We start from the raw sequence: 72,089 nt of genomic DNA, 5'->3' as shown, positions 1-72,089 counted from the left end.
TAGCATGATCTTGGAGTCTCTTTCGAAGAGCTTCTTGACCTTCTGAATTAACGAAGTAATGAATAAGATTGATTACAACCTAACTACTCTACTGAATGAATTTCAGACTTACCAATCGATAATGATATTGAAAGAAAGTGAAACAAAGATTTTGCAGAAATTTTTTTTTGAAGGTATCTTCTTTGGGAACTAACCTTCACACAAAAAGTAGTCTACCCATTCCTTTTCTAAGGATAAGAGTATCCAAATGAAGAAAAGGGGTAAAAGGAAGAAGAAACCTGCTGCAAAGAAAAACAAAGCTCCCAAAGGAAAATGTTTTCATTGCAGAGAAGACGGGCATTGGAAATGCAACTGCCTGAAAGAGCAGAAAAAGTAAATCAAGGTAAATCAGATTTACTTGTAATTAAAACATGGTTAGTGAAAAATTCTCACTTAACCTAAATATTAGATTCAGGATCTGCTAACCATGTTTGCACTTTTCTATAGGAAACTAGTTCTTCGACTCGACTTTCAGAAATTGAAATGACTTTCAAGGTGGGAACAGGAGAAGTCATTTCAGCTAAAGCAGTGGGAGACATCAAGTTATATTTCAGAGACTCTTTCATTTTGTTAAAGAATGTATATTATGTACCCAAAATGAAAAGAAACTTGATCTTCATATCTTGTCTACTAGAAAATATGTATAAAGTATCTTTTGAAATCAATGAAATGTTCATTTTTTCAAGAGGCGTTCATATTTGTTCTGCTAGACTTGAAAATAACTTGTATGTATTAAAACCAACTGAAGCAAATGTCATTTTAAATATAGAGATGTTTAAAACGGCAGAAACTCAAAATAAAAGACGAAAAATTTCTCCTAACGCCTATCTTTGGCACCGACTTGGTCACATAAATCTCAACAAGATTGAGAGATTGGTAAAGAACGATGATCTAAATTAGTTAGAAGACAGTTCTTTACCGTTGTGTGAATCATGTCTTGAAGAAAAATTGACTAAAATATATTTTATTGGAAAAGGTCTTCGTACCAAAGAACCCCTAGAACTTATAGATTCAAAGCTTTGTGGTCCGATGAATGTTAAAGCTCGAGGTGGATATAAGTAGTTCGTCAATGTTGTTGATGATTATTCGAGATACGACTATATTTACTTAATGAGTCACAAGTCTGAAACTCTTGAAAAGTTCAAAGAATTTAAGACGATAGTTGAAAACTTATTAGGTAAAAGAATAAAAACACTTCGATGAAATCGAGGTGGTGAGTATATAGATTTAAAATTCTAGATCTATTTAGTAGATCATGGAATTCAATCCCAACTCATAGCACCTAGAACTCCACAACAAAATGGTGTTACAGAAAGGAGAAATCGAACCTTGTTAGACATGGTTCGTTTGATGATGAATTATGCTCAGTTACCTCAATCCTTTTGGGGATATGCAATACAGACTGCTATATATTTTCTAAACATGGTTCTCTCAAAAAGTGTTTTAGAAGCACCATATGAGTTATGGATAGGACGTAAAAGTAGTTTATGTCACATCAGAATCTGGAGATGCCCAGCACATGTGTTTATACAAAACCCGGAACGACATTCAATATGATGCCCATTTGTAGGATACCCTAAGGAAACAAAAGGTGGATTGTTTTATGATCCCCAAGAAGATAAAGTATTTGTATCGACAAATGCTACGTTTTTGGAAGATAGCCATATTAGAAATCATCAACCTCATAGTAAACTAATATTGAATGAAATGACCAGAAATACTACAGACAAATTAACAAAAGTTGTTGATCAAACTGGTCTATCAACAATAGTTGTTGCCCCATCACATTCTTCTCAAGAGTTGAGAATGAGTCGACGTAGTGGGAGGGTTGTTCATCAACCTGACTGCTACATGGGTTTAACAGAAACTCGTGACATCATACCTAATGATGGCCTAGAGAATCCATTGACCTTTAAACAGGAAATGGAAGATGTTGATAGGGAACAATAGATAAAAGCCATGGACGTAGAAATGAAGTCAATGTACTACAATTCTGTTTGGGAACTTGTAGATCAAGCACATAGGGTTAAACCTATAGGTTGTAAATGGATCTACAAGAGAAAGAAAAACCAAACTGGCAAGATGCAAACCTATAAAGCCAGACTTATGGCTAAAGGTTTTACTCAAAGGGAGGGTGTTGACTATAAAGAAACCTTCTCTCCTGTTGCCATGATAAAATCAATAAGAATACTTTTATCCATTATGGCATATTATGACTATGAAATCTGGCAAATGGATGTCAAGACAGCTTTCTTGAATGGCCATCTTGATGAAAGTATTTTCATGTCTCAACCAGAAGGGTTCATTGAACAGGGTCAAGAACAAAAATTTTGTAATTTTAAAAGATCCATTTATGGGTTAAAACAAGCTTCTAGATCCTGGAATATAAGATTTGACACTACAATCAAGTCTTATGGCTTTGAATATAATATTGACGAACCTTGTGTATAGAAGAAAATAGCCAACAAAATTGTAGCTTTCCTAGTCCTTTATGTTGATGATATCTTGCTCATTGGAAATGAGACAAGTTTCCTTGTTGACGTAAAAAGATGACTAGCATCACAATTCCAAATGAAATGTTTGGGAGATGCTTAATATGTTCTTAGGATCCAAATTTTTCGGAATCGCAAGAAGTAAACCCTAGCACATCTCAAGCATCTTATATTGACAAGATGTTGTCAAGGTATAATATGCAAAATTCCAAAAAGAGTATGTTACCTTTTAGACATGGAATTCATTTGTCAAAGAAGCAGTTGATGAAATTAAAAGAATTCTAGATGCATCAGCAATTGGGAGTCCGATGTACGCTATGTGTACACGTCCTAACATATGCTTTGCAGTTGGAATCGTCAGTAGGTTCCAATCTAATCCTAGACACAGTCATTAGACTGCTGTTAAGAACATCCTAAAGTATCTCTGGAGAACGAGAGACTATATATTTGTAAATGGGCCTAAGGATTTCATCCTTACGAAATACACTGATTCTAATTATCAAACTGATATAGATTTTAGAAAATCTACTTCAGGATTAGTTTTCACTCTTAACAAAGGAGCTATAGTATGGAGAAGCATCAAACAAAGTTGTATAGCTGACTCCACGATGGAAATAGAATATGTAGATGCATGTGAAACTAAAAAAGCAGTGTGGCTGTATAAGTTCCTGACAGATTTGGAAGTGGTTCCAAATATGCATCTGTCCATTACTTTGTATAGCGACAATAGCAGAGCAGTTGCGAATTCAAAGGAACTAAAAAGTCACAAACATGGAAAACACATCGAAAGAAAGTACCATCTCATCAAGGAGATAGTACACCGAGGAGACTTGATAATCACGAAGATAGCCTCAAAAGATAACCTTGTCGATCCATATACGAAGGTCCACTCAACTAAAGTATGAGGGCCACCTGGTCAGACTAGGACTACAAGTTTCATAATCTAGGGTAAATGGGAGAATGTCAAGGGTATATGGATGCCCTAGTTTATTATATTTTCTCTCTAATTTTCTCAATATTATAAACATTATATATTTGTATATTTATCTCATTGGAGCATTAGTCCAAGTGGGAGATTTTTGGAAATGTTCTAAATCTCGCAGTTCGTAAATATTGTTAACATATTCTATTTATCAATAAAAGTATTATTTATTGAGTATTTTATTCAATAAATTGATATTGATAGTGCATTATGTTATAAAAATCCAATAAACGAATCTATGGCTATAATATAAATACTTTAACTTTATGTGGCAACATAAAAGAGGATAAAGTTTTAGTATATCTCCAAAATGGTCTATAAGTATCTGGATGAGATTAGGTACCTCATTCTGGTGACACTATTCGATGCGGCCCATTTTGTATACTAATATAAATGATGTGATCCAAAACCATTTATATGAAGACATGTGAATGGGGGCATCCTATACAATGAGTTTGCATAAGATTGAACCTCAAAATAGTCACTTTTCTTTATAACGACCATTTACTATTAAAACTGACTATTTCAAATTCAAATGACCTAGGGTAACTAGATCTTAATCTTGAGCTAACTATGAACGCTTGTTTATTTAGGATTATCCTTTGATCTGCATAAGTGAGAGTAGTCCAATAGTACTACTCAATAGGCATCCCATTTTGAGATAAGACCGGATAAATAACTTGGGACATAGTTCTACAAGATGGAATTCACTCCTACCCGATTTAAGGTTAGCAGATAGGTTGTTCCCTTAAGTGCTAATTCTTGGTCTTGAACAATGGGGCCCTGCCCTCTCACGGCATAGAGGGTCATGATTTATAAGTTAGACTATAAACCAATTCTTCAATAGAGGATCAGTTGGAGCTTAAAGAGCAAGACGTATTTACAGAGGTAAAACGGTAATTTTGATGTAGCTATAAATACGAACAATCTACGAAGGATCGCTTTACTATTATGGTTAAAACGGACTGAAATATATGTATAATGAGGATAGTGCAACATCGAGCTATAGTGGTGTGTCTCGGTAGTTAACGAATATTGATTGATTTGGTCAAAGAGTTTTAGCCAATTAATCTCAAATTGTTGGAGCTCATAATCTGTAGGTCCATAACGCCCCTCTACTAGCTCATAAAAAATATCTTGGACTAGTGTATTGAGCTAATTTTAAATGTTCATTTTTTTTTTTTTTTTTGAAATTAGGGTTTTGAATTTGAAGTATTCAAATTCAAAATAGAATTTGATTAATTTTATTCGATATAATTAAAAAAATTTAGTTTTGTTTAAATTAAACGAAATCAAAGATATTAAAATATTAAAATATTGATTTACATAAATAGGATTCATGTATAAATTAGGTATTTGATTAATTTAGTATTTGATATTAAATTATTAATTAGTTAATTAATTAAAAAATTTTAATTAATTATTTAAATAAAACATTTTTTCAATTTTTTTTTAAAATTAAAATTCAGATTTTATTTTAATTTTTAATTTTTAATTTTAGTGAAAATTAAAATTAAAATCAAAATTGAATTTTAAAATTGATAATTTCACTTTGAGTGGAATTATCCAACATTTCCTTTCTAATTGGGGTGGTTTTACTAATGACATGCAGATATGCATGTCATCTTAGTCCTTTTTCTTAGAATTATGAAGGTTGTTAGGCAGAAATTGCGTCAATCATGCTAAGAATTCAGGAGAAAAAGAGTTTGTATCGATCAGCATGTCGAATCTCAGCTAACCCATTACTTTGCGTTAATTATGTGTTCAATGTTCTATTTTTGTAGCCAATGCAGGAAATGAATGCAAACACGGAAACCAAACCATTGCATAGACGACCGCATGCGGAGAAACACTCCATCACAAGGCAAACGCATCGATCAATGCATGGATGTTGCGGTAATTAGCCGTATGCGTCCATCACATGGGAGTTGCGCTCGTCAAGCGATTGCGGTCATCATGTAAAGTTGCGGTGTTAAGTGAATGCGACCATTGAATGACTGCGGCTACACGACAATGCATTCTAATGGAATCAATGCAAGGTAGGTGGAATGAACGCATCAACGCATCTACCTCGAGAATATCCAAAGTTGATGCTGACATTTCACCTACCGCGCCGTTGGTGGAAGAGGTTCAGAAAGGACTAACGCGCCGAACGTCAGACTCAGAGTAGTCCAATTAATGCTGTCGACATCCAAACTCTATAAATAGAAGCCGATGAGTAGAAATTTAGATCATCCGGAGATTATCCCTCAACCGGGGGTTTTCCCCGCGATCCAGACAAACTGCATGAGAAGATGGCTGAGAGATCTTCACCTCCTTCATCCATTCTGAGTGACGATCGGAGCTAGATCTCGAGAGAGTTAGCTCCTCCACCCATCCATGGCACCACCGGCAGCCTTGACGCACATTTGCTGGAAGCAAAGTTTTGCTTCAATCGCTCATTTCTTTTTCCTTTCTTTTTCTATATTGTATTGTATGACATTTTGAATTAAGAAATTAATACAATGTGTTTTTCAATGCATTTCTCTATTCCTTCTACTCCATCTCCATCTTCTTGCTTAGCATCTTTACTTTCATTGCAACACTTAGTGAGATTGCTTGGGTATTGCATACTTAGTCATATGAATTAGGGATATGAAGCATGTAGCAACCCACCGAGAGGTGTGCGTTATGCGAGTATATGAGTAATCTTATTTGCTTAGTGTGAAGTTGTTGCAACGCCTATCTATGGGCTAACGCATTACTTGTCTATGAGTGAAGTCAGCAACAATCAACTGCCCGAGAGGGTAAGTGGTTGGACACATTAAGCAAGGTATGCGTTGTTCACTAGGGATAGTAACAATCGTAGGTCAGCGAAGTTTATCCGATTATCTTGTGTTATGTATGCTTCATTCGTCCATTAGGGATACTCGGGAGCATAGTCTAAGGACAGGATCTAGGCTTGGGAAGGTTAGGTCAGAATCTAGGCTTAGGAGAGCCAGATTAGAACACATAATACAAGAGATAGGCGCTTAGAAATGAGCACTATTTGTTATTAACGCATCGCATGCATCCTAGAGATAGGATACGATTGAATGCGGTCACCTTGCTTTCATGCATTTTGCATCATCGCATAGGACAAGAGTAGAGACTTAGGAATAAGCTCTATGGTCACTTTGCGTTCAACACATGCGTCCTAGAAATAGGAGCACCGCATTTCCTTTGGAAAATGACTTGCCATGTATGGTTGTAGCATGATTGCATGGATTGCGTTGACTAGGGTTGCCCTTGCGATCACTCTTAAGTTTTTCAATGAAAACATCTCCGTATTTTATCTATTTTTCCCACACATTGATTTCATGTCAAGGTTTATCACATTTCTACCTTTCATGCATATTCTCATTGCGTTGTCTATTAGATAGGAGTAGGAGTAGGATTAACTAACAACATCCCCTTCATTCTTTTATTTAACCACCGCATGCACAATCACCGCAAATATATAGTTACAAGTCCCTATGTTCGACCTCGGATTACCCGAGAAACTTGCGTTCATATTATACTTGGTGTGAATGCAAAAAAACTTGTGGCAGGACGCATGGTCATCACATACATTCGTTAACGCAATTTTCATTCCAACGCATGACCATCGACACATGACTTTCAATGCATAACTTAGGAACATACATAGCATAATGCGTTCAAGGGAAGTTGGTCGTCGAGTAAAATTGACTTCCAATTTTCGCGCACCATTTACCCCATTGAAACACCTAGCCCACTCATAATCTCTTTGTGGTGTCATTAGGCTAAGATTAAAATTATTGCATGATTAACTTGATTAAATAGATCTAATTTGATCAGATTTGAAGATCATGCAAACTGAAGTGCAGAAAACTATTTCTCCTCTCAAACCCTCCTCTCCCCTTCATCAAATTGAGCTAAATTTGTGCTTCCACCACACAATCCAAGTTAGAGGATAGTGGAGAAGACTTTTTTTTTGGTCCTTTGGCGTTTTAGAGAACCAATTTGAACAGAGAAGCTATGAGTGAAGAGAATCTTCAAAAGTATTGTGTTATTGAAACCCTTTTCTAAAATTTTGTTTCAATGCATGTTTTAAACTCAAATTAAGTGTAATTAGGGTGCTTATTGATTTTGATTTCTTTTGTTGCATGTTAGTTTACTCTATCAGTATCAGAGTTGCACTGGAGTATTGAACGAGGGTTGTGATGCTCCAATTAGGGGCATTTTGGTCATTTCTCCTCATTTGAAGCCTCTATGCTCAAATCACCTCCAAATTACTTGAAATTAACCCCATTTGACTCTAATTGCTTGGTTCCACCTCCTCGGTGCTCAATACGTACAAAATAGGATAATTAATATTAAAAATCCATTAACGATCCTAAATTAAGCCAGGAATTATAACTATTTTTTAGAGTTATCACATGCTTAATAAATCTTGCAACCTTATTATATAACATTTATATTAAAATGATGCATGAATAAATATATATCCTATGGTGAGATTTTTCTATATGAAATACATTATGGCCTATATAATAATAGAAATACCCATACATCACATGCATAATTAAAAGCAACAATTTTGATCGGGATTGGTTTCCTAAAACATTAATTAAATCAATATAATAATTATACTAATTTAATTAATCATAAAATAATAAAATACATAATTATTACAAATAATAATTAAAAAAAACTAAAGAAAACCGTAGTTAAACCGCTTGGAAACCTCGAACCGCTGGTTTGGACCAACCCTTTGCTCGCGTGCCTCCCGTCTGAAGCGTCGTAACACTCTCCACTAGAGTTGCAACGTTGGCAATGTGAAGTTTGTGGTGTTGCACTACGCTATTCATAGCATCGCGATGCTCTACGAAGTGTTGCAACGCTGCAACTGGAGCGTTGCAATGCTGAGGCTTTTGCCTTATAGTGTAAGGCCAACATTGCAACACTAAGCCTTATGCTATAAGGAAGATTACTTGCAGTTCTTCACCCATTCATCTGAATTTTACCAATCTTGCTCTATTTTCCACCAAATTGAAGCTAGAAAACAATCACAAATGACCCAGACTTTGAATTAGAGAGTCGATAGCAATTAATTATGTCGAAAACAACGAGCCTTTTACATACTGAATCATAAAATGCAGCAGAATTCTAAAAGTCCAATCCCGAAAACATTCAAACGTGCAAAACCCATTCAATATTCAACAATGTAGAATCCTAAACCCACCATTACTTTGAATAATGTTCAAAAATCAAAATTAGGACTAAACCACACTTTGATACCAATTGAAAGAGTAGATGACACTTTGTGCAAAAAGGATCGATATCCCAATTTATTTCTATAGAACATATAATTGACTTGAGAATGGAAATATAAACATTTGCTTTAATTTAGCATGAAATTACACAAAAAAAACAAAGAGAAATAGGAGATAAGAAGATCACTCATCTTTGAAGATCGGAACTCTTCATGTTCCTCTTGAAATCACGAACTCTTTGAATTCCTTTCGAATTCACAAACAATCAGAAAAAAACACAGCAACAGATCTCCAAATCCTGAATACAACAAATCAAAAACCTTGATATTCTGGAAGGGTAGAGAATCAATGAGCGTTTTGTGGGCTTCAGGATTAATTTGGAATGGATGAAATTCTAGAATTTGAGAGAGCAATACACCCCCAACAAAGAAAAGAATTCTATTCTATATTTATATTAGTATGCAAGAGGAAGATGAAAGATTCAGCCTTTCCCACTTCCATATGTTAGTCAATAAGAGAATAATGGGGGGAGGGGAAAAGTTATCAAATAACTTCATTCCCTATAGTATTTAATATGAATTAAATTCATATTAATTTTAATATTTGAATCATATTCAAACATTCCTTTTCTCTCAAAACTTTATTTTATTATATCTCATACAAATAATTTTATATTAATTATATCATATTTAATTAATTTTCTTTATTAATTTGAACCATTCAAATTAATCCAAATTAATCCAATTCTCATTAGTCCCAACTGAGCTAACGAGGGGACCTTATGGAGTTATAGATTGAAGCTTCAATGGTACTTGATTAATTAATTACTCTTTAATTAAATTAATCAACTTCCATTAATTGTTGGTTACTCCACTAAAGACGGACAATTGCACTCTTCGCACTATAGATAATTTTTTATGTCCAATGGATATAACCAATCAACAGTGCATTGACCCTTTGCAAATTGCTCGTAAGTATAGTTGGACCAAAATTATTATTTTGCCCATGTAGTTATATCTAACTCCTTAGGTACTACTAATTCCTTTAATGAACAATAAATTATAGTCCAATGATAACCAAACCCCTCTCGAGCTAGGAGAAGGTGTGGCGCTACATTGTTCAAGCCTAGAAATTTGCCTTTAAGGGAGCAACTTATCTACTTACCCTAACTATAAGGCATGAGTGAGTTTCTTCTTGTGTAGTTACGTTCCCAACTCCCAATCAAATGAATCTCCAAAATCATAGGCATATCGAGTCGGCGAAACTGGTCACTCTCATCCATACAAATCAAAGGACCGTCTTTATAGGCAGGAATTCATAATTAACTCAGGATTCAGGTTAAGTCACCTATGGTCATCCTGACGAAATGTAAGTCTCTTCTAGCAACAATGTTATAGAGAGAGACTATTCATTTCATGGTCCAGTCTTATACAAACTCTTTGTATAGAACACCCCTGCTCACATGTCTCCACATGAATGATCAGAATTAGATCATTTGTAGCACTTTATAAAAATTATAACAATTACAAAGCATGTTTCGTAGTGACACCAGGATAAGGTACCCGGTCTTATCCATCCACTACAGGTCGTTTAGGTTATCACTTAAACATAATCCACCTGTATATCTCCACACACATGTTTATGTTACAAAAGATAGCCTTAGATCTTAGTTTATTGATTTTTGTGGGTTAATACAACTAAATGTAAAATAAAACACCTCTTATTTTTATTAGATAAATACAATATTTGTATAATACAATTACAAACTACAAGACTATGAGATTTAGGGTAGCAACCCAAACTAAAGTGTTTAATGAACAAAATCATATATTGTTAAACTATCCAATATAAGAGTTATATTGGGCCAATTTAATAATACACTTAGATAAATTGTTAGTCGGATTTACCTGAGTAATAAACCCTAGGTTTAAAACACTTAGTGGGAGGAAAATGATGTATATGTTATGTCAACTTCTTTTTACATTCTCCTTAATAGTTCACACCGTGAGATCTATGCTCGACCTCATGGCACCGTTTGTGTCACACTCCGTCCCAGATTACCCTCTTAATTTGGAAGGGAGTATGACAGCAGCAGTTACCAACCCTTTTACTGGCACTTACTGCCTAACTAACCTGTTTAACCTGTTCCAAACCCTGGTATACATACATTTTATCAACACACTGAAGAGATCAACTCACAACTTAACACATTTACATTACAAGATTTCATAACATTGTTCATACATACACTTATGTACATTACAACTTAGTGAGCCCAATATACAACCCTAGTCCCCATATGACAGACATATGTGTACTAACAATTCAAAGTCATCAATCAAGTTTCCTTCAACCTATGTCTTTGAGTGGCAGAGCAGCAGTAGAGATGTTTTCTAAGGAGTGACTGCTACCTGGAGGGAAAACATTTTGAAAATATAAGCTAGAAACCCAGTGAGTGACTAACTTTTGAAACATAAGCATCATACATAAAACTAATAATAAAAAAGCTTTAACTGGAACATAAACTTAGGTAAACAACATTCACATTAACATTATAACATAACAAATCATATTTGTATATAACTGGACTATTCCTTAGTTAAGAGTAACCCTCTTACTCAACTCTCAATACTTATACTTAGCCTCTTATCTGAGAATGAACCATCTTGTCAGCTCTCTACCTTACTTAACTGCATTACTACTTAATTGAGAGAAGGAGCCCTCTTGTTCAACTCTTCTACTACTCTAGGTTGAGGTGTGTCACCTTTGTTCACTACCCTCCATCTAGTCTTCCTCATACTATACCAGTTTAAGGTGTGTCACCTTTGTTCACTACCCTCCATCTAGTCTTCCTCATACTATACCAGTTTAAGGTGTGTCTCCTCTGTTCATCACCTTACCTTATAGTTCCCTAGGATATGGTGTGTCACATTTGTCCATCACCTTTCTCCTAGTCTTAACTATTCTACGTGCACGTAGTTTGGATCCTATCAACAGAACTTATATCCAGGACTTAGCTCTAGTACCTTCACATTAAGTCCTTCAGTATTGTGATATTCATATATTCTAAGGTACATTCTTATCTCTATATGACTTAGTTGCCCTAAGGCATTCAACACTAATGCATACTCATGAACATACTTAGTAGCTTTCTAAGTTAATGCATAAGCATAATATTAAAAAGATATGCATTACTTTGGAAACTATTTGAAATTAGTTGTCAAAAATAGATTTCAGTAAATATGAATTGCTAAATAATTCATAAAGCATTTGCACAATCCTCCTAAAGTACCTCTCCTTTGATGTCAAACCTTCCAACGCCAAGCTCACTATGCGTTGAACACTTAGAATTCTCCTCTAGGTGCTAAGCTTGCTCCCACACATAGCTTCTAACCTCTGTTTCTTATGGCCAACGCACACCTTGCAACCCACACCTAACACCTTATCTTGGTGTCCCTTTAGTGCTTGCCTTGGGCACTCAACTACATGCATGCTACCTCTCATTTTCCCATTTGAGGCTAACACATGCCTCTTGCTAGCCACAACCATCACCACAATTGATAGCCAGTTAACCTTTATCATAAGGCCTCCCACACACGCCTCTTGCTACACTTAGTCAATTCTTCCCACTTGAGCCTTGGATGCATGGTATGGCTCTAAATCATAAGCCTTATAAATTTCCTTCTAAGTATTGAGATTTCTCATTACACCCAAGAGTTCAATTTCTAAACTTAGGAAATTATTTCATTCCTCGCCTTGATCTATTTCATGCCTAGGTTCCCTTACATACACTTCTCAAGATTTTCACTAAGTGTTGGATGTTTTCCCTTAAGCTATCTGAGATCTCCTTTGTCTACATTTAGAATATTTTCTTCCTCTGAATACTTCTACAGGTTAACAATCATAAACATCAAATAGATTCAAGCATGACTACCAAGAAAAATAGGTTCTGGGGTTTACAGGTACCCTAGTCGAAGTATTACCCATGTGACAAGTTTAGGTAGTTTGAAGGCCGATAACCAAGTCAGAGTAGAAGGAAAACAAATTAAGAGCTTTTAAAACCTTTCCAATTAGGCTTAGAGACAAAACAATAAAGCTTTGCACTCGCTCATGCATGAATGAATTTGGATGACCATTTTGAAATTTAACTCAAATTGATTGATTGTCTTTGGATTTCCTAATTAGTTGCAAGCATATCTAGTGAATTGTTAAAACCTGAGTCACGAGCCTTGTAACTAAGCTAATCATACATTGCATGATTGGTTGTGTTTTTTGGAAAGGGTCATAGGGCCAAAGAACGCTTAGAACTTGTACGTCAAACTCTATGGTCTTATAAATGTTAAGGCAAAAGAACGGTTTTAATACTTCATCTCTTTCAACATAACTTTGAAGCTCTTGAAAAGCTTAGAGAGTATAAGACTTATGTTGAGAATTTATTAGGTAAAACCATTAAAACACTTCGATTAGATCGAGATGGAGAGTATATGGATTTAAGATTCTAGGACAATATGATAGAACATTAAATCACATCCCAACTCTCGACACTTGGTACACATCAGTAGATTGGTATATCAAAAAGGAGAAATAAAACCTTGTTGGACATAGTTCGATCTATGATGAGTTATGCTCATTTACTCGATTTGTTCTAAGGTTATGCAGTGATGATTGCAACTTATATTTTGAACTATGTTCCGTCCAAAAGTATTTCTGGAACACCTTTCGAATTATGGAATGGTTGTAAGGTATTTTATGCCACTTCAAAATTTGAGGTTGCCCAACACATGCGCTTGAGGTAAATCTTATGACATTGGAACCTCGTTCAAAATTGTGCGTATTTATAGACTACCCCAAGGAAACGAGGGATGGTTACTTCTATCATCCAAAAGAGAATAAAGTATTTGTGTCGAAAAATGCTACTTTTTTGGAAGAGGACTACATCAGGGAGTATAAATCCCGCAGTAAGATTGTGTTGAATAAAATTTTCAATGAACCTACTGACACTTCAATAAGAGTTGTTGAAGAGGCTAGTACATCAACAAGAGTTGTTAATGTCTGTTCATTTAGTCAGACACATCCACCTCAATAGTTGAGGAAGTCTCGATGTAGTGAAAGGGTTTCAAACCCACCTACTCGTTATATAGGTTTAACAGAAATTCTAGCCGTCATATCAGATGGCGAGGTTGAGGATCCACTGTCCTATAAATAGGAAATGGATGATGTGGACAAAGATGAATGAGTTAAGGCTATAAATCTCGAAATGGAGTCTATGTACTTCAATTCAGTTTGGAATCTTATAGATCAACTTGATGGGGTAAAACCTATGGGTTACAAATGAATCTACAAGAGGAAAAGAGGTGTAGATAGATGTTACAGACCTTTAAGGCTAGATTGATGGAAAAAGGGTTATACCGAGGTCAAGGGAGTGGACTATGAGGAAATTTTCTCACCTGTTGCCATACTTAAGTCTATCTAGATTCTCCTATCCATTGACACATATTATGATTATGAGATATGGCAAATAAATGTCAAGACTATCTTTCTAAATGGTAATCTTGAGGAGACCACCTATATTCAACAACTAAAGGGGTTCATTAAACAAGGTCAAGAGCAAATGGTTAGAAAGTTTAATCCGTCCATTTATGGATAGAAACAAATGTCTCGATCTTGGAATATAAGATTTGATACTGCGATCAAATCTTATGACTTTGACTAAATAGTTGATGAGTCTTATGTCTACAAGAAAATCATGAACAGTTCAATAGCTTTCTTAGTGTTGTATGTGGATATCCTACTCCTTGGAATGATATAGGCCTACTGAAAAATATTAAACAATGGTTAACTGCCCAATTCCAAATGAAAGATTTGAGAGAGGCATAGTTTATTCTAGGGATCCAAATCATTAGGGATTGTGAGAACAAAATTCTAGCCTTGTTTCAGGCATCATATATTGACAAGATGCTTGTCAAATATTTAATGCACAATTCCAAGAGGGGTTTATTATCTTTCAGGCATGAAATTGTATTGTCTAAGGAACAGTGTCCTAGGATACCTCAAGAAGTTGAGGAAATGAGATTGATCCCCTATGCATTGTCTGTTGGCAGCCTTATGTATGCAATGTTATGTACTATACTTGACATTTGCTATGCAGTGGGGATTATCAGTAGATATCAGTCTAATCTAAGATTAGATCACAAGACAATAGTTAAATTCATCCTCAAGTATCTTTAGAGAATGAGGGAAACATGCTTGTGTATGGAGCTCAGGATTTGATCCTTATAGGATACACTTGTAATTTTATTGTACAAAAATTTTATTTACCTAATAAAATAAGATGTATTTTATTTGACATTTAGTTGCATTAACCCATAAAAACCAATAAACTAAGATCCAAAATTATCTTTTATAACTTAAACATGTATGTGGAGACATACAGATGAATCATGTTTAAGTGATAACCTAAACGGTCTATAGTTGATGGATAAGGATGGGTACCTTATCCTGGTGACACTACGAATACGACCTGCTTTGTAGTTGTTACAACTCTTATAAAGTGCTATAAATGATCTGGTCTTGATTATTCGTGTGGAGACATGTGAGCGGGGGTATTCTATACAAAGAGTTTGTATAAGCCCGGACCACGAAATGAATAATCTCTCAATATAACACCGTTACTAGAAGAGACTTACATTTCACCAGGATAACCATAGGTGACTTGCTATGAAGGCAGTCCTTTGATCTCCATGGGTGAGAATGGCCAGTTTCGCCTAGTCAATATGCCTACCATTTTGGGGATTCAACTGATTGGGAAGTTTGGAACGCTGCTATACAAGAAAGAATTCACTCATTCTCTACTGTTAGGGCAAGTAGATAAATTGCTCCCTTAAGGGTTGATTCTAGGGCTTAAACAATGTGGCATCACACCCTCTTCTGGCTCGAGAGGGGTTCAATTATAGTTGGACTATAACTAATTGTTCATTAGAGGGATCGGTAGTACTTAAGGAGTTAGATGTAACTACAAGGGCAAAATAGTAATTTTGGCCTAGCTGTACTTATAAGCAATTTGTGAAGAGTCAACATATCATTGATTGGTTATATTCAATGGATACAGGAATATATCTGTAGTACGAAGAGTGCAGCTGCTGGTCTTTAGCAGAGTGGCCGGCAGTTAATGAAAGTTTATTAATTTAATTAAAGAGTTTAATTAATTAATCAAATACCATTGGAGCTTCAATTTATAGGTCTATAAAGGCTCCTAGTTAGCTCAATTGGGATTAATGAGAATCGAATTGATTTTGGATTAATTTAAATTATTCAAATTAATAAAGGAAATTAATTATATAAGATATAATTAAGTTAATGTATGTGATACATTATAATATAAAATTAATTATATGAGATATAATTAACATAATGTATGTGATGCATTATAATATAATTTTTATTTGATAGAAATAAATATTTGAATATGATTGAAATATTATTGAGATTCATATTATAAACTATAGATTAAAATTAATGTGAGTATGATATTAAATTCTATATGTTAAATGAGAGAATAATAAACTATATGTTATATTATAGGTTATATAATATAAACTATAAGTTATGTGTGATATTCAATATAACATATGGTTTATATATATATATATATATTAAAATTATTTTTAATTTAAAATTAAGTTTTGGGAGGGGAATTGTTGGATAACCACCCCTACCCCTTTTCTCTCATTGAACATGGGTTAAGGTAGATGGGGGATATAGATCCTCTTCTTCTTCCTGTACTGAGTGAAGAAATACTCTTAGAAGTCTCTTTGTTTTTTTTTTCCCTCTGTAAATCAAACCTCTCTCTCATCCAAAACTAATCTAGTGAAGCCCACAAACTCTTAGCGATTCTCTACATTGACAATGACGGGGAAGAGCTCTTGGTGGTGTGCGCTTTTATTGCTGTCTTTTAGGCATTCATGAGACTAAGAGAAGGGCTTGAATTGTTCGTGGATTGAAGAGGATTCGTGAAGAATTTTGGTATTCAAGGGTAAGTTGCCTTCATCCCTTCTTTCCTCTCAATATTCTGTAAAATGCATGCTTAATTAGAATGTTATACCTATGTTTCTGTCCTCTATATGTTTAGATATTTTACAAAATTAAAATTGGGACTTCGATCTTTCCGTTACAAGTATTCACGTACTCTTTCAACACTGACTTTATTGTTTAAACTGATAGGGATTCTAGAAAATTCATATTAGGATCAGTATCCAATCTTAACGGAGGAGTTGTGGTCTAGAGAAGCACAAAGCAAAGTTGCATTGTTGACTCTACCATGGAGGCAGAGTATGTAGCGGCTTGTGAAGCTGCTAAGGAGGCTATATGGCTCAGAAAAATTTTGACAGATCTGAAAGTTGTTATTGAAATTTCAAAGCCCAACACCCTTTATTATGATAATAGTGGTGTTGTGGCTATTTTCAGGAAGCTTAGAAGCCACAAAAGAGGGAAGCACATTGAGTGCAAATATCATCTCATTCGGGAGATTTTGTATTGAGGGGATGTGATCATCACGAAGATCGCTCGGAGCACAATATTGCTAATTCATTTACAAAGATTCTCACGACTAAAGTGTTCGAGGGTCACCTGGAGATTATGGGTTTACGAGACATGAATCATCTAGTCTATGGTAAGTGGGAGACTCTACTGGGCACGTATTATATGCTCTAGTTTATTGTTTTATGTATTATATTTTTTTATACTTTATATTCGTACACCCCACTAGCATTAGGATAGGTGGAAAATTGTTGGGGTTGATGCCTTAAATCTCGTGGTCTCGTGGTTTGTAAATTATTTGTACAACGAATTATTTATTTAATAAATTAAAATGTTATTGTATTTTACATTTAGCCTACATTAACCTAAAACCAATAAACTAATATCCAAGGTTATTTAATGTAACTTAAACATATATGTGGTGACATACAAGTGGATCATATTTAAGTAATAACCCAAATGGTATGTAGTAGATGGATAAGGCTGGGTACCTTATTCTGGTGATAATACAGATGCGATCCACTTTGTAATTGTTAAAATTGTTGTAAAGTGTTACAAATGATATAATCCTGATCATTCATGTAGAGATATATGAGTGGGAGTATCCTGTACAAAGAGTTTGTTTAAGATCAGACCATGAAAATGATTAGTCTCTCTTTATAACACCATTACTTGAAAAGACCTACATTTCAATAGGATGACCATAGATGACTTGACCTTAATCCTGAATGAGTTGTAAACTCCTACCTGTGAGGGCGGTTCTTTGATCTGTATGGGTGAGAGTGGTTAGATTTGCCGACTTAATATGCCTACATTTTGGGAATTCATCCGAGTGGGAGCTGGGAATACAGCTACACAAGATGGAATTCACTCCTCCCCCTGATTAGAATAAGTGGATAAATTTCTCCTTTAATGGCTGATTTCAGGTCTTGAACAATAAAACACCTCACCCTCTCACTAGCAAGAGAGAGGTCTAGTTTATAGTTGGACTATAACTAATTGTTCATTAGAGGGATTGGTACTTATAGAGTTAGATATAACTACCAAGGTAAAACGGTAATTTTGGTCTAGCTGTAGTTACGAGCAATTTGTGAAGGATCAACTTACTGTTGATTGGTTATATCCAAGAGTACAATTGTCGGTCTTTAGTGAAGTGACCAACAATTAATGAATGTTGATTAATTTAATTAAAGAGTTTAATTTATTAATCTCGCATCATTGGAGCTTCTAATCTATAGGTCCATAAGGTCCCCTTGCTAGCTCAATAAGGGATAAATGAGAATCAATTAATTTTGGATTAATTTGAATTGTTCAAATTAATTAAAGAAGATTAATTGTATGAGATGCAGTTAATATAATGTATATGGATACATTATAATATAAAATTTAATAAGAGAGATAAATAATTGAATATGATTCAAATACTAATTATATGAATGATATTCATATAAAACTATAGGTTAAAACTAATGTGAATATGATTCATATTAAAACTCTAGGTTATATGAGAGAATATAAAGTTGGTATATATTATATATGATATAACATAAACTATAGGTTATATTATATGGGATATAATATAAGGTTTGTTTAATTATATTATTATAATATAATTAAAGATGGAGTTATTTTACGTGTTGAAGGAAGTTATGAAAATAACTCCCCTTATCTCTCTCATATACAAGATTACAGAGGCAGTTAAGGAGAGATAGATGTGATACTCAGTTGAACTATCTCTGTAAGAATTCTTGTTCTTGTTCTCTGTGAAGTTCTCTCAAAAGTTTTACTCTTCTCCCTTACCAAAATTATTAAGATAAACTCATAACTTTGTCTTGATTCTTACCTTGAGAATAGTGAGGAAGTCTTTTGTGGTGGTGTCCAAGAGGTTCAATATTCTTGTTGCTTTCGTGGGAGAAGTGTTTGTGACGAAGAGGAAGTTCTTTGTTCGTGATTCAAATAGAAGAGCACGTGAAGAAAAAGTTCTTCAAAGGTAAGTTTTCTGATGTTCCCTTCCCCTCAGTAACTTAATTAGAAAGCATGCTTAGGCTATATGTTACTGTTTCTCTTCTCTGTTATGTGTTTTCTCTATTTTAAGATATGTTCCAAAAAACGAATTCATTGACACAAAGGCGATTAGTCGCTTTTACATCAGGAATTCAATTCCTTCACTTTTCACACCAAGGACAGTGTAAAGATGCGGATGTTTGTAGTAAATAGAAGGATTGTTGTTGAAAGAGATCTTTTTAAACAAGCTCAATATTGTCTTGAAATTATGGAACTATTTGTGAAGGCTGATATTGTGCATTCTGTGTTGAATCTTGGGCCCTACTATCCTCAGTTAGTTTGTGAATTCTATATGAATCTTCTTGCTAGTTTGATGTTAAAGGTAGCCCTGATTTTAGAAGGGTTCATGTGAGAGGGCACTACTTTGTTTTTTCTGCCTCTCACTTTAACAAGTTTCTGGATTGTTAAGTTCCTAAAAATGTTACAGAACAGAGGCCTTCTATGTTTGATCTTGTTTTTGAACTCACTAGGGGAGTCAAATTCCTTGGCCTAAGAATAGAGAACTGTCCTATTCTGATCTCAGTGTGAAATATGTGTTGCTTCACAAGATAGGAATTGAGAATTGGTGTCCATCATCTCACAAATCTGGCCTATCTACTACATTAGCAACCCTTCTATTTCAGATTTGGCACAGGGGCAAAATTCAACTATAGTGTCTTTATTCTAAATCAAAATCAAGCATCACATTGATCTCAAGCCACTAAAGTTCCCTTATGCTTTTTTAGGCTTATTTGTTGTATTCTGTAGGCTCGGAAACCTAACCTGCTTTTTTACTCAAATGTGCCTAGACCTTTTCCTCTTGCCTTGTCCTTCAATTATCGTTTATATCAAGGGAAACATGTTTCTGATTTGGTTTTCTTTGAAGTGCCAGCATCTGAAAGTGGTTCAACTAGGGAGCTTTTCCAGACTCCTTGTGTGAAAATTGTAATGTATGTGCTGAAAAGTGAATCAAAAGATCTTGGTGTTGATTTAGAGAATTTCTACTCGCAAATCTGAGGTGGATGACTTGTTGAATTTTCTTCATCGCTCTTTGGAAGGTTCTAATTAGGGTGAGAACTTTGGTGTACATGATGATGATGTGGAAGATTGTTGAAGGTTGTTTGTTTCTTTGTCTCCTTCGCTTTTTTGCATTTTTTTTAAGCATGTCAAAAGAGGGAGAAGAAACTTATATGTGTTGGTGGTGGTTATGGTTGCTTATTGTTGATTGTTTTTATTCTCATCTTATTTAACTATTTTACTGTGGTGGTTTCTATTGTTTCTTTTTATTTGGAGCTATTGTGAATTGTCTTTCAGTTTATTATGAATTGTTTCAATGACATAGTGCTTCTATCTATGTTATGTTCATTTCTATGTTTGTCATTGCTTAAAAGAATATTGCCAAAGGGGGACATTTTTAGTTATTGTGTGGTTGAAAATATTTGTTTAAGTGGTGCAGATAAGATGTCTTTACATTAGTGGTGTTGGATGCTTTTCAAAAATGTTGATTCGGCCAAATTCTTTCCTTTTCGAATTTTCCTTCCGCAGTATTATTTGTCGATCCCTTTCCTTATTTAGTGTGCGACTGTTTGGAAGGTATGGTTGCTTCTTCATGTATCTGTTATGAATATTTAAAGGACATTCAGTCCTTCGGCTAGGTTGACCGTTGTGTTTTTTAAATGAGAGAAGAATATTGTGTTCTACTATAGTGAGTGTTCGATTACAATTCAGATTACTGTTGTAAAAAGAATAAATAGTTGAATTTCTTAGAGACGTACTTAAAGTTACTCATGATTTGTATGACGTTATTCATTTGAGAAAGGATTCTCAAGTTTGGGGGTAGTCTAAGCTAATCGAGCAAAGAGGTCTTTGTTCTTAGAAGGAAAGATCTGATTTAAGTGAGAGGGAGTCTCACGACTTGATGGGAACTTGAGTCTTGCAGAGAGGGAGTCTCTATCTGAGGGGGAGCTTAAGACATTCTTCACTGATACTACAACTTAGGGGAGCCTAAGTTACTGAGGGAGGGAATCTCATATCTAGGGGGAACCTAGGGAAACGATTGAGTGATAGAATTGTTCGGGAGTCACTATAATTGTGTTATCATTATAGATAAGTACTATGTTGTAATTATTTATTATTGATATTAGTGAAGTTATATTTCCTAGTATACTGTCCCCAGACGTAGGTGGTTAACACCAAACTGGGTTACCAATCTTTGGCGTTCTTCTATCTGTTTATTATTTCTTGCAATTGTTGTGTGGAATGTTGTATCATTGTAGGTAACATATTTAACAAGCAGTAGATACCTTTTTATTTTTTTTTCACATCTTACCAGCATATTTTTATCTTGAAAATTCATTTTAGTTAATTGGAATGATCCTTATTTTAGTACAACTCAAATGCTTTTATATTAACAAATTTTTCTTTTTGCATGATGTTAAATTTTGTCAACATGTCAGCATTTTCACATTTTTATGGATTTTACATCAACAAGAAGTGAATGGATATTAAATTTCATTATCTTAGAGCTTTGTTTATTGGCTCTATATTTTTTCTAAGGTTGCTTATGGTGGTTTTGTAGTTATCACAAATATTGTCTCAACAGTTATCTCAAAAGATGTTATCTCTTTAGTATATTTTTTTCCTTGTAATGGACAAAATCTGCAGATTTATTTTTTTTTAGATATTTTCCTTGTTCAAGGCGTAGTTTATTTCTTCCGAATGGAGATTTTCTTTCCTTTCTTGGCCATGATTTTTAAAAAGAGAAAAGTGGCGTTCATTTAGGGTTAGAACTTTTAATTGATTGAGGGTATTTTTCTGAGAGGGGTACCCGATCTGTGCAACATTGTGTTTTTTATCTTTGCTCACTGTATTTCGATGTGCAATATAGTTGATTGAAAGTGAAAGTCCTTGAAGATAATTCTTGTCTTAGGGGTAGTTTAAAGCATTGCGCTTGAGAAGGAATTCTCTGTTTTAGGGAAAGTCTAAGACTTCATTCTTGAGAAGAAGTTCTCTATCTTAGGGAGGACCTAAGATTCATCGTGAATCTTCACTGAGAAAAAGGGAAGTTAATAGTGTTGGAGAGAGAGAAGTTCCACACGCTATCGAAGCCAAAAGGTTTGATACTAATATAACATACTTAGGGGGAGCCTAACTTGTTTTGAGAGGGAGTCTCACATCTAGGAGAAACCTAGATTATTTCTTAGTTGGACTTTACGTGTGAAACCCGGATTTCCATTGTCCCTACTTAAGCAGGTGATTAAGGAAATTAACTAGGTGAAAGTTAAACCCTATGTTGAAGGGAAGGAAATTTCTAAGTGTTGAATAGATTTTTCTTGAGTAGCTTTGAATGATGAAAAATTGACTAAGTGTTCGATTAGGCATAACCATGCGTTGGCCATAAGATCTTGGAGAGATTATTTGGGCCAAGGGAGAAGTAAAGTGGGAGTGATACATGCCTTGAAGGTTAGACCAATGCATTAGGCTGAATGGATGTGATGGATGCTTTGGATGCGTTGGATGCATTGGATGCATTGGTGAAGGAAGGAAAATGGAAGGATGCGTTGAAAGGTGGCAGATGGTTGAAGGATGGCAGCCGAGGATGAGGCATTGGAATGGCACAAGGGCTGGAGGGTGCCATGCGTCGAGCAGGCTCGGCCAAATTGCCCAGCCATGCGTCAAAGCGCCTCGACCAAACTACCCAGCCATGCATCGAAGTGGGCCAAGCTGTCGTGCCAAGTGATGCGTTGATGGAAGCGCCCATGCGTCGAGCGACCATGCATCGAGCACCCCTACAATGCGTTGAACACCCTGCCAAGCGCCCATGCGGCCGAGCAAGCCTTGCGAGCGATGGCCAGCACCTAAGCCATACGCCCATGCATCGGTGGCTAGCACCTAAGCCACACGCCCATGTGTCGAGCGGCTAGTGCCTATGCCAAGCACCATACGCCCATGCCGAGCAAGCCTTGCAGTGATACCTAGTGGGCCATGCGTCGAGGATGAGCGGCCATCCTATGCGTTGGTGATGGCTAGCTCTTGCGATGGCTAAGTTAGATTGCGATGGTAGTGAGTTGGCTTGCTACGTGTTGAACATCCAAAGGTTTGTGGATGCATAGGAAGGATGAGCTCATATGGAGGACGTCATCCGGACATGTGGCTTGTTAGGAGGAATTCTTAAACCTTAAGCAAATTAGGTGGATGCATACGAAGACATGTAAAGGATGAGGGCCATGCGTTGGTGAAAGGAGAAGAAGACACTTTGGCTTGCGCTGATGTAAGAATGCGTTGATGGTGTGAAGAAAAGACACTTGAACATGCAACCAAGTAGGAGGTGTTGGTCGTGGAGCTGTCTTGGACGCCTATACATAGGGCCAAAGACTTCATTTTTCAGATTACAACTCAAAATAAATTTAAAAAGGGTGGGTGAATCTGTAGTAGTTTCCCAAGATAAGAAACTAAAACCTAAGGATGTACCTGTAGTACAAGAATTCTTAGATGTGTTCCATGAAGAATTACTAGGCTTACTGCCTGATAGGGAAGTGGAATTTACTATTGAGTTAATTCCTGGTACTGCACCTATATCCCAAGCACCATATAGGATGGCCTCAACGGAGCTGAAAGAGTTAAAAGTTCAATTACAGGAACTTGTGGATAAGGGGTACATTAGACCCAGTGTATCACCTTGGGGAGCGCCAGTCTTGTTTGTTAGGAAGAAAAATGGTACTTTTAGATTATGCATCGACTATAGATAGTTGAATAAAGTGACCATTAAGAATAAGTACCCATTTCCTCGTATAGATGATCTCTTCGATCAGTTAAAGGGTGCAATAGTGTTCTCTAAGATAGATTTGAGGTCAGGCTATCACCAGTTGAAGGTGAAAGACACAGATGTTCCTAAAACTGCATACAGAACTAGGTATGGACATTTTGAGTTCCTAGTAATGCCGTTTGGATTAACAAATGCTCCTGCGGTATTTATGGACTTGATGAATAGGATATTCCATTCTTATCTAGATCAGTTTGTGATAGTATTCATAGATGACATACTAATGTATTCCAGTAGTGCGGAAAAACACAAAGAACATCTAAGGATGGTATTACAAACTTTAAGAGAAAAGAAGTTATATGCCAAATTTAGTAAGTGTGATTTTTGGTTAAATCAAGTCATATTTCTTGGGCATATAGTTTCTGCTGACGGAGTTAGTGTTGATTCCCAAAATATAGAAGTAGTAGTTAATTGGGAATGACCCCTGAATGTAACCGAAGTACGCAGTTTTCTGGGTTTAGCAAGTTATTATAGCATATTCGTGGAGGGTTTCTCTAAGATAGCCCTTCCATTGACAAACCTAACCAGAAAAGATGCGAAGTTTGAATGGTCGCCAGAATGCGAGCATAGTTTCCAAGTGCTGAAACAAAGGTTAGTATCAGCACCAGTATTAACTCTACCTACACCAGGTAAGGGGTTTGAAGTTTATTTTGATGCATCTCGACAAGGATTAGGATGTGTGCTGATGCAGGAGGGAAAAGTAGTAGCCTATGCTTCGCGACAGTTAAAGAAGCATGAATGTAATTACCCTACACACGACTTAGAATTAGCAGCAGTTGTGTTAGCTCGAAAATTGTGGAGACATTACCTGTTTGGTGAGCGATGTCATATATTTACAGACCATAAGAGTCTAAAGCATATATTTGATCAAAAGGAACTAAACCTAAGACAGAGAAGATGGCTTGAATTGATTAAAGATTATGACTGTACAATTCACCCAGGTATAGCAAATGTGGTAGCTGATGCCTTAAGTCAAAAAACTAGATGAGCTGGAGCTAGTATTAATTCAGTGAAGGGTAGATTGATCCATGAGTTGTATAATGTTAGGGCAGCATTATCAATCGATCGAAAAGGAGGATTACTAGCCTTATTTCAAGTGCGCCCTACTCTTGTAGAAAATATTCTACGTGAGCAATTAAAGGATTCTGATCTGAAGAAGTTAGCTGAAGAGGTAGGTAAAGGGTTGAGGACGGATTACAAATTAAGATCTAACCAAGTGCTACTAGGAAGGTAAGTGTGAATTTAAGTTATTCTCATTTAGTATTTGAGATACAAATGTTTATGTGGTAGATAGTTTGGTTCAACATTTAACTTAGAGATAGCTAGGTGAGGTATCATTGGATAAACTAAGGTATTGATATCAGAGTAGCGCAGTGGAAGGGTGGTAATAGACAAGGTTATAGGAGGTTACAACAGTGGTTGTTGTGAAACCTTAAACCAGAGTTAGTTCGAGTAAATTTTGAGGACGAAATTTTCTTAAGGGGGAAGTAAATGTGAAACCCGGGTTTCTATTTTCAGTTAAAAACTCATTACTGAAATCATGCATGAGAATTTACTATGTTTTCTCGGTCACTCACTGGGCGTAAGCTCACCTCGTTTTTAAATGTTTTTGTTCCCCCTCCCCCCCTCCCCCAGGTAGTGGTCAAATCCTCTGAAGATAGCTTAGTATCTGCTCTGCCACGAAAGGACGAAAAGACTTGTAACCAGGTGGTTACTGTTAATATTGTACACATGTTACTATTGTTCATATAGGGACTAGGATTTGTGGATTTTGGGACTTGTAAATCTAATGTTGTAAATACTCTAAACATATTAAGTTTCTAAGTTAATAAATTGTGGGCCTACAGCCGTCCCGTTGCATATAATTTGTATTTGGTATCAGAGTTATTGTGCAAGAGTTTTTTAGGCAGTAAGTGTCAGCCTAAGGGTTGATAACTGCTACAGTCATGCCCTTCTCTAGGCTAAAAGGTTGATCTGGGGCGGGGTGTGATAATATATGTTTTATCTTATTACTATGCTTGTTGAGATATTGCTTGTATGTTTGTTTTGGAAACTAAAATTGTACCCGGGATATATAGTTAGCATGCTTGAAAAGGGTATTTGGCGGAAAAATATAGTCGGTTTCGGTCGGCAGGAAATGATAGTCGGTGACGACCGACGGGAAATATAGTCAAGTTACCTAAGCATAGCTAGCGGAAAAATAGTCGATGTGCACATTGGCGGGATAATAGGGTATAGGAAAAGTTTCCACAGGAATTGTTGTTGTCTTAGTATATATGTGAAAGTACTGGGAAAAATGTAGGAACATGCCAGGGATAACCAGTGGTAAAGTTGGGGATGTTTTTATTATGTGATAACTAGCGGTCAAGCTGGGGTTGACTGTTTTTAACCAGCAGTTGAGCTGGGGTTAATCCAGCGGTCTAGTGGAGAAATAATTGTAAACTTATGGTAATGTTCTTGTTGACTATGCATTGATTTCCAAAAGTATATTGCTATAAGAAAAGTTATTTGTTTATCTAAAGGCACCACTCACTGGGCTTTATAGCTCATGTTTTCCATGTTTTATGTCCCCCCCCCCCCCCCAGATAGTGAAAGGTGAGGAGTTCCAGGGTGCTGCTATGGTCAAGGTCTGCCACAAGCCACAGTTACACTTCCGGAGGGTTTTACAGTTGTTGTCGTAAACTTTGTTGTTAAGTCTTGAATTTGTATAAACGTTACATTGTTGTAACAAAATGCGCCTACTTAATGAGTTGTAAGTTGAATTTTTTCATTGGTATCAGAGTTATTTCCGCAAGAGTTTTTAGGCAGTAAGTGTCAATAAAAGGGTTGATAACTGCTGCAGTCACGCCCTTTCCTAGGCTAAGAAGATGGTAAGGGGCAGGTGTGACATTACATGAGTCGCTATAGTAGCCGTTGTATCACAGATAAGTACTACATTGTAATTGTTTGACTTAATAATATTAGTGGATTATCTTTCCCAGGCACATCGTCTACCGACATAGATGGATTGCACCGACTGAGTTACTAACTTTTATATGTTGTTACTTGATTGCTTGTTGTTGGTATCTTGTTGTTACAGTGCATATGTATGTTCCTTGTTCAACATTAGTGTCCTGAGTGACAAATCATCTCATCTTTTTTTCACATTATATCGTAAAATAAATCACAAATGGCACCAATATAAATAGTTAGCATGTTAACAAGTTGAAAAAGCATAAACTGTATATTTATTGATTTAAACATTTTTTAAATATTCTATTTTTATAATTTTTTTTTAAAAAAACTCATCAATATCTTAATAAGATTGACACCTTGACCTTTTGATCAACAATTTAAGCCATAAATAGTCCATGTAGGTCGCTCACATACCTATCAATAAAGTGGGTTTTCATTAAAATAATAAATAACTTTTAATAGAGTGGGAATATTTGGTAGCCAGACTTTTTCTTAAAGGTGGGGAGAGCGCAGTATAGGGAGCTTCAAAGCTCTTTAAATTAAATTAATAAAACAAAGAAGGATTAAAAAAAGAGATTGCCTTAGTGGGGCAACTCTCTAAACTTAGTGAAATTAATTATTTGATTAAACCACTACCACCAATTAATTTACAGATTGGACTCCAAAATCTTAGTGATAATTTATCTTTTTTTCTAAAGTTGTAATTGATTTAATTTATTAGTGTAAAGTCACGAGTTGCCCCTAAGCTTTTGTCTTTACTCTAACTTTAAATTATCCACAACTTCACACCTTTATTAAATGCCAAAACAGATTTCAACTAAAGTAGGGCGTCACCCACCTCGACAAATGAAGCTTAATTAATTAAACAAACCAAATTCTTTTTCTTCCTATTTTCTTTTAATTGCTTTAATCTTTTCTTTATATTTACAAAAAAAATTAAAAAAAAAAAAAAAAGTTTATTTTAGTCTCTAACTTTTTACGATGTATCTATTTTAATTGACAAATTTTTTTAAAATAACTATTTTGTTCACGTTATGCTATTTTTCCATCTAATTTCAGTTTGTTCAATCACTTTAAAGATATGTTTGAAATATATTTTCAAGTGTTTAATTTAAAAAATATGTCATTTTTAAAAAAATTAAAATATTTAACAACCATTCAAAATAGATTTTGAATGTATTTTAATTAGTTTTTACCAAAAATGTTTAGATAAAAATGAGTATTTTGAAAAATATTTTTTTCTCAAATCAATCTAAATGGACTCTAAATCTAATTTATATAATCTGAAATCATCTATATTAAAAGTTGTCATTTAGATTGTTAAAATAAATAAAATGACCAAAATATATATATTTTTTTTTTTTAAATCGAGTCAATGATTGAAATTTTAAATGTTTAAAGATGGAAAGAGAATAAATCTTAGAGTTTAAGGACCAAAATTAATATTTTAAGAATTTATACATCAAAATATAACAAATTTAAAAGTACAAAAATAAAAATATGATTTACACGTTCTAAAACTTTTAAAAGATTATTTTACCAATTTTAACTCTATGTTTGTATTTATTGTCGTTTTTTTAATGCAAACATTATATGCAAGCAAAGTGAATATTTTTGGACAAATAAAATGATATGTTCATGCTCTTTTTTTTTGTCTTTCTTTTTATTTTTATGTTTTTGAAAATTACCTTTTTATATTTATTTAAATGGTCTATTTATATTCCTCATTAGATGTACATTGATAATAAGATATAATATTAAAGATAGATTTTAACGATATAGACTAAATAAAATATTTTAAAGGTATATATCATCGTCCGACTGCTTCATGATATATGAGAATTTGGACAATCTTTTTTCCATTATTATGTGGAATATTTGGATTGAGTTTGACTGTTAGGAAATGGTCAATCTTCTTTGTTTCTTTAGATCTCTTCGAGGTGTCCTTCTATACTGACAAAACTCGATCAATTACGCTCGATTTGGATGCCGAGCATTTCTACTATTATCTTAGTTGAAAGGAAATTAATGTTCTAATTCTAATATATGATAAATTTAAAAAAAAAAAAAAAGAAAGAAAAAAAGAAAAACCTAGTCAGGTTTAAACTTTCTTTTCCTTTGAGGAAAAGCTTTACAATTCATTGGCTTAATGTATTGTTTAATTTCCATATTATATATTTCATAGAATCTTAATCCTACCTCAAAACTCTAACCTTATCCTTGATTGGAAATAAGAATTAATAAAATATATGAATTGCATTAAAAATAAGGACTTGAACTTCCATATATTTTCTTAAGACTTGTGTGCCATTGGTAGTCTAGTTTCATATATATATTAAAAATATGAATCTTAATTTAAAAATATATGTTGTCATAAAGTAGAAATCACTGTTGTGTGTGTTTTTTCTTCTTCTTTTTCTATTTAGGACCTAAAAAATATATATATAATATCACATTTAAAAGGTAGGCTACTAATTAAATGCCTCAAACTTATTAAAAACAATAATTAAATTACTGTTTCATTTACCAAGTGGGAACACTCAAATGAAATTTTTTTTTTTAAAAAAAGCACTTAATAAAAATACAAAAAATACCTAATAAAAAAGTGATTAAATCAATTTAGACAATTTAAACAAAGGGTTTATCGTGATAAATATAACAAAATAGAATTATAATATAAGTTAAAATATACGATTAAACATGTGTCTTTTTGTCCATTTAAAATGTTATTTTTGTGTTTCTTATTTGAAAACTTTTTATTGTTAAAGAATATATAATTTTATGACTTTAATCATCACTAAAAAAGAACCATTTGTTTATTATTTAATGAGAGAAAAAATCAACATCTAAACAAAAATTTCACTTAAGTTATGGATACCTAATTTGAAATAAGTGAATCTATATTGCAAATAAAGGAAGATTCGAATAGATCCGCTTGATATATGTTTAATTAGTTAAAATAACTTAGAGATCTCATTCAATGTAATGCAAGAATTTAACATTAATAACTATTTTTCTCCCCGAAAAAAAAAATTGGGACGTTTCATTACTATTCTCTCAATAACTTTAAGCTATGTAATTATATACTTAGTATTAATTTTTTTTATTGATATATCACAATTCCATCGATATCTTTATATTTTTCACGAGTTCAGCGTGGATATAAGAGTGTATCAAAATTTTCATTATATTGCACAAAAATCCATCAAACACGAAAAGAATAAGCAATAGAATGTCACAAATATAACAAATATTTTCATTTGTTTAAAAAAGTGTAGAGTATTTATTTACTATTTAAAAGTTTTTAGTTCATTTTTTATTTTTGTAATTTTAAATATTCATTGACATTGTTCATTTTTATTAATATTTCTATTGACATTTTCGTAAAATTGAGACATCGGTATTTTAAATATGATTATATATATAACAACTAGTGTTCGGATAAAAGATTAAGCATTCAATCCTAGATAATAGGATAAAGTGTTTTATTTTTAAGTTGTTGAATAATTACCTAAAGTTATATGTACCATGTATATTTTAGTTCAACCAATTGTAGGATGAAGATCAATCTATTAACATTTTAGATAAATAGATAATAAAAAATGTTGTATTCATGCCAACTCTCTCCCTTGAGATCATAGATATTTAATAGGGAAATTTTTAAAAATAAAAAAATAAGGAAAATTATTTATATAAAAAAAACAAAATTTTAATATTCTTTAACCGATGTTGATAGAAGTCTAATCAAGTTTGAAAAGAACTAATAATAAAAAACAAAAGATTTATTTTTTTTTCTTTTTCCTTTAAAGACTAATTTCTTGAATCCTCCCCATAATGGTAAAAAAATTGTGCTTGGAAGTGAGGCAATCTCATCATTCATCATTTATTTGCAGACATTATTAATGGGTTCCGCTGTTAAATCACACAAGAGAAGAGACTCAGACTGTAACCCTGACCAAGACTTTTGCTCTTCCTCTGCCTCTTCCTTCCCTTCCCACTTATCTTCCTCCTTATTGCACGCTGACTCACTCGCCATTAACGCACCTTCAAGATCTCTCTGTTCGCAACCCAATTCTCTAACCAACACCACAATGCCGATCTTCTTTTTTCTACTTCTTCCAACCCCCCTTTGATCTCCTTTCCCCCATCTTCCTTCTCTAACTCACCGTCCACCCATCAATCTTCCATTACCCTTTCCAATTTCCCTTCCGGGCATTTCCGCTCATGGGACATTTCTCCCAGATTTACTCTTACGATGGGTTTTGCGCTAACTCTGCGACAATGAGAAATGGGTCTGCCTCAACTTCTTCATTAGTGCTCGATAGTGAGAGGGACGAGCTTGTAGAAGCTCCATTGAAGCTCGAGAGTAAATGCGTTCCGGCTGAAAGGAGCGCTGCGGCGCTGAAGAACCACAGCGAGGCTGAGAGAAGGCGTAGAGCGAGAATCAATGGTCATCTTGGGAGTCTTAGAAGTCTCGTTCCCGGTGGAAAGAAGGTGGGATTTGTTGGTTTTCTGGCATTTTAAGTTATTAGGGATTTTGATTTAGCTCTGTTTCAATTTGGGGTTTTACTTTTGTCTTTAATGATATAACCGAGAGATTTGTCCATGACACTGTTTATGGTAAGGACGTATTAAATGTCCTGATTAGGATGCTTGTTGGGTCATTTATGTCTGGTTTGCTCTAAATGTTAAGAGAATGAGAATTTTGGGAAAGGTGAAATTCAATTCATTCTAGTTTAAGAAAACTTCTGTTTTGACTTCTGTTCAACCATTCACAGCATCTACTTGTTTTGGTGTTGGCTGACATGATGTCACCCATTTGACTCTAAATTCTATGAATGAATATTCCCGTTGACGAGTAGTGAAGACATCATCTAGATACTTCTCAGTTTGCCTTATTTAATGCACCAACCAGCTTTATGTATGAAGATTTAGACAATTTCTAATATTTCCTTCCATTTTGTTGTTCATCTTTGTTCCATTGAACTCTTATGAAATATAAGCTTGTTTTTATGCTTGCCATGAGTATCATCCTTGACTTTATGTGTTTCTTCAATGTCCAGATGGACAAAGCAACACTACTTGCTGAAGTAATTAGCCATTTGAAAGTGCTGAAAAGAGCTGCTGCAGAAGTTAGTGATGCACATATCATACCGAAAGAAATCGATGAAATAACAGTTGAACAACAGGAGGATGGATTCAATGGAGTGCCGTATTCGATTAGAGCATCACTATGTTGTGATTATAAACCCGGCCTGCTACCCGATTTAAGAAGGGCACTTCATGCTCTGGACCTGATAATAAAGAGGGCAGAGATTGCAACGTTAAATGGCAGGATGAAGAATGTGTTTGTGTTAACCAGTTGCAAAGAAGGAAACATTGAAACTACTGAATTGCGGCGGTTCCTCGAGACCTCTGTGCACCAAGCCATCAAATCTGTGCTTAACAAGTTCTCCGATCCACAACAGTTCTCGTTTATGACATTTCCAAACAAGAGACGGCGGATTTCCCTGTTCAATTCATCAAATTCATCTTCCATGGGTGATTTCTGGTGAGCATATGATTTCTTTGTACTAGTTTTTGCATCTTTTGAGTTAATATATGTCCATAAAACTCAAGAATCAGGGCCTGTAGTGGTGAGTGAGTAATGATAACGACCAATAATCCATCTGCTAGAATAGTACAAGGGGCATACCAATTACACTGATATGTTAAGCCAGCATTTCAAATGGCAGGAGTGACTACATAGATTATGTTACAAATATGTATCTTCTGAATCCATTAGCGAATATTTTCAAAATTGTATCTTTGTTCTGTGATATAATGTAAAAATTAATAGTAACAATAACCAGCTCTTTGTGTTCTCTTTTTTCCTTCCCTTTCTTCTCGTCTCCCTTCTCTTTGCAATCCCCTTTCCTCTCAAGGACTGGAAATAATGGGATCATAGTGAGAGAAAGGTATGAATATACAGTCGAATATTCTTTGATTTCGGCGAAAATGTTCACTGAAATTTGGTCCATCAGTTTTTTTCTGTACGTATACACCAAAGATTTGTTGATAGAGGTATGAAGGGTTGGCAGATAATAATGTGATGGTGGGACAAAGCTGAGGTGCTTGATGATAGGACTGTGCAGACTTTAAAAGTAAAGTAGACCGCATTGTTCATAGCATTCTTTCCATAATTCTCTTTATTTGCTTCCTATTTCTTTTCCTGTCCTTATCATTCTTTTGCATATCTTCTGATATTGGTCGGATCGTATGTCTCATGAACTTCGGATTCAATGAAGATTATCGATACTTTGGCTGAGTTACAAAAGAAAGAAGTATACTATTTGAGGTTCTTTTGGATTCTTTTAAACAGTCTTGTGATGACTGTTGAGGCGACTATAATTCAATCTATTAATTAGGGGTTGTTTGGCGTGATAAGTTGAGTTCATATGTTTGTGGAGTTCATATGTCCGTGTTTGGGTGTTGAGTTCATATGTTAGGGTTATCTGTTTTATGATGATTAATTTTGTTTGGAAATTTTTTTATATAATAATTCTGCATATATATTTTTTTAATAAACTATGCACTTTATTTTATTGTTTTCTAAGCACACGTATTGTTGGGAGTTTTGGAAAATGGAGTTTAGGACTTACATTTGGATCGTGCATTTCGATTTTTTTAGCATCATTTTACAAATTTGTGCATGTGACGTTTCTAGTTAAGTTATTTTTATTTTAACACTTCTGATAAAAACATTTTAAAATAAAAACACTTATGCGTCTAACAGATTTTTCCCAAAAATGCTTTTATATACAAGTTTGTTTGATTTCTTATATGATAAAAGTGATTTTATTAATGTTAAATTACTATAAAGAATGACTATAAAATACTATGGATTAATAAAAAAACTTGAAATTCAATATTTTGACGGAACTTACGTACTCTTATGTCAACAAAGGTGTCTTTATTGACAATTTTGTGTGTCAACTTAAATATAGACATTTATTGATGTTACTTAAATATAAACATTTATTGATGTTTTATATGTATTTTTAAATTAATAGTTATTTTATGTCACGAGCATCAACAAAACAAAAAACTTGTGTGTCAACAAAGTATAAATTTGTAATAGTTATAATTTAAAATAACGGTCGTTAGAGTTGGTGGAGTGGTCATCACCGGAGGTCGTCGGAGTTGGCCGTTAATAGTGGTGGTTGGATATTGCCGGAGTTGGCCGCAAGCGGTGGTTGTAGAGGTTGGCTATCAGAGGTGGTTATCAGAGTTGACTATTAGAGTTAGTTGGTGGAGTTGATCGTCGAAGGTAGTTGTCGAAGTTGGTCGACGGAGTTGACCGTTGTCGAAGTTGACTATCGGAATTGGTCATCGAAGGTAGTCGTCAAAGATGACCATCGGAGTTGGCTGTCAAAGGTGGTTGTTGAAGTTGAGCATTGAGGCAATGGTGGTGATGAAGACTGAGTGCACTGTTGGTGGACATGATATTAAATGTCGATGGCATATGAAGTTGGCCTCCCAAACAATGAGTTGAGTTCATATCTCAACTCATCTCATCTCATCTCCTCACCCTATAACACCCCTTTAATTTTCATTGTAATCTTGAAATACGAAACCACCGTCCATGGACGAGCAACCAAACGAGGCAGAAGGTGAGGGTGAATTTGAGAGAAGGATAGCAACAAACTTTTTCCCAATTGTGAAATGTCAATAGCATTTGACTTGGGGAGGAAGATGGAGAGGAGACTCTATTTCTTTACTCACACAACTCAATTCTGAAATCTAGAAAGTACAATTTCACTATTATTTTTTGACTGACCGCTGAATTTTAGTTTTTCTTAACTCAATTTGGGGTAGAGAAGGTTAAAACAAAATCATAACGCGGTTAAATCAACGAGACCAACTTTTTACTTTTATTTTTGGTTGAGATTAAACTAGCTCAATTCATTAATTTGTTGATTTTATAAGTACACACAAAAAAACAAAAAATAAGAAATGAAAATATTATCGAACGAGACCTTAAGCGTTGGAAATATAATCCAATGAGTAGGATATAAGAGTAGTATTTCGAGAAGATCAAAGCAACTGAATTGAATGGTTGATATTTATTTGTACCCTTTCGTTTTTCCAAGAGTAGTATTTTTAGAAGATCAAAACAACTGAACTGAATGAATGGTTGTTATTTATTTGTATCTTTTCGTTTTTCTTCAAAATTAGACTATTTAATTTGGAAATCAATCACATTTTTTTCGCTCAAGAACACATCTCTCTCAAAAATATAAAGGGTAATTATAATGGGTAGCATTTTTAGGGTTAATAATTAAGTATGTCTCTCTACAAAATATAAAGGGTAATTATAATGGGTAGCATTTTAGGGTTAATAATTAAGTGTATAATAATATTAAAACAATGGCAAATAATTTTGAAAGAATTTAAATTGTTCAAATTATTTAAGGGAATAATATTAATGGTATATGATATAATTGATATAATGTATATAGATGCATTATAATATGAAGTCTATTTTGAATGAGATTCAAAATTAAACTATATATAATAAAAAGGAGATTTAATATATTTGAATATGATTCAAATATTAAATTAATATGAATGAGATTCATGTTAAAACTATAGGTTAAAATTTAATATGATATGATTCATATTAAATTTTAGGTTAAGAGGGCGATAAATATTTGAATAAAATTAAAATATTTAATTTAATACATAAATTAATCGATTTAATTAATATTTTAATTAAACTAAATAATTTAATTTAATTAAAGTTGGAATGGAATGGATGGTTATTTCCATATATCCCACTCCACGTTGAAAAATAAGGTTGGAAGTTTTTCTCTGTAGAATTGTTATGCACTCTCCCTCTCTTTTTCAATTTCTATCCACCTTGATTTTACACAGAAATTGTTTCTCTGAAAAAACTATTCTAGACCTACAAAATTCTCTTCTTTCAAAATTTCGATTCCCACAAACCGATCATTGTCTAGAGAATAGCAGAGAAAATCCTATAGTGACGTCACCATTCTGTTCATGGAAAATTCATTGTTGTGGAGTTTTATTTGAGAGAAGAAGATGATTGATGTGGATAACAAGAAGAAGGATTTTTCAAAGGTCAGTATTTTCTTCTTCCCTGAATTTTAATGCTTAATCTGTAGAAACACATAATATATGTAATATTAAAGCAAAATCGAAACAAAGCTGTTCGCACGAGGTTTCCGGAGAAACGTGTTTCGTGGTGTTGAACTTGAGTTGGTGTTGATGTTGGAGTTGATTTGATGCGATGTGGTTCGATCTCTAATATTTGATCCTCTGATTTTCTCTCAGTTGGATGAAGATGCTTGACTTGGAGAAGGAAAGCACCGAACGTTCTTGAAGTAGAAGTCTTGGAAGCTTGGAGTAGAAGTCTTGGAAGAGTATTTGTGTCTTCAAATGTCTTCTGCCTTATAGGAGTGCAACTTCAGGAGTCTTGGAAGCTTGAAGTAGAAGTCTTGGAAGAGTATTTCTGTCTTCAAAGGTCTTCTGCCTTATAGGAGTACAGCTTCAGGAGTCTTGGAAGCTTGAAGTAGAAGTCTTGAAAGAGTATTTGTGTCTTCAAAAGTCTTCTGCCTTATAGAAGTGCAGCTCCAGGAGTCTTGGAAGCTTGAAGTAGAAGTCTTGGAAGAGTATTTGTGTCTTCAAAGGTCTTTTGCCTTATAAGAGTACAGCTTCGGGAGTCTTGGAAGCTTGAAGTAGAAGTCTTGGAAGAGTATTTGTGTCTTCAAAGGTCTTCTGCCTCATAGAAGTGCAGCTTCAGGAGTCTTGGAAGCTTGAAGTAGAAGTCTTGGAAGAGTATTTGTGTCTTCAAAGGTCTTCTGCCTTATAGGAGTGCAGCTTCAGGAGTCTTGGAAGCTTGGAGTAGAAGTCGAGTCCTCTGCTAGTTAGTGAATTCTCTCTGGGTCTTCTGAGTGTAGAAAATGTTGCCCTTACAAATGAAGAGAACTTCTCTATTTATAGAGTTCTCAGGTGGGCTTCATAGGCTTGGTTGGTCTATGGGCCTGACCCTTGGGCCCAATTAGTTGGTTTTGGGTCTGATCTGGAATTTGGGTCCAATTCAACTTTTTTTGTAGTTTGGACTTTAAGCCCAAATAGTAAAATCAAATTGGACTAATTTAATCTCATCTGATTCATCCACGTGACGTCATCGAAATTTGTCTTCAATTCAATTCGGGACATGTGTCAACTTTTAATTGTACCCAAAGTCAATGATTTAGAAATTCGTCGTTAATTTAGCAAACGACGTGGTGACTTGTGATTGGTCCAAAATTTCTCATTCAAAAAATGCCCCCTTTTCGAGATTTATGCACGTATATGGGTGGATTAATCTCGAAAAAAATGTAATTTGAGATCAAAGTATGATTTTTTTACTCTTTTAATTTGATGCATCATCATGATCAAAATATGAGAATTTAGCTCAAAATTTTGATTTGAAATCTTGTTCGTTTGACACACTTTCGCTAAGTAAACTTTAATTTGAACTAAAGTAGAATTTATGTTCCACTTTAATTGAAAATTTAGTTTAATTTGAATTCGGAATAGAATTTGGGGTGAAATTGAATCTTGATCAATTTTGGTTTGAGATAAAAATTTGGGATATGCTCAATTTTACTTTGAAATGAGTATAGAAACTAAGGAATTTAAATTTGAGAAAAAATTTGGAATATAGCCAAATTTTGACTCGACATTTTATTCATAACTCAATATCAAGGTTAACCATTCGAATATTGATAAAATTTAGGATATGACCAAATTTTAATTTGAGACAGATTTGACATTTATCTCACCCGATTTGGCTGGCTTGAATTTAGAATAAAAATTTGGATTAGAAGCTTTAGACTGAGATTTGGAATAACAGTTGATTTTAATTCCAATTTGAATGGAATATGAATTTGAACTTAAATGGAAGAGATTTTGGAGAGCCAACGTATTGGAAGACAACCTTACTAGCGAGATCAGGCCATTACCAGCGATATTAAGCCATGATCAGCGAGATCAGGCCATTACCAGTGATACCAAATAATTACCAACGAGATCAGGCCATTACCAGCGAGATCAAGCCATTACCAGCGATACCAAGCCATTACCAGCGAGATCAGGCCATTACCAGTGATACCAATTACCAGTGATACCAAGCCATTACTAGCGAGATCAGGCCATTACCAACGATACCAAACCATTACCAGCGAGATCAGCGAGAGCATTTCGAGCGAGATTGTGGGAGAGAACGACACCAGCGAGAGCGAGATTTTGGAGAGAGCGACACTGGAGAGAGCGAGATGGTGGGAGAGAGCGAGATTGTGAGCGAGATTGTGAGTGAGAAAGTAGGAGAGAACAAGATTGGAGAGAGCGAGATTTTGGAGAGAGCGAGATCGTGGGAGAGAGCGAGATTGTGAGCGAGAAAGTGGGAGAGAGCGAGAGTGAAGAGAGCGAGATTTTGGAGAGAGCGACACGAGAGAGAGCGAGATCAGCGAGAGCATTTTAAGCGAGATTGTGGGAGAGAGCGACACCAGCGAGAGGATTTCGAGCGAGATTCTCCCTTTTTATTATTATTATTATTATATTATTTTATTAATAATTTTTTTTCTTTTTTTTTTTATCTCAGGCAACCGTCTGCTTTGTGGCTAGCGATACCAGCCTTAGCGAGATTTCCTTCTCCATACTATCGGCTTATGCCAGATTCTCTCAAGTTTTAAGCTCAAAACTCCTCGCCGTTGAATCTGGGGATTCAAAACTCCACCGTGACCCCCAATTCAGGCAGCCTCCAATCGAGCATGATCTTTTTTTGTTGACTCTTAACTAATTTCAGCAAGAATCGAAGTTCCACAACAAAATAAATAGTATTCAGTTCGAGTAACCCATGATTTTATCAGATTTCAACTGATTAGTAGAAAAAAATCCCATCGAACTTAGCTATATAAATACTAGCAGGACGCATGCTCTTCTTTATCTTGTAGTGTGATCTCCTTTGTTCTTACGTCCTTTGCAGTTTGAATTGTGATTCTCTTTCTATCTTACGTTCTTTACATCCTTTGTCAATCGGACTCGGATAACAAATCAACCTTGAATTGTAGTAGGAAGCTGTAAGTGAAGAGAAAGGAGAAAGAAGGAAAGATGGGGAATTAGGGCTTCCCTTCCTTTTTTGATTTCATATATATATATATATATATATAATTTCTTTTTTTTTTGCTCTTTTTTTTTATTATTATTTTTTTAATAACTTGCCCCCAGACTATTTTTTTTGTAGGAGTTACGGTGCAACCAAAGGAGCACAACAAAACAAGTTTTTTTTTTTAATCTCATCGACCCGTCTTTGGTGCGCTCATGTATCCTGATCGTCATGGGAGGGGACCCGCAAAGGCTTACAACTCTCCCATTCAATCACTCTCTGGAGGATCTTAGAAAGGTCTACCTTGTAGCACCACTCGTGTATCCTGATCGTCATGGGAAGGGCCCTGCAAAGGCACACAACTCTCCCATTCGATCACCCTAAGGAGGATCCTCGAAAGGTTTGCCTTGTTATGTTACTCCTTGATCAAAATTTGAAGATAAGGGAAATGTGCCATTGAGTATTTGAAGATGAGGCGGATATGCCATCAAACCTTGAAGATGAAAAGAATGTGCCATCAAGATTTTGAACGGAGTCAGGTTGGCAAGAGCCGATCTCGCGTACAAGGTGGAGCCAGACGGACCAGAGTTTTCCTCGCATATGAGGTAGAGCTAGGCAAACCAAACTTGATCTCGTATATGAGGTGGAACCACACCCACATTTTTGGAGAGGAAGCGAAGCTACACCAATTTTGGAAAAGGGGTGAAGATGTACCAATATTTTGGAAAGGAAACGAAACCGTACCACGACTTTGAAGATAGAGTGAAGTCGCGTCATCGATTTAGAGATGAAGTGAAACTGTGTCATCAGTTCGGAGATGAACGAAGCCACGCCACGACTTTGGAGATGAAGCGAAGTCGTGCCAACATTTTGGAGAGGAAACGAAACCACACTACGACTTTGGAGATAAAGCGAAACTACGTCATGATTTTGTAGACCGAGTCATTGAAGATGGAGTCGAGCCATGCACACCAACCTTAAACTTGAAGATGGAGAAACATCGACAGGACCTTCGCATTTAAGTTTGACAAAGCATCGGAAAATCCTCTACATTTGAGTTTGATGAAGCATCGATGAATCTTCACATTGAGCTCGACTTCGCGAATTTGAGCGTGAAGATGGAGCATCGATGGAGCCTCTAAACTTGAAGATGGAGGAGCGTATAAGTTTACTTTTAAAGAGGAAGCGAAGCGCATTCCATGTGTGCCTTTTATTTACTGTGTTAGCTCCTTACAAGGGATGAACATCTTTAACCCATTGTGTTGCCCCCAATAGGGATGAACATCTTCAATCTGAAGTGTCATTCTTTGACGGGGATGATCAGCATCAATCTTGTAGTATTATACTTAGGTGGTTGTGGTACCTCTTCTGATGGACTAAACTTAAATTTCTTTAAGTTTCTTTCGTACCTTTAAAGAAAGGGATCGAATCATGACGTAGTTCAAGTTTTTTTTTTTAACTGGACTAAACTTGAAGTTTTTTTCAAGCTGCCTACATACCCTTCTTAATGATAGGGATCAAGTCATAATGTAGTTCGAAGAGAATTTTTTTCTTTTTATGGCCGACTGAACTTAAATTTCTTTAAGTTGCCTACGTACCCTTTATAATGAAAGGGATCAAATCGTAACGTAGTTCATACAATTTTTTTTTTTGGCGCCGTTCACATTTTAATCTCATACGGGCTAGGAGCATCATGCAGTTTAGGCTCTTGCGACGAAGAGCTTCTTCATTTAAACTTTAGAAGCTCTTATTTCATCATGGTTTTGATTATCCTTTTCATTTATAGAATTCGTCAATATGATGAGTTTTGGCTTCACTATCAAGGAACCTTTTGTACTTATGTCAATAGAAAATTTCCTCTTCATGCGTGAAGGGACACGACTATGAATCTTTTCGTCGTTTTTTTCTTCATGGAATGACGTTGGCTTCAAGATTTTCATTCTTCCATTACGTTGATCGCTTGTTGTCTTGAGACGATCAAAAGCAGATGTTGGAGGTTGATCTTTCTTTGATGTAGATATACTTAACCTTTTGAAGGTTGAAGTTCGAGCAGAAGTAGTCGTTGGACATTGGTCTTCTTCTCCTACCGTGGCCATACTCAATCTTTGAAAAACTAAAGATCAAGCACTTAAAGGCTTAATACGATCGAAGACAGAAGTTCTTTGCTTCATTTCTTCTGAGTCTTTGACTTCTTCAACAATCACATTATTGTTCTCAACTTCCACTATGCCGACAGTGTGACATGCAATAACTTCTGATACTTTCTCTAAATGATTATTGAGAAAGCTTCTTGGGAGAAATTCTGCCGAAGTTGCCGGCTATCAAAATTGAGGGAAGTCTTTGTCTTCTTTCTTAGAAGGCTTAGGCTTCCACGTCATCTTTTTGCCTTTCTTTTTATGAGTCTTGTTTCTTCTTCTATAGCTTCGATAGGAACGCGACTCTTTTTGGGTGGAGTTTGGTTGTCTTCTCTTTCGATGAGTCACTATTATCCACCCTTCGTTGCCATTTTCAAAAAAGCTCATCTTTATTTTTGGAATTTGCTGTTTGAATCTCTTGTTGGAACCGAACAACTATAGGCTCGAATTCTCCAAACTGGACCGGACTTTGTTTTTGAGCATGGGACACAAACAATATTGGAACATTTGAAGTCACCGCTACTGTAGCATGATTTGTCTGAGCTACTTCATCCAAATCTAGCTCAATCTTCTTTTCTGATGGAACACGAGACATACGCGGCGGAATTAGGATCTAATTACACTCTAATTGCTCTTAAATTAAAGGAAATAATCATGAAGGGAAAAATAGTGAATTAAAAGTGTAGGATACTACCTTTGAAGCTCCCGAAAACCGCTTTTCCTCGTTGAATCTCGACCCGAACTCTTTCGGACCACCACTAGAGTTGACCTACTATCCTCTGGACTCAGAACCGAGTTGTGGGACCTGGTGGATGAAGAAAACCGAGAGAGAGAAAAGAGATGGAAAATAAGATGGAATTTGGGTAGGTTTGGGTTTTTCTCTTTTTTTCGAAGTTGTGATTTTTCCAGCCCAAATATGAAAACCAATTTTCAAAATTGAAAAAACTCTTTTCATTCAAAATGAAAGCCCAATTTATAGAAAAATCCATGCAACAATTGCATGAACTAAATGCATAAAAAACTATGAACTAAATGCATAAAAAACCCAACACCTATATTCCACTATCTTAGTGGGCTTAATGTCTCCACTCTAAGCTAACACCTAGCCCACTATTTTGTTAGTAGAATTATCCAACAAAAGTTTGGATTTTCCCACTAACTATAGTCAAAGGGCAAAATAGTCATTTGGTCAAAGTTTGACTTTGACCAAAAAGTCAACATTTTGACTTTTTATAATTTTTCCTATGTTGACTAATTTTGACCTCCCGAACATGAATCCACATTCATTTTCTCAAAATTCAAATCAAATTTGAATATAAGGTCGGTCAAAGTTTGATTTTTCAAAGTCAAAAGTCAACTCTTTGACTTTTTACATCTTTGACCATTTCCATTATTTTCGAGCTTCCGAATATGAACATATTCATATTCTTGATATTTAAATCACATTTAAATATTAAAGTTGTATTTCTAAACTGAAAAACCCGACCACTATATCACATATACTTGTCGGTTTCTTTCTCTCTACCTAATTCGAACAATTCGAATTATTCTATCATACTATTCTAAGTTTATTTCATATGAGCTAGTAGGGTAACCTAATGGACCTATAGATCATGGGCTCCAACGATCCGAGATTAGCTAGCTAAACTCTTTAGACGGAGCTAATCAACATTCGTTAACTAACGGGTCATTCCACTAAAGTCACATAGTTGCATTCCCCTCACTATAGATATATTTGTGTCCATTTGATATAACCATGATTAGTAAGTTAATCCTTCACAGGTTATTCGTAATCTCGGCTGGGTCATAAAAACCGTTTTACCCCCAAGACTACATCTTGTTCCTTAAGTTCCACTGATTCTCTAATGAACAATTGGTTTAAGGTCCAACCTATAAACCGAATCCCTCTCGGGCCAAGAAAAGGGTGGGGCCCCTTGTTCAAGATCTGAATTCAGTACTAAAGGGAACAACCTATCTACTGTCCCTATAACAGATAGGAGTGAATTCCGTTTTTCACCCTATGTTCCCAGCTATCCACCCGATCTTACCCCTGAAATGGGAGGCTTATTGGGCCAGCGATATTGAGCTGCCCTCACCTATGCAGATCTAAGGATAATTTTGAGTGAACAAGAGTTCATAGTTAGCTCAGGATTAAGATTAAGTTACCTAGGTCATCAATTAACAAGATAGTCAGTTTTATACATAAAACGGTATTTAGAACGTAAAAAGTGACTATTTCATGGTTCAGTCTTATGTAAACTCTTTACATAGGATGCCCCCACTCACATATCTCTATATGAACGATTCAGGATCACATCGTTTGTACTAACTACAAAGTGGGCCGCATCCATAGTGTCTCCAAAATAAGGCACCCAACCTTATTCATATACTATAGATCATTATGGCTATATATTTGAACTTGATCCACCTTTATATCACTACATAAAGTTCAAACTACATTAAATAGCCTCAGGACCTTAGTTTATTGGATTCAAGATTACAATTTCAATAACAAATTTATCGAAAAACAAAACAGAACATGTTTATTAATTTACAAACTATGAGTTTTAGGACATAATATCCAAGATTTTCACGAGCCAACTTCATAATTTGTTCCTTCAGCACGAAGCACCTTTCAACTGGGTGACTAATGACCCGATGATACTTGCAGTGGTTAGGATCATCTATTTTTCCTTCTTGTTTCGGTCGCTTGCATTCCGGTAGCTGAATAAGTTGCTTCTCTAGTAGTTGCTCTAACATATCTGCCACATCAGAGTCAGGGAATGGATAAACCTTCTCTTGTCGTTCTTTAAGAGTTAGACGACGCTTCTCGCCCTCATTGTGCCTTCTTTCTAATTTTGTTTGTTTTCCTTTGGAGGAAAATTTCAGTAGGGTCACATGAATGACCATAGATTCTTTTGTGGGACTACCCACGATCTTTTCAGTGCCCTTGGCATCATTTTTATATTTTCTCCCTTCAGAGATTAGGAAATCTTTAATTCTTCTATTGGCAATGCTCAGCTCCATATCATGAGCGCGTGTTGCCAGCTCCTCAAACATACGAGGTATTATCCCTTGTAGGATGTAGAGGAGTTCCCAGTGCATACCCTGCGTGCACATTTCCATAGCAGACAACTCGGTGAGTCGATCTTTGCAATCCAGACTCAGAGCTCTCCATCGATTGATGTAGTCGACGACTGGTTTCCTTTTCCGTTGTTTGGAGTTTGTCAGCTCCATCATGCTGACGGTGTGTCTGGTGCTGTAGAAGCGATTCAAGAATTCTCTTTGAAGTTGCTCCCAACTGTCAATCACCTCAGGCTCTAAGTCTGTGTACCAGTCAAAAGCGTTCCCTTTGAGGGTTCTGACGAACTGTTTGACCAATAGATCTTCTCTTGTTCATGCATTTTCGCATGTTTCTACGAAGTGGGCAATGTGTTGCATTGAGTTGCCCTTTCCGTCGAATTGTTGGAACTTTGGGGGCTGATATCCAGTAGGCATTCTCAGGTTGTCGATCCTCTGAGTGTATGGCTTGGAATACATGAAGGAGGTTTGGGTCGGCCCTCCATATTGAGCTCTTATGGAGGTCATGATCATGTCTTGTAGTTATTAGACCGACAAAGAGGCCACCGAGGCTGACTGTTACGATTGGCTTTCTTGTAGCACGGTCTTCCCCTTGTCGATTGCTTTCATCGTGGGTGCTAGGCTTGATTGAGCAGCCTCTCGAGACTGCATTTGTTCCTTCAGGGCAGCGATCTCGTGGTCTCGCTCCTCGACGGCTTTCATCAGGAAGTTAATCTTCCTTTCCATTTCAGCCACGGCCGCTTCCGCCATCACATTCGCTATCATGACAGAAATCACATCTGGTGGTAAATCTCTTTTCGGTCCATCGGGCGCGAAAATAGAGTTGTCAAACAAGGGGTTTTCCTTGATGAAAACCCCACTTTGTGGGGATTCCATCATTTGTTTCAAGATGTCGTGGGCGATGGGGGAGTTCTTCTCTTGCTCTTGCGTGATTTCTTTTAAGCGACCGCGGGTGACCGGTCCCTTGTATGAGTCGTTTGCGGAGAAAGCTTTGGATGCCACCTTCTTAGGCGCCATTTGGCTTGTTTGAATGTTGAGAAAGAGATGAGAGGTAGAGAGGTCCCACTGGGTGTGCCAATTTGTTCGCACGAGGTTTCCGAAGAAACGTGTTTCGTGGAGTTGAACTTTAGTTGGTGTTGATGTTGAAGTTGATTTGATGCGATGTGGTTCGATCTCTAATATTTGATCCTCTGATTCTCTCTCAGTTGGGTGAATATGCTTGACTTGGAGAAGGAAAGCACCGAACATTCTTGAAGTAGAAGTCTTGGAAGCTTGAAGTAGAAGTCTTGGAAGAGTATTTGTGTCTTCAAAGGTCTTCTGCCTTATAGGAGTGCAGCTTCAGGAGTCTTGGAAGCTTGGAGTAGAAGTCTTGGAAGAGTATTTGTATCTTCAAAGGTCTTCTGCCTTATAGGAGTGCAGCTTCAGGAGTCTTCTGCTTGTTAGTGAATTCTCTCTGGGTCTTCTGAGTGTAGAAAATGCTACCCTTACAAATGAAGAGAACTTCTCTATTTATAGAGTTCTCAGGTGGGCTTCGTGGGTTTGGTTGGTCCATGAGCCCGACCCTTGGGCCCAATTAGTTGGTTTTGGACCTGATCTGGAATTTGGGTCCAATTCAATTTTTTTTTTTTTTGTAGTTTGGACTTTAAGCCCAAATAGTAATATCAAATTGGACCAATTTAATCTCATCTGATTCATCCGTGTGACATCATCGAAACTTGTCTTCAATTCAATTCAGGACATGTGTCAACTTCTAATTGGACCCAAAGTAAATGATTTAGAAATTCGTCGTTAATTTAGCAAACGACGTGGTGACTTGTGATTGGTCCAAAATTTCTCATTTAACAAAAGCGATCATTCACTTTCGTTGTGAGATTCAATTCCTTCACATATAACTCCATAGATATATGAACTCCACAAACATTTGAACTCCAAACATCATATCTCAACTCAGTGTTTGAAACAACCCCTAACAGATTTTGAGAGTTGGATTTAAATTTTACTATATTTGTAAATTCTTTTGCATTATGCTATATTTACTAATACTTTGGATCTGATTACTATATTTACAATTATCCTTAATATAACTACAAAGTTTCTATTTTTCTTTGGCGTAAACATCATTTGCAAAATGATAGAGAATAAAGTGAAGATTTCTTTTATAAGAGAGCTTAAACTTTTGAAAGAGAATGAAAATTACATGTTTTTGTTCTTTAGGGAAAAAAAAAACATTGATGAAGAGTTAGTGTTTTTATCTTAAATCTAAATCTATATCCATTTTTATTAAATTTGAAAATTTTAGATTTCCTGTCAGAAAATACTCAAATCTTGGATTTGCATGAGTTTCGTAAAATCTTTCATTTTTATATATAATTTTTTAAAATTTAGGGGAGCTTATAGTGTGAAATAGAGAAAATGATTAGATACTTAATTGGATGTGAATGTGTATGATTTTTTTTATTACTTTATATTGTCATGTGCTGTCTACTTCTTCCCTTCTTCTATTATTAATTTTTTTTACATTTTTTCGTATGTCTCCAAGGATCGAAAATACATGCATTAATGTTCAACGAAGATATAGACAATATAGGAAATGAAATTCAAAAATATAAAATTAATTTCATTTAAAATGGAAATGTGAATAAGGTAAATTAATTTGCAAATGTCAATGAAAAAAAAAAATTTAATTCCTTTTTCTTTCTCCATGGTCATCCAAGAACTTGACGAACCAACTCTTTATTATTTGAAGTATAATATCATTCAATTTTATGAGATTGAATCATTTGCGAAATGAAAAAAAAAATAATGGTTAATAATTTTATCTTACAATTTTTTATATTAAATTTGGATATTATTTGAAATGATTTTCCATATTAAGCAAATTTTCATTCAAAAGGAAAATTTTCTATTCGATTATGTTCTACAATGACGATAAACAAAACACTAAGATAAATTATTCCAAATGTTGGAATATATATCAAAGTGTATTTTCACATGAACAACTTTATGTTGCAGTCAAGAGTAGTTTCAATGCCAATAACAAAGTTTTATCAAATCAACGAAGGATTCAAATTTATTACATAGTTATTTGATTTCTTTTTAAAATTTGAAGTATATAATTCTTATATATATATAGTCTCCAAAAATCATTATCTTCATATACTTCTCGGAAGTAATGATTTTTGGAAACTATATATATATATATTTATTCAGGTCAATAATTTAAAATTTAAACTCAATTATAAATATATTTATTAAAAAAAAAATTGTTCCTCCTTACAGAATTATATCTCAAAGATTTTTAACTCCACATGCACCCCATTTCATATTCATTGAAAATTAATTTGAAAGAAGAAACATCTACCTTATTTCTTTATTGGTTCATTCCATTACAAACATTTCTTAATTAAACTAAAAAAATATTCAATCGGAATTTAAATTTTATCATAAAATTTTTATAGTATATTATAAATTATATGACAATGTGAACATACTAATTAAATTCCCAACACAGAGCTTAGAAACATGACATATATACAAGTTCATTTTCGTTGAATATGTGGTTAGATTGATATGTTAAAGGTACAAGACCGTACTAACTATTTTAGTTGTTTCTTGAAATATTTATATGACATCTATCTTGAATATGTAAGTCACTCTTCTCTAGAATTATGGTGAAGTATGCAAATTGTAAATAAATATCTCATAATAAAGGATTTAAAAAAATTCTTGTCCTTGTTTAGTCTCTTTAAAAGAGCCTAGAAAAATCTTTGGGTTAATGCAATAAGGACTTATTTATCGTTTAGATTGCATTAACTCAATCTAATAAACGAAGATCCAAGGTTATCTTATGTAATCTGGACAGTATGTGGTAGATATACAAATGGATCATGTTTAAGTAATAACCTAAATAGTTTATCTATGGATAAGGTTGGGTACCTTATCTTGGTGACACTATGGATGCAACTCACTTTGTAAATGTTACAAATGTTATAAGTGTTACAAACAATGTGATCCATATCATTTATATGGAGACATGTGAGTGAAGGTATCTTCGGACTACGAAATAATTGATCTCTTCTTATAACATCATTCATTGAAGAGATTAACATTTCATAGGATGACCATAAGTAACTCGATTTCAATCCTGACTGAGTTATGAACTCCAGTCTATGTGGGAAATCTTTTGATTTGTATAGGTGAGAGTGACACGTGTCGTTGATTCAATATGCCTACCGTTTTGGGAATTTGTCTAAGTAGAGAGTTGGAAACATAGCTACACAAGATAAAATTCATTCCTTCCTGCCTTTAGGGTAAGTAGATGAATTGCTCCCTTTAAGTGTTGACTTCGGGTCTTGAACAATGGACCCCCCTATCATTGGTCCAAGAGGGATTTGTTTATGGTAGGACTATAAATAGGTTATTCATTAGAGGATCAGGGACTTAAAGAATGAGAGGTAATTATAGGGGTATAATGGTAATTTGACCAAGCTATAGGTATGATCAATTCATGAAGGGTTACTTACTGGTAATGGTTATATTCATGGACGCAAAAATATTTTACAGTGCGGAGAGTACATCTGTGGGTCTTCAGTGGAGTGACCCACAATTAATGAATGTTGTTAATTTAATTAAAGAGTTTAATTAATTTAATCTCATATCATTGGAGTTTCTAATCTGTAAGTTCATTAGGTCGCCTTGCTTGCTCACTAAGGGTAAAACAAGGATCATTTTTAGTTTTGGAATAATTTGAATGGTTCAAATTAAATAAGAGAATGTAAATTAATTGTGTAAGATACAATTAAAATAATATATATAAATATATTATAATATAAAGTTAATTTTGAATGAGATTCAAAATTGAACTATATAATAAGAGAGATATACATATTTAAATAAGATTCAAATATTAATTATATGAATGAGATTCATATATAACTGTAGGTTAAAATTAATATAAATAAGATTCATATTAAAACTATAGGTTATAAGAGAGATATGCATTTTAATATGATTTAAATACATAATTAATTAAATATGTGATATTTAATTAAAGTTAATTAATTTATTATATTATATAATTTAATATATTTAATTAAATAAAAATAAAATAAAATTACGTATAACTTCCTTGTATGGACTACAGAGGATAGTGGGGAGTTAAAGTAACTCCCCTCCTTCTGTCATTTAAAATTGCAAATGAGTGTTCAATTATAAGAAGATACATTTTGTTACATAATTTTAGATTCACACAGAATTCACCACAAGAAATACTCATTTTTATAGCATTTGAAGATAGCATTATATTAAATATGCTATAAAAGGAAAAAAAAAAAAAAGGGCACTAAAATATATTTTTGGAGCGTGCTCAAATTTTAAGGGAAAAATCATTCCATCCAACATTTTTTTTCTTCTTTCTCTTATCCCTAGTTTCTCTGTGCTTTAAAAAACTAGAGATGAAAATTTTTCTCTCTCCTCTTCTTTAGCCCCCCTCCGTCCCCCCTTTTTCTTCTTCTCTTATCATCTCTACTGCCCCTGTGAAAATAGTTCCAGCTCTAAATCTCACCCTCTACGAGCACCAAATCGAAGGTAGGGCTATCGATTTTTAACTATCATTCTTGAATCTTGAACACGAAGCTCAGATTTCGATCTCTAAGTTACAACTAAGTTAGAGTTCCTTGAGTCTTTACCTTACTAGTGAAATCCATAAGAAACTCCCACAAAGAAAATGTTCAATCACTTGTAACTCGTCTTCTCAAAACTCCCCATTTCCCTTTTTTTTCTCTTCTCATGATGTCGCTTTATGGGGTCTTATTTTTTCTCATTTTCTTGCTCTTTCTCACAATGATGTCACTGAAGCAACCTCAATCCATGTGATTAAACTCCATTTCTCTTCAGAACACACTTCTTAAAAAATTGAAACCCCATTTGATTTCATTTTCCCTCAAAACAATTATCGATTGGTTCAATGTTCTATTTCTGAAATTGAATGATTTGATTGTGTGTGCTTGTTGTTTCTTAGGTTATCAAGTCCAATCAAGAGTCATCGTTGTTGGTTTTATTGATTACTAGAAGAAATTCGGGCTTCAATGTCAGTTGAAAATAGTATTATCGGATGTTATGTCGGTTGAAAAAAACGGATCTTCAATGTCGGTTTAAAACCGACATTGAAGGCCTCCCATTATTTTTTTTAATTTATCAAAATTTTGATTTTCCTCTCGCGCGCGCGTGCCCTAAAATTTCATCTCTCAGCTCTCTCACTTTACCAAACGTACTACAACCCTCGATTGGCCGTTTGCCTACCCAAACAAACGCTCTCCTCTCTCAGTAGCTGTTGGTCGCTGTTTGCCTTCAGATGTGGTTGTCTTCATCGGGTGGTCATCGAAAACGAGCTCGTCATCCAAGCTTCTCCATCGCAGGTATATTTGAACAACATTTTCGTTTGCCTTCAGGTGGGGTTGTCTTCCTCTGTCATTTGATAGTTGAATATTTGAACAACATTTTCTTTTGTCATCGAACCTAATAACCACCAAAAGAACAGCTTGTCTTGTTGTATCCATTTGAGAAATTTTGGGTTTATCTTCTTCAGAGCAGATTTGTACTACTGTTTAGCTAAAATTGGTTTAGCTGAAAGAAATTTCTCTCAAATTTATACTGTTGTTTAGCCATTCAACCTCAGACTTCATTAGACGATGCATTTTTCTATTACTCATCCATTGTTCTGTTACTCATTCAACCAAGAACACCAATGTGTTATCCATGGTTATGTTGCTTTGTTCTGTTACTCATCCACTATATATTTTGGAAACTTTCATGTGTTTATATTTACTTATAATTTACAAATGGTTTAATAACTCTTTATATCTCACCAATCCAACTTTTGATCCTCTATCTTGTTGTTATTCAAGTTGAGCAATATGGTTCCTATATAAGAAAATAAGAAATTAAGGCACTGATTATCCTGCACTTTAGTAAGGAATATTATTTTCGTTAATCTTTTGTAGCTTCGTGCAGTAGGCCTTTTTTCTCTTACGTCGATCTAATTTATACGTAACGTGGTTAATGGTTCGTGCTTGTCATCTCCATATGTTACCGTCTAGAGTCCTTACCTCTCATTGGCTTTAGCTTAGAATTCACTGCCAGTTGTTGTGTGGTGTTGAGTGAAGTTTTTCATTTGTTAGGTTCAAGTTTGACTTGTAAGGCTAAATTTTGATTCTTGGGGATTTGGAAGGAAGATAGGAAGATTGCATTGGACATGTTTTAAGAAGGTTGACAAGTGGAGAAGGTGCACCCAACACAAAAAGGACTTCATAACAACATTAATAACAAGAACAAGGTAATATTTATAAGATGCTTATCTTAAAAGTCTAGTTGTTCTAAATTTGTTGAAGTTGCATATTTTTCAATCATAATTTTATGCTTTTAAATTTTTCCTTGTTATTGTTTTTTTTTTTTTTTAGATTAACTTGCATATTTTAATATCATGGATAATTCATGGATGAAAATGAATAGAATGTCAGCTGAGTATGGTTTAGGGGTTGAGGTGTTTATTAAAAATGGTCTACAATATTCAAATATACTGAATGTCATGAGTTGTCCATGTTTGAAGTGTGTTAATGCAAAGACTCTAGATGTGAACAAAATAAGAGAACACTTATTTTTTAATGGTATAGATCAAAGTTATCAGACATGGATTTTTCATGGTGAATCATTATCGATTAAGAGGAACTATGAAAATGTGTCTACTAGTGAAAGAGACGAAGCTGATGAGGATGATGTTGATGTTGATGACACAATTGGAATGTTTGAGGCTGCATACAATAACTATTTTAGTGGAAAATCCAATAATTTTGAAGAATTATTAGATGATGCGAAGAAACCATTGTACCCAAATTGTAAAACTTTTTCAAAAATATCTATATTGGTAAAGTTATATAATTTAAAAGCTAAATTTGGATGGAGCGATAAGAGTTTCACTGAGTTGTTGGAATTAATTCATGACATATTACCTAGTCCTAATGAAATTCCAACTTTACTTATGAAGCAAAAAAGATGTTGGGTACTCTTGGAATGAAGTACAAGAAGATTCATGCATGTAGAAATGATTGTTGCTTGTTTAGAAAAGAACTTTCTAATGCAAATATATGCCCCATTTGTGGTACGTCAAGATGGAAGCTTCAAAAAAATTTAAACGAAAAGGCAAAGAATATCCCAGCAAAAGTCATGTGATATTTTCCCCTAATTCCAAGATTTGAAAGAATGTTTCAAAGTAAAGAAACAGCAAGTTTATTGACGTGGCATGCTAAAAAAAAAGAAACGGATAGTTTATTAGAACAACCCAAAGATGCCCTATCGTGGAAAAAAATAGACAATTTGTGGCCAGAGTTCGGGTCAGAACCTAGAAATCTTCGTCTTGCTCTTTCGGCAGATGGGGTAAATCCACATGGAGATCTGAGTAGTAGATATAGTTGTTGGCCAGTGATGTTAGTGACATACAATCTACCTCCATGGTTGTGCATGAAGCGAAAATTTTTATGTTGACTGCACTAATATCTAATCCTAAACAATCGGGAAATGATATAGATGTTTATTTAGCTTCGTTAGTAGATGACTTGAAAAATTGGAAAGATGGGGTAGAATGTTACGATGCATATGAAGAACAACGTTTCATGCTTAAAGCCATTTTATTATGGACCATTAATGATTTTCCTACGTATGGTAATTTGTATGGTTGTACGGTTAAAGGATATCATGCATATCCAATTTGTGGAGAGAATACTTCATCCACTTATTTACCAAAAGGGAAGAGGATGGCATATCTCGGGCATCGCAAGTTTCTACCCCGCCATCATCCATATAAGAAACAAAAAAAGCTTTTAATGACGCACAAGAATTAGAATTTAGTCCAGAACCATTGAGTGGGGAAGAAATTCTTGCAGAAACAAGTAAGTATCAATATTGTTGAAGAGACTAGAGTTTTGTTCTGAATTCGTATCTGGTGTTAATTCTATTGGGCTAAACTCATCAACAAAGAAAGCGAATTCAAACATTGATAGAGCATTGTCAGCTGCTTCTTTTATCAGATCGAGTAAGGATGAGTTAGATCAAGCTCATCTTTATGTCCTTCAAAATGTAAATGATGTGCTTCCTTACGTCAAGTATGTAGATCTTCATCTTATTCTTGTTTTAGGTTACTTGATTATTCAATAATCTACTAACTTTGTCATTTATAATAGGCAACATATGGATATTTTGTCTAAGCTCAATTCTAGTAAAAATAAAAGTAGAAAGTGGCTTCAAGAAGAGCATAATTGTACATTCAGTCGGTGGTTGTCCACACGGGTAATCTCTAGAGACCTACTATTTGATGTATAATTAAATGTTAACTACTAAAATATTATGAAATATATCGTAGGTTGCACTAGCTCTCGAAGTACCCAAAAATTCCATATCGCCTTCTTTGAGATAGATAGCTAATGGACCTTGTCCAACTGTGGCAAAATATTCTGGTTATGTGGTCAATGGTTACTACTATCACACAATGAATCGGGATGATGTTAGGAAGGTTCAAAATAATAGAGTTAGTATAACGGCTACCACAATGCAAGTCTCTAGTGTTAAGGATAAAAGGCCCATCATGTCAGATACGACCTTTTATGGTGCAATACAAGAAATATGGGAGCTTGACTATCATGGATTATCATTTATTTTATTCAAATGTAATTGGGTTGAGAATAGAACTGGAGTCAAAACAGACGAGTTTGGGTTTACTATTGTGGACCTCAATCGTATTGGACATAAATCAAACGCATTTATTTTAGCCCCTCAAGCAAAACAAGTGTTCTATGTAAAAGACCCCACAAATTCGGGTTGGTCAATTGTTTTAACACCTCCACAACGAACAATTGAGGATGATTTTTATGAAGATGAAATAGGAGATATGCTACAAGAGTGTGGTTATGGAGGTATACAAAGAATGCCCAATGTTAATACATTTACTGAGATTGATGATACAATATCCACATACATTAGACATAATTGTGAGGGTCGATGGCTTGATAAATAATGTATTAAACATGGTATGTCATTTACTATGGTTATATGTATTTAAATATTAAGATTATATGTTTTTTGTGTGAGTAATGTTTTTTTTTTTTTTTTTTGTGTGCAGATTGACATGGAAACTTCAACAAGTAGTAGCGAGGATGATAGAAATATGATCCCACAAAAACATAGTAGAATAAGTATACCACGTGGCCCAACTACAATGTCTGAGTTGGCACAAATAAGGACATCTGGGCAACGGTTGACCATCGATTATAATGAACATGGACAATCGGTTGGATCTGAAGCAAAGAAGATGCAGAGTTATATAGGAGTTTGTGTTCGACAATAAATTCAACGTATGATTCTTGGAAAAAAGTTCCAAACCATTTAAAAGACAAACTTTTTGATTGTGTAGAGGTATGTTTTCTAAACTTTTAATTCATGTGCATAGTAGTTTATTAGTTTATTGTTTAACTATTTTTTTCATTGTGTAGATGTCGTTCAATGTGGACTCTAAGTTCAAACAGTGTATACTAATGTCTGCATCTAGGAAGTTTTAGACTTTCAAGACAACGTTGACTCAAAAGTTCATACTTCCATTTAAGGATGAACCTCGGTCTTGCAATTTCCACCGCAACAATATTCTCATATAGAGCAAGATCATTGGACATCGTTCGTCAATGAACGATTGAGTGAAGAATGGGAGGTAAGTCATTCACAATAAATTACATGTCAACATTATCATTGTTTTGATAGGTAACTTCAACTAGATTTGTTGTACAGAAAATCAGTCGTGTTAAAAAAGAAAGACGTGTGAAATGTGTATATAATCACCACATTTCTCGGAAGGGCTATGCGAATCTTGCCCAAGAATTAGTGAGTTATTCGACTTAAATTAAATATTTTATTCTAATATGTTTATGCTAATTAAATATGTATGTTCATGTAGAACCTATCGAATGACCCTTCTTATCGGGCGACTTTATGGAAAGAAGCAAGAAAAGGAAAGAATAATGAATACTTTGATGAAGTTACTCGAGAATGTGCCAATCGGATTGTAAGTATATATTATGCAAAATTTAAGATGACATATATATAAGTTTAAGATGATATAGATATTGTGTGAAAATTGTAATATGTTTTACAGGATAAATTGGCTGAAGTTCATGAAGGTGAAGATGTTCTCACCGAAGCATTGGGTACGGAAGAACATTGGGGATGTGTTAGAGGAATGGGTGATTTTGTTTCCCATTCTCAATATTTCAAATTAGTAAAACCAAAGTCCTCTATGAGCCAAGAAACTGAAGGAGGCCTAGTCAAAAAAATTGTTCGACATGGTAAAATGTCAAGAGAAAGAACTCACAGCAAACAATCTCATCAGTCCAAATCATCTGTTGGAAGTGTTGCACTAAGTGCATCTGAAGAAGATACTGAGAAGATGTCTAAAGAAGAAGATACTGAGAAGATGTCTAAAGAAGATTTGGAGGTAATTTATTTATTGTGACTTTTAAATTTTAATCATATTGTACGTGCTTAACCATGCATGACATAAGTTCTTTTAAATTTGTTAAGGGGACACCATGCCACTTGGCTATAGGAACTGTAGATAATATTGTTGCAGTAGCCACAACATTTGATGATGATGTGTCATGCTTAACTGTTAAAGTTCTGATTGACATTGTCATTGGAGAAGATTTGCCTATACCAATTCCTGTGAAGGGTAAAATAGAGTTCTTAAAGCAAGCAATGGGCAACTTCGTAAAATGGCCTCATGAACTTGTAGTTATGGGTGACGAGAAAAAAGTATGTTTCCTTTTCAGTTTATGAGTTTGGTTATTTATTATTTTTCCTACTTTGAATTTTTGTAACTTTGGTTATGGTAGGATCATTCACCAATTAAGAGCTTCAGCCAGTCCTCCAAATATGCTAACGCTAATGGTACTATCAAATTATTGAACGGACATGCCATGCATAACATGAACGATGTAGACATGATCCGTATCTCTTTGGACGAGCATATATTTGGAAGAGACAAATTTATTTATTTAGGCCGTGATGATCTGCTCCAATATTGCAATATGGTTGAAATAGGCTACATGTGTATTTTGACATACATTGCGTAAGTATTACTCATCTAAATTCACTCATGTATACTTTGTTTCATGTTGATAAATAATAACTTTTACTTTGTTTAGGTATCTTTGGGATGAATGTGGTCGTGATATTACGAAGAAGTTTTTTTTTATAATTGATCAAGCAAGAATATCGCCACACGTGAAGTCTCAAGATATCCGATTCAGAAATTTAGCCAATCAACTAGAATTGGCTAATTTAGACCAAATAGTCCTCATTCCATATAACACAGGGTAAGTAAATTGTGTTTATGTTGTGGCTAATTTGCATTATACACGTACTAATATTTCAAAATTGTTGCTTATTATAGTTATCATTGGATATTGATTGTAATCAATCTACAAGAAAATTGTGTTTATGTTTTGGATTCTCTTCGAAGCAAGGTTCAAGAGGATTTTCATGGAGTTATAAATATGTAAGTGTAATTGAACTTTCTTAGCTCTTAATTGAAGTATTTATGTTTAACTAATGTTTTAAAACTATTTAGTGGATTGAAAACATGGCAAGCCAAGCACGATCTCCAACACTATCGGTCTTCTCCAAAATGGAAACCTGTAAAGGTAAATTTGTATTCATTTTTTAACAATTTATGTTCATTCGACTTCTTTATAACAATTTAACAATTGTTTTCAACTTTATATGCAGTGCCTTCATCAATTAGATTATGTAGGATGCGGGTACTATGTGCAAAAGTATATATACGAAATAGTGCATAATCCTACTACTCCCATTACTAGCCTCGTACGTAAATTATTTATTTTTTTATATAGTGCTAGCTTTAATTTATAAATGGACGTAAACTTATGTTGAGTTTATCTTTTTTTTTTCTTTTTGTAGTTCAATACAAAAGATGCATATATGCAAGGAGAGATCAACGTAATTCGGACCCAATGGGCAAGTTTTGTTGGCCTATTTGTGTAAGGATGTAATTCTTGTTTTTTTGTCTCAATAGAATGTAAATGCTAGCTTAGAATGAATTTGTGGATAAATTCATAGGTGGAAGACGTGATCTGTTTATTATTGGAAGCTGTATTCATGGTATTGTGATAATGGTATTGTGATTCTTGTTTATTCATGGAATTAGTACTACTTGATATTTGTGAATGAGAGAAATGATGGCTTTGGTGTAAGTATTCTATGAAAGTCGAGTTCTTGTATTGTGATTCTTGTCTGGTTCTTGTATTGTGATTCTTATTTGTGGATAAATTCATAGGTGGAAGACATGATCTGTTTATCATTGAAAGCTGTATTTATGGTATTGTGATTTGCTTTATTCATGGAATTAGTACTAGATATTTGTGAATGAGAGAAATGATGGCTTGGTGTAAGTATTCTATGAAAGTCTGGTTCTGGTTGGCTTTGTGTAAGTATTCTATGAAAGTCTGTTTTAGTATTGTGATTCTTGTTTGTGGATAAATTCATAGGTAGAAGTCACGATCTGTTTATCATTGAAAACTGTATTTATGGTATTGTGATTCTTGTTTATTCATGGAATTAATACTAGATATTTGTGAATGAGAGAAATGATGGCTTGGTGTAAATATTCTATGAAAGTCTGGTCCTGGTATTGTGATTCTTGTTTGTGGATAAATTCATAGGTGGAAGATATGATCTGTTTATTATTGGAAGCTGTATTCATGGTATTGTGATTTTGGTATTGTGATTCTTGTTTATTCATGGAATTAGTACTACTTGATATTTGTGAATGAGAGAAATGATGGCTTTGGTGTAAGTATTCTATGAAAGTCTGGTTCTGGTATTGTGATTCTTGTTTGTGGATAAATTCATAGGTGGAAGACAAATATTGATGAGTATATGTAATGGATTGGAAATATTGATTCTTGTTTGTGGATAAATTCATAGGTGGAAGACAAATATTGATGGGCTCGCCATGCAATTTTTTTTATACTATTTAATATAAAACAATGACGGAAATTTCCTGACCCTACACGAGACATATAATGTCGTTTTTAACTTATTTGACCAAAAAAAAATTGATTCGGCAATGGAATTTAAAAAAAACGGATAGATTCGGACTTCAATGTCGGTTCAGAATTAAAAAAAAAAAAACAGGCTTTAATGTCAGTTGCAACCGACATTAAAGACCTTTAATGTTGGTTGCAAGACTTTCAATGTCGGTTGCAACGGACATTGAAGGCTGCAATATTGGTGTTACTGAAGGCCTTTAATGTCGGTTTAAAACCGACATTAAAGGCAACTGACATTAAAGGCCTTTAATCATACTACCTTTAATGTCGGTTGCCAACCGACATTAAAGGCCGAATTTCTTCTAGTGGATGGAGAAGATGGATACGACAAAGGTGATGATAAATAGCAGTGATGGATGGTGAACGGTCATTGGCGGCAGCTAAAGAGCTTCTAGGTATGTGCTCTCTGCACCTATTGCAACAACACTAAAGGAATATGTCTTCCAGCCTCTGTGGTATACTATAAACTATAAAATTCCTAACAAGCCTTTTATTTTTTGCTATTTTACTCCAAAGATCCATAACTGTTTTGGTTGTCATATTTATGCTTTTTGGATATTCTTCACCACACTTCTCTCTCTGTTTGTGTTTATGATATTTAAAATTATTCATCGTGTTACTCTTAATCTATGGAATACATGTTCTAAATTGTTAATAGTTGTTCACGGGTTTGGCTTGATTTGGTCCTAGAAGAGAGAATGTTACAAGATTTTGGCTTGATTTACTTTGGTAGACTTGGCCATCATATGTTGAATTTTGAAGCACACATTGAGCTTAGGGAAAGGTGCAAATTTCTACCTCCCTTTTATCTCTCTCCTCTTTTGGCTCTCCCCCTTGAAAATTCACTTTTACATGTTGCATTTTCACCAAATTCTTCATTGTTATTGTTTTTGTCGTTGTTGTTCTGTCATTAAGTAAAATGAAAAGAAGCACACCTACACAATAAGTATGTATAATAGCTTTTATCACTGCTATAAGGTGGGTAATACTTGACTCTTGACCTTCTTCTTTCCTACTTTTGATTTAAATAATCACCCTTTACAAAATTGATGCAATAAAGCCTTATGCTAGTACTTGAGTTTAATTACAATAATAAGATAAGTTGGCCACACAGTAATTGAGTCGAAGAGTTTCTAAGCATATGGGTTTGATGACATAGTGCTAGGTGAGATAAAAGAGTAACTTTCTTTGTATGTTATTTGGGAGTGCACTCGTGTCTTTTCCCCTTTTTCTTGTTGAAAGGCTTCTCTTTATCCATTTTTTTATTTCTTAAATTAGTTGACAATATTGATATATCCACCATTCTTCAAACAATCTTAAAGTCGTAAAGTTCCTTTGTAATGGTTTGTTTGTTCTTTGTTTTCTTTTCTTTTTCAAATTTAATTTTGATCATAGCAATTTACTTAGTTGTTAGTGGTCAGCTTATAAAATATCTAATTGGTTGAAAAGAAATTTCAAGCAGGAAGAAAAATTGATGGAAACAATATTTTGCTTAAACTACCTACCTTTTGACCAATATGTCTTTCGTTAACAAGTTAATTGATTAAAGAGTATTTATAAAAAGGAATCACAAATATCTAGAGTTAGCACAATCATAGATTTATAGTATAGATATATGAAGTATATCATAAATATATGTCAAGGTTCTCTAATCTATAGGATATTTAACTAAGCAATTCATTGTTATTGGATTAATCCTTCTCTGTTTAATCATTGGTTACCTTGTTTTCTCTATTCTATCAAATTTTAAAGTTTCTCAATAATGAATCATGTCGCTTTAAATTTATTGAACATGGAATCGTTTTATATGACAAAGCAATATCTCCTTGTCCTTTTCTTGGTTCTCTATCATTATAATTTATTTCTCAGTCTATTTACAAAGAGGGGAGTTCTATTCATTTAGATACGACTTGACAGTTCATTTTGATTAATTGTTCTGCATAACATAACTCAATGTTTTTGGTTGTTTGATGACTAACTTTGTAAGTTTTTAGTTATTTTGAATATTATGACTTTGTATTTTCTGACTTATTCATAATTTCATTGAAATTCTAGCTGATTTACCTTAATCCATCTCTAAACAGTTACACACAAGCTGAAGTTAATGAATTGTGCAAACACCAAAGCACTCTCATATGCAAAAGTCTGTCTTTGAAGGTAAATATTTCTTTTAATTAGTTGTGCAAATGATAAAAGATCATGAGATACATGTCATAGCATGTGATTGAGTTCTTCTACCAAGTTCAATTTCACATCTGCCAATCAATCATATATGAAACCTCTTAATCTTGAATTTATAACCCGTTTTATTTAAATAATTACATCTAACTCAAAGCTTCTATAATCCTTTCTCCAATTGTTTGAAACCTTCACAATCCACTCTTAGTTTACTAACTTTCAAAACATTGACGGTGAGTTTTCTCAATGGTTGAAAGACTATTATATAGTGATAACAATAGTTATATAAGGAACACTAGAATTATAGAAATCCACTTTTGATGATTATAATGTAATTTTATAAGATAAATTTTATATCTGCAATTGACATAGAATGCAAAATACAAACATTATATTTCTCTGTTTTAATCTTTTTAAAATGAATATATTTAAGGTTTTATCATTTATAAAACTTTCATCTTTGTAATCATTTGATAACTTTAATTTGTTGTTTTACTCAACTCAACGTAGTTTGTTTTATGAGGGAATATTCATGAAACAATAGTATGTTACCTGCAAGACTGGAAGATATCCAAAGATAGTATACATGTTGTGGGCTACTCACTTTTGACAAAACAATTCTTGATAGCCAATTTCAAAGTCTTGATCTTGAAAAATTTAGATGAAAGTATTTGTTTACATTAGGCATATCTAAATTGAATAGATGTAAATTAAGAAGTCCAACTCCTTTTTTCTTATTAATATTTAAACAATGATGCCTATATTGCAGGTAGTCACAAGTATTGAAGAAGGACCAAGAATATAGTTGCGATCTCATAAATTATTTTAAGTATTTTAGTAGATCGATAGTCTCTATTATATTTTCATCATATTAGTTCTTATTGTAGTTAAGTATCTTTTATGTACAAAGGAGAATTAGTAGGGAACTTTTCCAATGACATTTGGGTTTTTAACTCTCATACATATTTCATTTAGAAGATTGTGTTTTGTAACTTTTACCTGACTTGATGATACACGTGTTCTAGGATATACGTTATTGGTGGCAAACAAAGTTGCCCATCTCATATGTTACCAATTTGAAGGTGAGTCTCTTGACTCTTTCTACGTGCTTTGTTGTCTCTGATGACTATGATCAACATGTTTTCAATCACAGACTACTCAGAATTAATGGTCAAGACTCAGGGGAGATTATATGCTTAAGGCTCGAAAACTGAGATTATATGCTTAAGGCTCGAAAACTCTTCTGTTGTTTACCTTATGGCAGCTCAATCGTGTAGACGAAGTTCCAAAAAACTAGACGATAGTTTAATTATGTAAACGATAGAACGAAGCGCTAGACGATCGTGTAGACGACAGTTGATTAGAGCTAAACGATCGTATAGACGACAGTTGAAGAGTTAGACGATCGTATAAATGATGAGATGTGGAGCTAAACGATTGTATACACAATGTGACAGGAACTAAGCGATCGTCTAAACGATACTTATGTAAATGCTAAACGATCATAGAGTAAGAAAGAAATAACACAAGTGTTTAAGTGGTTCGGCCAAAGGCCTACGTACACTATGCAAATCGGGAGGATCTCTTTTATTACTTCTTCTTCAAAGTTATTACAGAATGAATGTCTTGCTCTCTCTCGTACGTTATTCTCACATTCATTTTCCTTTTATACACAGGTGCTCATGGTCAACGATGAAACTTTCGTAGTCACAATAACATAACAGAAAGAAGACGACAACGTTTCAACTACCTGCAATCTTGTTTTCTTGTCTTCGGTTCTTTCTGTAAAATGCTTTGATACCTATCATTGTTTAGTGTCTATATTATGCTTTGTCAATCCACTCCACTTGGTTAACTTCTCATTTCAAAAATTTATATGTGAGCTTCTCATAGTTTCAACTTTGTTGGTCATAATGGCCAACATTGATCTTTAAAACATGCTATTAGTTGTTGTGTTGTGGGGCTTATCTGGTTATTTAGACATTTAGTTAAATCTATGTAGACATGATTTTCCTTGATTTATTTGCGCAAATGAATGGAACAAATTTCACAACTATGTTGCTAGGGTGCATTTAGTAGCTCAGTGTTCTTTCATTCTAGTGGGAACTGAAGTCTGGTTCTGTTAGTGTTGGGATGAGATCTTTTTGCTGGAGTGTTTTCTTTAAGTTTTTAGTTTTTTTCTTTTATAACTAATAAATGAACACAAAGTTCTTTTTCCTCTTGGTATGGTTTCCATTTTGCACTGGAGTGCTTTCTTTAAGTCTAGTTCTTTTAGCTTGTAGTTGTAACATGCAAATTTTTATGTTTTGAGGTTTAATGAGATAATTCTTTCATCTTTGTCTGTTTGATGTACATCCTTGTGACTTTGAGATGATATCTTCATGTCTATTGAATCATAGTTAGTTGTGATCTTACTGTAAACATGGCCCTGAATTGTTTTCATTTAGTTGTAACTTTTTGTCTGTAGGATTTGAATTGTTTCCTTTTTAAATTGTTTTGTGATACTTGATGAAACATTGAATATAGTTTGTATCGACAGTTTTGGATAAAAAGGTTTCTATTGTCTTAGTCATTCTATTCTTTAGGATGAATATTGTTGATTGATGATTTTGTAAGAGACATTTTTATGAGTTGGTTTTGTAGTTAATCTAAACTATGAACTCTAGCTTCTATAAGTATTGGCCTAGGAGGTCTCGATGACTATCATATGAGGAAACTTTTCTTAACTTGCTCCCGATACTTCTATCTTGAACTTTATCTCTTGTATTCTCATTTGTGAAATTTGGTTAAGTAAGAAATACTTAGCTTATATTGTATGAATCTATTCATTGACCCGATGTCCACATTTTTTAGTGTCAATTTTGATATCTTGTTTGCTTAGTTCCTTTAATTAAAGTAAGAATTTTAGTTCATTTTCCAATGTTTAATTAATGAGCAAGTAAGTTTCTTTTGTGATTTATAAAATTGATTGGATGTAACAAAATGAATGCAATTTTTCTGCTAAAATTTGCTTGTTAATAGGATGTTTTGCTCGTATGGATTCAAGTTTTTTTTTTAAAAAAAAAAAAAAAAAAAAAAATTGTTCTACATTTTTCTTGTTTTGCATTTTTTTTTTTAGTTTTTTCAATATGTCCAAATGTACTATATTTTAGAAAAATTATACCACATTTGATGAACGAATTTGAAGTGAATTTGATCGTTAATATATGGTCTTTTTGTAGTATTCAAAAAGAAGACATTGGTCAGACAGTTGGATGTTTTGAAGATTAAATGCTCATCACATTAAAAAAAAAGTGAAGATCGAAGGATGCAAGGTTATTTTTAAAAAAAAAAAAATTTACCATAATGTAATTTGAAAAAAACAAGGTGACCCACCTAGAAAATATGGTTATTTATGTATATGGATGTTGTAGTGATTGAAGCATATCACTATACGAATGGTATATAAGTTTACACTCTAGAAATTTTATTTTGATGTAACTACACTTGAATACATTTTATATAATAAAAGTTGATTTTACAATTACATTTGTAATAATTTATTTCTCATATAAAATGATATATAAACAAAATGTTGCTTGGTTAAATTTGGCTATCACGATGAGGTTTAAAGTCTTATATGTTTTTATAGCATTTTTACTACAATAAAAAATGCTATTAAAAATCAATCCTAACATTTTTTTTAATACTATAAAGAATGCTATTAAAAGTAAATCACAATATTAAAATTATGCAACAAAAGATGAACTTTTTATATATATTTTTTTAAAGCATTGAAAAAATGCTATGGAAAGTTAGGTATTTTAAAAAACATCGGCTACGGTAGCATGCCTAAAAACGTTATAAAAGCATTTTATAGTGTTTTTTTTTTTTCAAGCTATTAAAAATGTTATATAATAGCTTTGACAATGTTTTTTCCATACTATTAAAAACGCCATGAAAAAGAAAACATAGGATTTTTTAATAGCGCTATGAAAGGTTTCATAGCATAATAATTTTACAATAAAAAATTGACTTTTTATAGCACATGTTATAGCAGACAAAAAGCGCTATCAAAAGTATAGAACTTTCAATAACATCGCCTATGACAACGTCTCCAAAAATGCTATCAAAAGTATATGATATATATTTTGGTTGCTATCGTATGTGATATTTGTTTTAGTGATTCTCTCTTCTCTTTGAAAAAATTTATCCCCAAAAAAAATCAATTTCTATTCCAAAAGATTTTGGATCTCACAATCCATATCTTTTCTGAGAATAGCAAGGAAGTCAAGTGGTAGTATTCATTGTTTCGTTCGTGGGAATTTGTGCAAGCCAAGTGGTAGTGTCTAAGTTATTGGAAGCGTTGTTGTTCGTGGGAATGAGAGGAAACTATTTCTTTTCTCTGTGTGTTTATAAGCATGCTTATGTTGTTTATCTTTTTTGTTTTTCTAGCTTTTCTTAAATTAAAATCAATGGCACCGACATTCACACACTTCTACACAGGCATTTGCTTGAACTCCAAGTATCTCATACTTATAAATGAGAGGTGTGTCTCCATATGTATGGCAAGTTAAGTAAATAATGTAAGAAACCTAGAGAAAGACTTAGAAAGAGTAAGCCTAAGGAAAAGTGAGCGAGTGATGAATATTAAGAGTGATCAGTATTTGTTTTTCCTTGATAAAAGAATCTTTACTCTGAGAGATTGCATGAAATGATTTAGAAAAAATTGGTCTTCTAGAAAATCATTTTCATTTAAACACGATTGATAAAAACTCCCTCAAATAAAAATACACATGTGCTTGATAACTCTTTCTAAAAAATTATTTACATACACGTTTGTTTGGTATATTATATACTAAAAATGTTTTTATTAATATTAAATTACTATAAAGGACCACCATAAAATATTATGCACTAATAATTTAAAATAATTATTGTAGAGTTAGTTACCAAAGTTGGTCCTCAGTTTTGAGGGTCAGGGTTTGGGGCCTGAAGCACTCCATTCCTAAAATCCTTCTGCACGTAAGTTTTCTTAAGGTTCTTACTCATTGTGTCCCTTTCGAGCCATTTCTGAGAACAAAAGTTTTTGCACAAAAAATGACGTTCCCGACAACCCGTTTGGAACTAGAGGTTATTATTACACAAAAAGTGCTCCAAATGCAAAATACCTTTACTCTGTTAGGTTTCCCAAGTTATTCCTCGTAAGAAGCCTTTTCAGGGAAAAAAAAAGTTGCACAAGGTTTTGGGTTTGGGTTTACAGTTTAGGATTGATGGTTTGGAGCTTGAAATGTGCTTTGTTCCCAAAATCCTTTTACACAATGAATTTTTTTTTTATGGTTCTGATTCACTGTGTTCATTTCGGACTATTTTTGGGACAGAAAGTTCGTGCATGAAAAAATAACGTTTCCATCAGCCCACTCAAGATTGGAGGGTCGTTATTACACGAAAAGCACCCCGAGTGTGAAATCCCTTTACTCCATGAGGTTTCTCGGGGGTTTGGCTCGTAAGGAGCCTTTTTGTAATATTAAAAAATGGCACGAATTGGGTTTAGGATTTCTAGTTTGGGTGGGCTCAGGATTCACGAGTTTAGGATTTAGGGTTAGGGTTTAAGGTTTGGGGCTTGGGGTTGGCTGGGTTATATCTAGAAGTTATTTAGGGTTTAGGATTTTCAATTTTTTGGGTTTTGACTTTGGGGTTTTGAGTTTTAGGGCTTAGGGTCTGGTTTGAGTACGAAGCTGCTATTTATTATTTTGATCCTTACGATATAGAAAAATGATATACAATCAAGATTCCATTCATTATTACTATTCTTTATTACTTTCTACAATAATAAAAAACTTCTAATTAGTTAATTAAAACTGGTCAATTTTTTCCTAATCTTCTTAGTCCTATGATGAAAATATGTCAAAGTTAAAAAATTTAGGTACCTGAGAAACCAAAACGCTCATTCATTATTACGAGCTTGTTAGGATAAGAAAGTTGCTCCAAAAGCAAAATTTATCTACCCATGGGGTGTCTTTAGGTGGAGAAAATAAGTAAGCGAGCAAATACTTAGAATGCACTCAGAAAATCAGTAAGTCAAAAGGATCTAAAACAACTTTGTATTGAACAGAAAAATATAATAAAAAATCAGTAGTCCTTCTAATTATTTAGAATTTTTGGGTTTTAGGATTTTTGGGTTTTAGGTTTAAGGTTCCATTCATTATTATTATTCTTTATTACTTTCAACTAGAATAAAAACTTCTAAGTAGTTAATTAAAATGGGCTCTGTTTTCTTCATCTCGTCAATCTTATCGATGCTATGATAATTCAAGATTTTGATAATGTGTATAGTAGAATCAACTTGTTGACCATGTTGATAGTCTGGTGCAAGCTATCATGATAGCCAAAGAGGCATGTAACTATGTGCAAATGCACTTGCAGATGGGGCAATGGAAGGTAGATGGAAGTGGGTTTCTTTCTTTCTTCCTTTCTTCTTTCAAAATTCAGTTGTGCTCTCTATACATTTCTGTTGATAAAGTAATGAGTAAAGGGATTTTCTTAGAAATGAGGTTGCATATGACAAAAGATAGTATTCTAACATATATAATTTTAGTAGTTTTGGAATATTTATATAAAGTTAAATATAATATTGCAACTTTTTGAAATAATGAAAATATTTTAAACTATTTATATTTGATACAACATTATCTTCTCGGGTCTACCCAATTTGACTAAATATAATTTTTAGTAGTTTCCTATTTTATAGTGCTTACATGCAAATTATTAAGGTGACATTTAATAATCATTTGATTTTTTATTTTTAGTTTTTGAAAACTAAATCTATAAACTCTCTTTAAAATTCAAAATTTTTTGTTTTACCATTTATTTTTGTTTTCAAAAAATCAAGTCAAGTTTAGAAAACTAAAAAAAGAAATTGTATAAACTTATTTTTGTTTTTAAAATTGGATTTAGAAGGTTCAAATTAAAGTGGTGATCTAAAGAACCATTCAATTATGCGTGGTTTCGTGCAATTGCAATTAAAATTTGAGACAATTATCATACTGTTAGATTTAGTATCCTAAATCTCGTTTATCTTGTAGTTCGTAATTTTATAAATACAAATTATTTATTTAATAAAATAAGAAGTCTATTATTCAACTTTTAAGAAGCATTAACGCAATCCAATAAACTAAGATCCAAGGTCATTTAATGAAACTTGAATAGTATATGGTAGACATATAAGTAGATCGTGTTCAAGTAATGACCTAAAAGGTCTACAAGCTATGGTTAAGGTTGGATACCTTATTCTGGTGACGCTATGGATATGGTCCACTTTGTAATTGTTACATGAGTTGTAAGTGTTACAAACAATATGATCCATATTGTTCATGTGGAGACATGCGAGTGAGGGTATACTATATAAAGAGTTTAATAAGACCTGACCACGAAATGATTAGTTTCTTAGTCTAACACTGTTGCTTGAAGAAACTAACTTTTCACTAAGATGATCATAGGTAACTTCATCTTAATCCTGAGTGAGTTATGAACTCTTATCTATAAGGGCAAATCTTTGATCTATATGGGTGAGAGTGGCCTATTTCACCAACTCAATATGCCTACCATTTTGAAGTTTTGTCCAAGTAGAGAGTTGAGAACACAACTACATAAGATGAAATTCACTTTTTCATATAGAAAGGGAAAGTAGATAAATTACTCCCTTAATGGCTTATTCTGGGTTTTGAACAATGAGAACCCGCTCATTGGCCAGAAAGGAGTTAGCTTATAATTGGATTATAAATTATTTGTTCATTAGAGGAATTAGAGGCATTTAAGGAGTTAGATGTAACTGTAGGGGAAAAATGAAAATTTTGACCCAACTGTAGTTACGAACAATTTGTGAATGGTCAACTTACTGTTGATTAGTTATATCCAATGGATATAGAAATATATCTACAGTGCAAATAGTGCAATCGTCGATCTTTAGTGGATTGACTTAAAATAGATGAATGTTGATTAATCCAATTAAAGAGTTTAGTTGATTAATCTCGAATCATTTAAGCTTCTAATCTGTAGGTCCAATAAGTCCCATTCTTAGGTCGCTAAGGAGAGAAGGAACAATCGTTTTTGGAATAATTTGAATTGTTCAAATTATTTATGGGAATTTAAGTAATTAATTATATTAATATGACTAATATAATGTATAATGTATGTTGATACATTATAATATATAGTTAATTATAAATATGATTTATAATTAAAACTATATAATATGTGAGAGAAAAATATTTGAATAGAATTCAAATATTTTAAGTACGTTTTATACTATAGATTAAAATTTAATATGAAATTGATTCATATTAAAACAATAGGTTAAAAGAGGAGGTTGGATTATAATATGATGATAAATGCATATAATATGGTTATTAATGGTTAAATTAACCGTATTGTTAATATTATCTTAATATTATTATTTAATCTAATATTAAACAAATAACTCCTTATTAAGGGAGTTATTTGAGGACAATGTGGGAAGGGAGTTAATGTAACTCCTTCCCCTTCCCCTCTCTTTATCCCTGCATGAAACATAGAGATACACAAGCTCTCAGGAAAAAAATGCTTAAACTCTCTAAAAAAATTCTACATATTTTTCTCTCTGCCAAAAACTCTAGAGAAGCCTACACTTCTTTTCCTTGCGTCCTGAGAATAACGAGGACTCCAATTGGTGGTGTCTACATTAATGGAAGATTTCTTAGGTCTTTTACAATAGTCTTGAACGTGACCTTAGAGGGAATTGCTTGAGGATTTCTTGGTTCTACAAAGGTAAACCTTCTTCATCTTTGATTTTTCATAATTGAAGAATCATTGTGCTTGACCTAAGTATGATACTATATAAAATTAATTTTGATTTTTTCCAATCCCAATTCAAAGACAGAATGATCAATCGATTCTGCAAAGGTATTATTTCCTTCACTGGGTCTTTTACAGTAGTCTTGAACATGACCTTGGAGGGAATTGCTTGAGGATTTCTTGGTTCTGCAAAGGTTTTATTGCCTTCATCTCTAATTTTTCTAATTAAAAATCTCTATGCTTAGCCTAATTTAGGTTTCTGTAAAATCAATTTTGATTTTTCTCAATCACAATTCAAAGACAGAACAATTATTCCCTCCCGCATTGGGATTCAATTCCATCAATTGGTATAAAAAACAATGGTATTGTCTTTGTTTTGGTTTTAGGACATCAATTTTGATTATGTTGGGTGAATTTCTATACTGTTTTTATGTGATGATTACTGTAATTTCACTTAGGTATTTTTTTTCTTTTTGCTTAATAGATGTTTTTGGTATTTGGCACATAAACTCTTTAATTTGATCAATTCGTTAGGGCCCGTGTGTGTTGGGCATTTAGTTTGCATAGTCGAGTCTGTATTTTGAATGTCCATGTCACTCATGGTTGACGTTGTAAAGAATGTTAGAATTTGGAGGGAATTTGTTGTAGAATTCGAGCTTCTAAACTAAAGCATCACGATGCTACAGCCCTAGTGTTGCGACGCTACAACATGAGGTGGAAGACACATAATTTCAGTAGCATCATGACACTCTGCCCTAGCATTGCGGCGCTACATCTGTTCGAGGTTGTCGCCGTGCGTGAGCTAGAGGTCGTCAGTTCGAGTCCAAGCTACCATTTTTCCTATAGTTTTTTGTTGTATTTATTTACTTATGATTATATTAATTTAATTATTTTATTAGATGTCAAATAGTGGTCTATTAATGCCTTTTATATAGTTTAATGTGCATGTGATGTCTATTTAAATTATATAATTTATATGTTGCATATTGTAAGTGATATAGATTTAAAATATCACCATAGGTTAAGCATAATCATGCATCATATTAAAATATAAATATTATATTTAAAGTTTAGGTTATTCCTAAAGTATGCACATGCGTGATGTATATCATATAATATGCATGTTTATATAATATAAATGTTATATTATTTCTTTTAATAAATTATTAAAAGCATACTTACTATATAGTTCATTAATCATCATTTAATGTAAGTGTTATATTACTATTAATGAAAAAAGAGATGCATGCAACATGACATTACTTAATATAATTGTTATATTCTTTTAATGTCATTAGTATTTATGTTATAGGTTTTAAAATTCATTAATCTATAAGAGTGATATTATTAATGAATTAGATATTAAAATCTATAATCCAAAGTTGCATGCAAATATAGGTTAAATTTGTTTTAAATGGTTTTAAATTAATTTCACATAGACCTAAGTTAGAATTTTTCTAATAAGATTAGAAATAGGTTAATATTTTATTTTTCCTTTTAATAGGATTAATTTGACTAATAAAATATTAATTTTATAAAATAATTGTCTATAAGAGACCTTTGTCTAAGGATGGTTATGTTTTGGCTGGATTTTTTAAGCTGACAAAAATGGAATACACCTACTTGGGAACTGATCTGGAAGGTGAATTAGACAAATATTTTATAAGCATGCAATAAATAATTCGATTTATTAAAATATATAATAAATCAAATTATATAGTGTCCTACTATTCAATATAAACGTTATATTGAGTAAATTAATTAGCTGAATATCTGAGTTAATAAACCCTAGGTTCTAAAACACATGATGCATGATGGGGAAAAAATGTATATTTGATATGTCAATTTTTCCACCCACATTCTTCTTCAAAGTTCACATCATGAGATCCATGCTTGGCCTCATGGTGCCCTGGGCGCACCTTCCCTTAGGAGGGTATTTGCATGGATCAATATCAATGAGAATGGAAAGAGTGTTTATAGTAAGTGTGGAAGAAGGAAGTGTGTCAACACATCTTACGGTCTCCTTCATTAGTTTGCAATGTTTTTCCATGCTCGGGCTCGTGGCGCCCTAGGAGTGTCCCCTTAAGAAGGTGTTTACGTGGAAAGGGACAGAACGTACTTTAGTAATAGATAAGATTGCTACAATCACTTACACCAATTATGTTCTTCCCTGAGGCAGACAAATTGAGGCAGGGCTATAGGGTTGAAAATGAAAGATTATATATACGAGAAAATATTAAAGAGTAAAAATTTATTGACCAAATAAATGATAATTAAATGTTATAGGAATAAGATTTATTTTGGTGTAATATTTAATTGAGAATGTCTCAATTCAGTGAATGAATAATTGTACATCCCAAGGTGGCATTTAATTTAAATCACTGAAGTATCATTACAAAATTAAGTGGTTTTAGGGTTTATTTAGAATTTTGCTAAATT

General features: G+C 33.8%; 1 protein-coding gene, 1 long non-coding RNA gene and 1 pseudogene across 2 annotated transcripts; all 3 read left to right on the top strand.

Moving 5' to 3' along the window:
- Positions 1-30,957: 30,957 nt before the first annotated feature.
- On the top strand, positions 30,958-32,971 carry LOC120088570 (transcription factor bHLH30-like). The gene is made up of 2 exons (XM_039045963.2): positions 30,958-31,617; positions 32,187-32,971. The coding sequence occupies exons 1-2, from the start codon at positions 31,348-31,350 to the stop codon at positions 32,676-32,678; spliced, it is 762 nt and encodes a 253-aa protein (XP_038901891.1). The 5' UTR covers positions 30,958-31,347; the 3' UTR covers positions 32,679-32,971.
- Positions 32,972-54,694: 21,723 nt separating this feature from the next.
- LOC150033183 (uncharacterized) lies at positions 54,695-56,367 on the top strand (annotated as a pseudogene).
- Positions 56,368-57,185: 818 nt separating this feature from the next.
- Positions 57,186-57,816, top strand: LOC150033182 (uncharacterized). The gene is made up of 3 exons (XR_016523648.1): positions 57,186-57,233; positions 57,319-57,414; positions 57,511-57,816. It is a non-coding gene; the product is annotated as an uncharacterized LOC150033182 (long non-coding RNA).
- Positions 57,817-72,089: the final 14,273 nt, after the last annotated feature.

Source organism: Benincasa hispida, chromosome 10 (assembly GCF_027475165.1).
Source record: "Benincasa hispida cultivar pf3 chromosome 10, pf3_genome.v1.1, whole genome shotgun sequence".
NCBI lineage: Eukaryota > Viridiplantae > Streptophyta > Magnoliopsida > Cucurbitales > Cucurbitaceae > Benincasa > Benincasa hispida.
The sequence above is the reverse complement of the archived record's forward strand: the minus strand, read 5'-3'. Positions and strand labels throughout refer to the sequence as shown.

What these genes read in the sequence shown, in the direction of transcription:
- LOC120088570 (XM_039045963.2), top strand. Translation starts at nt 31,348, where the DNA reads ATGGGACATTTCTCCCAGATTTACTCTTACGATGGGTTTTGCGCTAAC. An exon ending in TCGTTCCCGGTGGAAAGAAG is followed by an intron (nt 31,618 to 32,186) that starts GTGGGATTTGTT and finishes TTCAATGTCCAG; the next exon opens with ATGGACAAAGCAACACTACT.